This window comes from Loxodonta africana, chromosome 24 (assembly GCF_030014295.1).
Source record: "Loxodonta africana isolate mLoxAfr1 chromosome 24, mLoxAfr1.hap2, whole genome shotgun sequence".
Lineage (NCBI taxonomy): Eukaryota > Metazoa > Chordata > Mammalia > Proboscidea > Elephantidae > Loxodonta > Loxodonta africana.
Window position 1 is genome coordinate 31,009,029 of NC_087365.1, and position 66,142 is coordinate 31,075,170.

The following is a 66,142-nucleotide window of genomic DNA, read 5'->3' on the forward strand; positions in this document are numbered from 1 at the left end:
GATGCCCCAGACAATGACTGAGACAAAGGTTCTTCAGACACAGCGGGGTAAATCTCATCAGATGGGGGTAGAGGGGCTAATGGTTTTACTGGGGAGGGTGATTTAGCAGACCAAGACAAAGTAATCTCTTTAGATGGGAGTGAGAGGGCTCGTTCTGTTGGCAGAAGCAATTCAATGGAATTTAGTGGCTCAGTGTCCCCAGCTTCCTGATTATCTGCTCACATGTCCCCATTCCAAGTTTCAGGGTCCCATTTCTTCCCAATCAATGCCCTCACTTTAACTTCAGACACCACTTGAGGTTAGGAATTCTGTTGGCATTGCAATTCAGCCACTCTTAGGATGAGACTCTGGGTTTGGTGTTCAGCAATATCAGCTCTGTTACTACAAGAAATAAGACTCTTTCAAGGCATAAGTTGAAACTTTTACGTTGTTTATGTGGCACTTGAGCTTTGACTCTGAAGCCCTGAGATCATCTCTTTCTTTCACCACTTTGTCAACAGAAAATAGGACCAACCAACCAGCTTCCTTATACTTCTCATTATGACAAAATTGTAGAAAGTTATCACATATGAGATCACCCAGAGCCTTGCCTCTCACCAATACCTGATCTATTGGTGGTGATATTTTGTGTATTTGTATTGCCACTTCACGCCACAGATTTGCAGTGCCCTCTTTATTACTGGAAGCAGAGTCATCAACATCTTTAAGACTAACAACAATTGAGAACCAATGCAGAAAACTCATCTGTCATGGATTGAATTGTATCCCCCAAAAATATGTGTTAGCTTGGTTAGGCCATGATTCCTGGTATTGAGTGGTTGTGCTCCATTTTGTGATTTTCCTATGTGTTATAAATCATAATCTGTGCCTGTAATTAAAGAGGATTAGGGTGGGATATACCACCTTTGGTCAGGTCACGTCCCTGATCCAATGTAAAGGGAGTTTCCTTGGGGTGTGGTCTGTACCATCTTTTATCTTACAAGAGATAAAAGGAAAGGGTAGCAAACAGAGAGTGGGGGACCTCATACCACCAAGAAGGAGCACCGGGAGCAGAGCGCATCCTTTGGACTCAGGGTTCCTGTGCAGAGAAGCTCCTAGCCCTGGGGAAGATTGATGAGAAAGACCTTCCTCCAGAGCTGACAGAGAGAGAAAGCCTTCCCCTGAAGCTGACACCCTGAATTTGGACTTCTAGGCTACAAGACTGTGAGAAAATAATTTTCTCTTTGTTAAGGCCGTTCGCTTCTGGTATTCCTGTTAAAGTAGCACTAGATGACTAAGACATCATCCTGATAAGTTTGTTTCTCTACAACTACTCTCGACAAATGTCTTAGGCTGGGTTCTCTAGAGAAGCAAAACAAGTAAAGTTATGTATTTTTAGAAAGATTTATATCAAGGAAATGGCTCATACAGTTGTAGAGGCTGGAAAGTGCCAAGTCCATGGGTGAGGCTGGAGGTTTCTCCTGACTCATGTAGCTGCAGGGCTGGTGAAGCCAAGATCGGCAGATCAGACAGCAGGCCTCTGGTCAGCAGGCAAGGTGGCAGGTAAGCTGCTAGCTCAAGTCCCAAGAACCAGAGTGAGGCTAACAGGAGCCAGCTGCAGGATCCAGAGCCAGTAAAAGCCCGCCAAAAAGTCCATGCATATGGGATGCAGGCCACACTCCCAAGGAAATTTCCTTTCAACTGATTAGCTACTCACGGCAGATCCCATCAATGATGTGATCCCATTATATTACATCCTCATCACGGAGGTGATTTCATCATTATACAACTGCCAAACTACATCTTAACTGCCAAACCACTAAGAATCCTGGCCCAGCCAAGCTGACACACAACCTTAACGATCACACTAGGGGACTCACCACTGTGTCATTCCGTAGGTCCTGAGGTTCCTCACTAGGCTGCCTCTTTGCACCTTTCAGAATCTTATGCTTGTTTTATATATTATGTCCAGGGTTTTTAGTTGTCTCCTGGGAGAAATAAGGAAAAGTGTATCTATTCTATCTTCCTGGAGGCAGAAATCCACCGACTGATCTACCTCTTAAATCTCTTTTAATGTATAGTCTCCCTTGCTTTCTCTTTCTCCCTTTCCCTGTCTCCTTGCATTTCATAGGTTGAAGAAATGGGGCCATTTGTCCTGAGGAGTATCCCCCAGCCAGCATCTTGCTGATTGCATGTCGATGTGTCATTATGTCCCTTTGTTCCCTGTATTTTCTATAAATAGTGGTTAGATTTAGGGGCTTGATCAGACTTAGATTTGATTTTTTTGGCAAGAATATTTCATGGGTGGTACTGAGTTATTTTGCCAGGAGGCTCGCAATGCCTGGTTGTCTTCATGTGCATTAGCAGCCCTCGTTGGTCATTGTATAGACTCATTAACTTATTAAGAGTACAGGTGGCTTTCAAATATGCTACAAGATGCCAACTTCAATTAGAGTTTCCAAGATGAAATTTTAAAGGATGAGGTATTTTTTTTCATCTAGCAGATTGACGAAGACCAAAGAGTGTTAGCAGATGTCTTGCTAATACAGTTGTCAGCAAGAGTGCTAGAGACAGGCAGCTTCATGTGACACCGGTTTTGACTATCTAAAAAAAGTTTTTTTTTTTTGACTATCTAGCAAATAACAAATGCATATACCCTTTGCACCAGCAATTCAACTTCTGGAAATTTCTCCTGTGGAAACATGTGCATGTGTGCAAAATGATGGATACATGAGGTTACTTATTGCAGAGTTGTTTGAATTAGCAAGAGTTGAAAACTGCCAAATTGCCCCCCCCAAGCAGAGTTTTCCAACTGGTGTGCTACAAACAGGTCAGAAGTTGTGGCAGATATGGTGGTGCCCTTGCCATGTCCCCTTGGCCCACCCTTGGAGGTCACCAGCAGCTTTGGTGGGCAGTGTTCCTTCAAGGGGACTGGCACCTATGTCCCTTTGGGCACATGTTTATGCTCAGCCCAAGTCCAGGGCAGGCAGGAAGTGATAAATGCTGAGGGCTAACAACCCAGGAGCAGCCTTCACCCAATGAAGGCTGGGAGTTGGTGGATAAACACCTCAGCTTTCTTGCCCCTCAGTAATATAATTCTGAGGTGTTCTATGGGTCTTTCAAAGGATGCCCGGTGGGAGGAACCCCAGTGCCCACAGTGGTAACCTCCTCATCATTGCTCCCTGTGTTGGCTCCCTGTCCCCTGCCTCACTTCCCTACTCCCCTAGGATCACTGCTGAAACCATGCACCTGAATCCTTGTCTTAGCTTTGCTTTTGGGGGAAACCCATACTAAGACATACTCAGAATTCGGGATAGCTGGAGTTCCCCAGACCAGTCCTATCAGGTCCTGGCCCAGGGTTCCTCAGAGGAGTGGGAGTGGGGGCAGGTGGTCTGACAGCACAGCCTGATCATATTTATATAGTACTTCGGTGCCAGACACCATTATAAAACACTACAAGCTTCAGGTCTGCATAGCCACCCCATGATGTATGTATGATTATCACCCTCATTTTACAGGTGAAGAAACTCAGGCACACACAGGAAGGCTGAAACACTAGTCCAAGGCCCCTGAGCTAATAAGTGGTGGGCCCAGGATTCTACCTCAGGCAGTCTGGCTGCAGAGTCCTGCTCCTAACCACTACATTATCCTGTCTCTTCTCTGGCCCTTGCTGAACATGGCCAAGGTTGGCCTCTTCCCTACTGGAGATTTACTACAGTGGTCAGCTGCACAGCTCATCGGCCACCCATTCTGGGCAAGGTCGGTGGAGTCACTGACATTCGTTTACCAGGTGCCCAGGGGGCTTGGCATGCAGCACAGATGACATTACTATGCCTTTTAGGGACAGGCTGCAGGGGAGGTCCTAGCCACATAAATGGTTTACAAAGTAGAGTCTGATCATTATTTTTATTTATTATTATTATTTTTACAATGCAACGGGACACGGAATAGCTGTGAGGTTTTTGGTTTTCTTACAGTGCAGTTGGAGCCATGCCTTCCTGATGTGTGGCTTGGTCATTTCCCATCCAGCAAAGTGTTTACAAACTATGTTTTCCGCTGGGCCACTATGGTATGTTCACCTTCTTTCCCATTTTATTTTCAAAAGATTTTTTTTTTCTTACTCTATGTTCATATTCTCCATACCTTGGTGTTTTAATAACTTCTTTGAATTTTAAGATTGACTTGTTAAAACTTTGTAGTAGAGTCATTTGAATTTCATAAGAATTCACAAGGCTTCTGATAATGGAATTATTCAAGCTAATTATTCAAGTGCGAGCCTAATGAAAGGAGAAGGCTTAAATAATTTAGGAGAAATTAAATACGCCATATGCCCAGAATTCTAACATTAGTGCCTGGGTATTTATTAAAAATCAAGACATTTTATAAATTATATATGTTCATTTTCATTATTTTGTATATATTAAGAAAAAGTTCTTGTTATTATGGCAAAGATCATGATGATAGAAATATAAAAACGGAGTGCAGGCCATTTATGTAATGAATTTGATCATGATATACGTTGTTGACTTTTCTGCATAACTTGTTAATTTTTTTAATATCATACAAGCAACGCGCGCAATCAACTTCTTAAACTTTTATAGAATTCGGAGTATAAAAATGTACAAGTTGACTTGGCTTGCTAAACATTATTTCAAAATCATGAACAGGTGTTGAATATTACAAAATACTATTTTGATATTCATATGGCTGTTCTTTGTTAATTTTTCAATACAATAAATTACATCAAAAGGTTTCCTAATATTGAGTCAACCTTCTTTACCTGTAATAAGCCCTACTTTGTCATGATGCATTATTCTTTAATATGTTGTTAGATTCAACTTAATAATATTATATTTAGAACTTGGACATGTATGTTCATAAGTAATATTGGCTGTGAATTCCCCTTACTTTCTTTTCTTCATTTCTCCATCTCTCCCTCCCTCCCTTCCTTTGTGCTAAAGGGCCTTGCCTGGTGTTAATAAATGAATTATAATTGTCTCAAAAAAATCAGTTTCAAAGCCTTATGTCTTTTACTGTGTTTTGGGATTCATCATTATTTTTAAATACCCCAAAAGAAAAAGTAGATTTGGATTAAAATCCACTTGCATTATTACAAGAAATGTCAACATTATGTTTGCCAACTAAAGCAAGGGAAGAGTTATTGGAATGCTTAAATATAATTTCAGTTTTAAGATTTGGAGTAGTTTAAAATTTTATTTTATCACCTATTTGATGTTATACACTTGTTCCTGTTGACCGCCAGGAATTTGAAGAGATCATCATTAATAAGCTTCAATCTGGGATTGTGTGAACCATTTCAGACATCAAACCTCATATTAACAAGCAGGAGGAGCAAGATCAAGTTTCTCCAGCAAGAATGTGAAAATATCTGGGTGTTTTAATCCAAGTTAATACTTCATATCTTCCTTAGTAGGTTGCATTTCATTTTTTCTCATCAGAATATAAAGAAATGGAATGACCGTATAGACAGTCCCAAACTCCTTCCAGCGTTCCCTCGGTGTGCGATTCCAATATTATAAGCGTGTTCCATGACATGTGAAAGGTTCAGAATCGCCGAGTGAGAGGCTCCGTTAGAATGCATGTGGTGCGGTACACAGGTCGCAGCAAGGCTGAGGCTCCCACGCGTGAGTCGTTACGGACACTTCATGATGAGTACATGAGAACACGTTGCACTATTTAGTCTACTTTTGTATATTTGAAATTTCCTATAATAAAGTTTTCGAAAAATGAGGAAACTACTTAGGTATGAATATAGAAGTTTCTTGTAAGATACATCATTATTACAGTGAAAATACAAAACACGGTGTGTCTGCTACCATTTGTGTAAAAAGAAAAAACAAAAACCGAAGATCAAAATGTACTTATATCCGTGTTATCTGCCTGTGTGTGAAAAAACGTTTCTGGAAGGAGATCCAGAAGCTGGAGAGGGGACTTGAGTGGCCAGGGTTGGGAGTAGGAGCCAGGGGCGCATCGTGGGGGTGGGGGTGTGCATGGGAGGCGGTAGGCCACTCTGAGCTCCGGGAGAGCCATAGCAATCGCTGACTCCAGCACCCAAAATTTGGTAGCCTAGAGGTCCTTCTGGTGAGAAGGGCGAAAGATGGAGGATACCGCGGGGGTGTTGGCCAGGCGGGGGACTGAGGTCAAGGGCGCTTAACGCGAGGATAGCTTGGGGTGGGGGTGGCTTTCAGGTCGCATTCCCACACGGCCACCAGGGGGCAGTCAAGCCCGCTTCTGAAGCGGGCGAGACGGAGCGCCGGAGGCAGGGCCTGCTCCGCCCACCCTCCATCTCCCCATCTGCCCCCAACCCCGCTGGAGTCCCAGCCCCTGGAATTTTTGACCGCTTTCCCAACCGCTGCTGGACCTCCAGCCACAGCCACAGGGAACTCAGCGAGTAGCACCAACTCCCTCCTGGTGGGGGGCCTGCCCGACAGCGGGGTCATCCCTACTCCTCCTCCCCCCTCCCCTCCCGCATGCAGTCCTCCCCCAAACTCTACTGGGTTATCTAGTTCAATCGTGACCACAGTCGTGTGTGATGGGGGCTGTTATATACCCATTTTATAGAGGGAAAAGCTGGGGCAAAGAGAAGTTAGTAACTTGCCCAATGTCACGACCAGGAGTGGTGACCCAGGATAGACACCTGGCCTGTTCACTCTCAGAAGCTGCACTTCGATCAAGCCATGGCTTCCTCACTTGTCGCCCAGTTTCTACTCTGCTCCCCCTCCAGAACCTTCTCTACAGAACAGCTAGAGGAAGCTTCGGGAGTTTCCATGAGGCAAATCACTCCCTCACTTAAAACATTTCTCTAGCTCTCCTGCTCTCAGGATCAAGTTCAGTCCCCTCACCCCACCAGCATCTCTGGCATGACCTTGACCCAGGAGCCCCTTTGCTCTCAGCCAGGGCTTTCACTGGTTCCTTTCAGCTCTAACCCCTGCTGAGAATTGCATTTCTATAGCAAGTTCCCAGGTGATGCTGATGCTGCTGGTTAGGAACCAATTCTGAGAGCCACTAGTAGAGAAGAGGCTCTCAAAATTTATTATACAGGAGAATCACTTGGTCTCGTTAAAATGTAGATTCTGATTCAGTGTATTATCTGGGGTGGAAATGCAAATTCTCAGCAGGGGTTTGAACTAGAATGAACCAGTTGGAAGCCCTGCTCTCAGCTCCAGACGCACCAGCTTTCTCTTCAGTCTGAAATTGCCTAGCTACCTCCTGCCTCAGATGCTTTGCATTCACTGCTCCTTGGCCAGGCAGACACTTCCTGGTTCTCCTGTCACTTCCAGGGAACCCTCCCTGACTCAACTCCCGGACAAGCGCAGGTCCCCTATTAAATGCTGTCAGAGCACCATGAGCCTCCCGGGTAAAACTGGCTTCAAACTTGGGCTTCATTTTTGTAATTATAATGGCATCACTATTCCAAAACCCCGAGCCATCCTTTACTTCTTCTCTAGAGCCATCTGATCTACCAGCAAATCCTGCAAAGGGATCTGCTGATGGATATTATCTCCAATCTGACCCCGTAGGCTTACCTCCTTTCCCACTAAGACCTCCGTGTCTTGCCAGAGACTGGAACAGCTTCCTCATGGTCATCCCGTTTCCACCCTTGCTCCACAACTGCCAGAGTGGTCATTATATTTGTCTGTCTCCCCCGCTAGGGTGGAAGCTCCGAGGCTTGTTCGCTGCAGGATCCCCAGTGTATTGGGCTGTACTGTGCAGCGCAGGCCTCAGTAAGCATGCACTGAGCGGCTAATGGACCGTTTCTCCCACTAGAATGTCTGCTCCTGAGGGCAAGGACTGTGTGTGCCCTGTTCATACCCCAGCTGAAGTGCCCAGCACTGTGCCTGGCACACACAGATGCTCAATAAAAACCCTGTTAATTTACCAAACCAAACCCACTGCTGAGTCAATTCCAACTCATGGCGACCCTATGTGTTAGAGGGTAGAACTGAGCTCCACAGTGTTTTCTTGGCTGTAATTTTTATAGAAGCAGATCGACAGGCCTTTCTTCCACGGTGGTGCTGGGTGGGTTCAAACTGTCAACCTTTCAGTTAGCAGTCAAGCACAAACTGTTTGCACCACCCAGGGACCTTTGCCAATGTACAGAAGGAGAAATTCAGGCAGCGGGTAGGTAGGGGAAACAGTTGTTTAAGATCCTCCCGTGAGGGTGGCAGAGCCAATCCCAGGACCTGGCTCCCCTGTGGCTTCTCTGCCAGCCCAGCTGCTCCTCCTTCCCTGGAGTACACAAGAGCCCAGGCCCTCTGTTCAATGAGTCAACACAGTTTATTACTGCACTGCACTTTCACCTTCACACAGACTATTTCAAAGAGCTGGAACAAGTGGGGGTAGGGGATGGGGGGAGGGACAGGTGCCCCTCAGGAGCCAGGACCCCCAGTGGGCTTCCCTGGGCCAGAGTAGGGGAGGAAGCATCAGGCCGTCCAATCTCCAGGCACCAGCTCTCCACGTGCACACGCACAGCAAGCCAGCAGCTCCTCACACATAAATACAGACACGCTTAACAAAAATAGTATATCATCTTCACAAGGAATAAAAACTAGTCTCGAATCTGTACAGCAGAGAGCCTGGGGTGGCTGGGACCCCCAGGGATGAGACAGGCCATGGGTGGAGCAGAGGAGAGGGAGACCTGAAGGGCTCCTGGTTGGACGGCTCTGGCCTTGGCAGCCCGGCTGCCCAGGCTGAGTGTGGGTAGGGTGCAGATCTGCCTGGTCAGGTAGGACTGGGCCTTCCAGCCTTTCCACCCTGTGCAACAGGCTTTCCTCCTGTCCTTCCTGCCTGAGGTAGGGAAGACCCTGGGGTTCCCACAGCTGTTCCTGTAGCTCTTCTTCACCTCTGGGCAGATGCCCCTGAGCCCCTGGACCCCATGGGCACTGATTCAAGGCAAAGATGCCACAGGCTGATCTCCCTGTAGGAAGTGAGGCAGCTGAGGCCATAAACAGCTCTGGGGTACCTGTCTTGGGCCCAGTTGGTCCCTCAGTTATGGTCATGGGAGTCCGTGGAGAGGAAGGGACTGGGGGTGGTGCTAAACTGCAAAGCCACCCTTCCTTTGGCATGGGGTGCTTCCTGTAGTGACAGATCCCCATCCCAGGTGGGCCTGGCCTCTAGTCAGAGGCCTCTGTAGGACCCTGGATGTGAGTGGGGTCTTTGGCTAGGCCAGAGGTGGGGAGGAGGTCCTGGTCTTTGCCTCTCTGCAAGCAGCCTGAATCCCTAATTAGCCACAAGTGGCCCCTAGGTGGCTCTAGGAGATGGAGATGGAAGGAAGGGAAGCCCAGGTCCAGGAGGGAATGGGAAATGGTCAATTCTGAGGCCACAAACATCAAAACAAAGGCAATCTAGTCTCTCTTTCTGGGGAAGAGGTTCAGAAACTGTCCAGCTCCCTGGTAGACAGCCCTCTTGGGAGGCTAAGGGGTAAAGGTCCTACCAATCCCCAGCCACAACACCCCCACACACCTGTCAGCTTCCATAGAGAAGGTGTGGATTTTGAGGCCAGGAAACAGGTGTGGGGGAGGCTGGCTGTCACAGAAGCATGTAGATGCTAGAAAACTAATTGCAGGGGACCAGGTCTAAGCCCAGCCCTATGGTGGGTAGGTGAGCAGGCATGGGCTACATGTAGTGGTTCTCCTGGTGGCATGGTGATCACTGAACGGAGGGATGTGGCGGGGGCAGGGCTGGGGGTGGGATGGTGAGTGGGTGGTGTCTGATCATTTCCGACTGAAGAGGGAGCCCAGCAGAACCACACCAGCCACAGTCATGCCTGTCAGGAACCAGCGGTTGAAGCGCTCCTGGCCCTTCCGGCTCTCGGCCGCTGCATTGTTCCCATAGAGTTCCACGAACGTGTCCTGCAGGGAGAGAAGGGAGGTGACATTTGAGTCCTCAGACAATAATGTGGGGGTAGGGGGAGAAATGGCACCACCTGCATGGAACAGCTTTCGTGATTTGAAAAACCGTAGCCATCAGCCCCCACACCGATGTAGGCACTGACCCATTTTACTGCTGAGGAAATAGGTGTAGAGGGAAAGAGCTTATCCAAGTCCGGACAGCTAGGAACTCACTTCAGGACCCCAGGGGGAAAGAGATGGGCAGGTTCAGGAACTGACAGGAGGCCAGGGGGCTGACAGAGTGCAGGGAGGAGAAGATACTGGGAGATGGGGGTGCAGGCATGAGCACCTGCCTGGAAGCCACAGGAACAGCTTGGAGTTGAGTCTAAGGGTACTGGGGAGCCACTGGGCCCCAGCCCTTCCACTGCTGGGAAAGGGAAGGGAAAGGAACAGGGCTAAATCCCAGAGTAGGTCAGAATGGTGGGGACACTCAGCCTGAGGCTCCTTCCCTCTCTAGAGGGAGCCTGGGAAGGTTGGACTGATGGGTGGGAAGTGCACGGCAGAGCAGAGCAAACAGTGATGCAGGACTGGGAGGCCGCCACAATGGGGTCTGTGAGGCCCTGGCCCCCACCCAGAAGGAGGTAACAACAGCCCTCTGCCTGAAGCTAGGTCAGGAGGGGCTGTGGGCTGAATTAGCCAGCCTGTTGGCAGGGAGAGGGTAGCCTGGAGTGCACTTAAATGAGGGAGCTTTGCATTCATTTATCCTCCCAAACATTGCTGCAGTGTGGGCTCTCTCCCCATTCACAGACCAGGAAGCTGGGCCTCTGAGGGCTGAGGGACTTGAGCGAGGCCTCCTGACTTTATCAGTGCTGGAACTGGAATCCAAATCTTGTGTCTGGCACCTAGAAATAAGTGTTCGATATGTGTCTGTAGGATGGATGGATCACTGACTGGTCCCAGGCCGATGTTCTTGGCTCTATACCAACAGTCCCCACACAGGGCCTACACTGCCACCTGCCCCACTGGCCAAGCGGTGGCTGCTCCCTCAGATGAGGCCTGACATCTCCAGTTGGCCCGGGGCCTCACTGGCCAGTTTGTTCACTTGTGATACTTGCCTGGCCCCACTTCTAGTCTTGCCCCCTCAACACCTCCCCCCCCCGCCACCGCCCCAGTTCATGCTCCATGCAGAGAAGATTCTTATAAACATAGATCAGATCACGGCATTCCCATGCTTCAAGTCCTCCAGCAGCTTTCCCCTGCAATTAGAAGGCCAGTGTTATTTACTTCCACATCCCTGGTACCTGGCAGAGTGACACGTGTACTAAGCTGCCAACTTGAATGAAAGAACACTCAACACTGACTAAGCCATGAGGGAGGTAGCGAGTCCTTGCCACAAAGCTTACAGTCTAGTTGAGGGCAAGGACACTGGGGAAAGCAGGTAGACAGGGAAAGGCCCACCAACAGACCACCTTACCCCTGCTCTCTAACTTCCCAAGGCTTCCCACCACACTTGGAAAAAAACCCCCACTCCTGACCAGGACCAGCAAGGTCTGGCAGCAGACGGCCCCTTCACCTCTGACCTCATTCCCCTCCCTCCTCTTGGAGTGAAGCTCCTTCCTACCGGCCTCCTTGCTGAAACATCTTCTGCCTCAGGAACCTGCTGTTCCCGCTGAGCTGCCTGGAGCCCTGGACCCTAGTCAGCACCTGCCTCACTCCAGCACTTCATTCTCGACTCTGCTCACACGTCACCTCCTCAGAGACACTTCCGCTAAACACTTGGTCTAAAGTGGCACCCACCTCCACCTCTCTTTACTATCCTCTGACCTGGCTTTACTGTTCTTCTCATTAGACTCTATACTTGGGGTTTTGATTTGTCTTCTGCACTAGATGTGTCTTGAAGGCAGAGACCTGTCTTGCTCCTATATGCCCAGTGTCCAGAGCAGCATCTGGCACACAGCTGGTGCTCAATAACTACATGGGTAGAATAAATGTACTGCACGCCTGCTGAGTGGCTGGCATTACCATCCTGCTCCATCTTCATCGGAGTTATGAGACATTAGAGGTGTGAGCCTCATTTCACCCGACAAGGCGGCTGAGGTTCTGAGTAGGGAAGACCTTGCCTGGGGTCAACCAGCTAACAGGTGGCAGTGCCAGGATCAGAACCCAAGTCTGTCGGACTCCAAAGTGAGTGCTGCTACAGCAGGATACTTCCCTTATGGGGGTGGGGGGCTGTCCTGTCATTAAGGGCTGAGAGGATTCTGAGGAAAAGGGGTATGGGGGTGGGGTTGGGGTAGAGCCTTGGGTCTGGGGAGTGGAGGGCAGTGGCTGGTGGCAGCAGCCAAGCTCTTATTTGGCCTTGTTGCTGCCCAGGCACGGCTGGTGTGGATGTGCCTCCCTGTGTCTCCCCCACCATCCTGCCCAGTCTTAGTGGGTCTTGGCAGACAAGAAAATTCTTCTGGGAGGTTTACTTTTTCTGGCCCCAAGTGAAGCAAACCCAGGTAGAGTCACAAAAACGGGCTTATCTGTGATGGGGGAAGAGTTCCGGGCTATGGGGAGCATGGGAGAAAGGAGGCCTCAGCCAGAAGACCCTGGTTATCCCGAGGGGCCAAATGTCCCACAAGAAACCAGGGATACTGGGGCTGCAGCCAAAGTGGGTGAGGCCTGGCTTCCTCGATGGGAACTTTTCTGAAGCAGACTGGCAGCCACAGGAAAGTTTCAGTTCTGGGGCTGGGTTGGAATAAACAGGCCCTGTCCCCACAAGGGCACAAAGCACTCACTGTCCAGGAACACACATTCCAGGGTGGAGGGAACATTCTCACTGCGGTTCCACAGAGAACAAGCTCTGACTGCCCAGCCCCCACTCGCCGGTTCCTGGCCAGGACAACCTGCATCTCCACTTCAGGAACTCCTTCTCCTGGGGAAGGGGAGGGAGGAAGATTCCCAAGGGCCGAGGATTCTGGGGATTGCTTTTGCAGAGAGAGCACGAGCAAAACGGGGCACGCTGTTCCAGGGCGGGTGCCTGCGAGGCGCTGGTGTGGGTATATTTAGCCCATGGTTCACACGACACACTTGGAAACAAACACAGCCATTTTCTCAACGGGCGGCTGCTGTGGATAAACAAACAGGATTGTAGAGCAGCACCCGTCTGGAAAAGCAGAGATAAGCACCCATTGCTCCTGGGTGTCTCCCACTGGTTATAGCCAGGCCTGGCATGGTGGGCAGGGAGATGAGGGGTAGAGGTGGGTTGCACAGAGGTCTCTGATGTCAGAGGTTTCCAGGAAACCCAGGCTTGAGAGCCGGTCTGCTTCCTCAGTTTGGGTTAGGGCAAAGTGGGGGAAGTTTCTCTTTGTAGCTCTGACTGCTGCCATGGGGATCTGCCATGCGATGGATCACTTTTATATGGCCTTTCTAACCACGGTGTTGTAACTCTCACCAAATGATTAGGAAGGGCTATGTAAACAAGGCACCTGTGGCCCACTAAGGGGATTGGACAGCTTGCGGTTGATGCAAATAAGATGCATGGAACCCTTGTGGGGGTGGGCCATGCAAATAAGGTATATGGAACCTTAACCAGGGGATTGGTCAGTTTTTGCCATCCCACTAGGAATAAAATGAGCCATCCCAGAGATGGAAAGGGGGGAACTCACTACCACCAAGAAGAGATGGGAGCAGAGTACATCCTTTGGACCCAGGTTCCTGTGCTGAGAACCTCCTAGACCCAGGAGACAGAGACAGAGAGCTGTAACACCAGAGACGGCATAAGATGGTGAGAAGCAGTGGCAGAGAAGTGGCAGCAGAATCAGGAGACCAGCGCGAGATGATGCAGTGGACTTCCCAACCCATGGAGTAAGGGAGTTATAATGGCCGTGCCGACCCATGGTGCAAGTAAGCTGAGTGCCTTCGGGCTGAGGCTCGCTGGCAGAGTGGGGTACTCCTGGGCACTCATTGGTGGAGCTAAAGACCTTTGTAACACTTGCCTGAGCAGTACAGAGGCCAGGCTGAGGGGCCAAGACGCCGAGGGCCAGAGTGAGGCCTGCCTGTAGGCACGGCTGAGAAGAGGCTGTCCTGATCAAAGGACTGTATCCTGAGTCATTCCTGATCCTGAATTATATATATTATTATAACTTATTACTTCCTTAATAAACCCCGTAACTCTGAGTATGGTCTGAGTTCTGTGTGGCCATTGCAACGAATTATCAAATCCAGCAGAGAAGTAGAGAGTGCTGTGGGAGGGACAGCTGGTGTGAGAATTGGGAAAATAGTTGGAGAGAGGAGGTATGTCTGACCTCCACCTCACAGGAATCAGCCTTGGGCTGTTGATTGTGAGTCTCCTTCCCCCTTGTGAAGTTAGAGGAGGTCTGACGCCCCCACCACCATGCCGTTTTTTCACAGGATCCCTGTAGGGGTTTTCAGGGCTCCTGGGGGGAGGTGGTGGCTGATGACCTCCAATGCAGAGCTGTTGACCCCTAGCCAAGCAGAGACATCACAAGTCAGCAAGGCTAACCCACCTGCCTGTTCTACAGTTTCACACACCTTGTTGGTGGTAGAGACTAGACTAGACTCCTGACTTGGCATGGGAGTTCTTCAGAGCTGTGAGAGAAGAACCAGGCCCATAGGAGGTCCTTCTTCCAACTCTTCAGAGCCTCTAACAGTCTAAGCCAGATCTTCCTAGAGACAGCATGGCCTACCCCAAATATCTTGAGTGCTTCATGCTCCATGCCTTTGTGAACGATGTGTCCTCTAATTGGTCATCCTTCCCATGTCTCCCTTCCTCACCCCTACTCAAGGCCTACAAGACTACACTTTGAAGTACTATCTTCCAAGAAGCCTGCCCTGCCCATCCCTCCTCTAGCTCCAAGATGAATGTCTCCTTTGTGCTCCCAAGGTCCCCAGGCTTTCATTCATACCATAAATATTTATTGAGCACCTACTATGAGTCAAGCCTGACACTGAAGATACAGCAGTGAACAAGACAGACAAGGCCCCTGTTTTCACAGGCCTTAAGTTCTAATCCACGCATTCGCAATGGGGGTGATATCACCTCCAATGGGGCAAAAATTGTTTTTTGGAAGGAAGTGAAAAATTCTTGGATATTACAGTGGTTTGTGGCTCTTTGACGGATACACAGTTTAGCTGTGGTATTCGAATTTCATGCGGGAGAGTGGACAATTAAGACAAAAATGTCTAAAAAGGCTCCGTAGGGAGGCAATAAGGAAAAAAAGCTGAGAAGCACTGTTCTAGTCAGAAGCAGAGGATAATAAGAAAGAAATCAGACAATTTCAGAGGTGATGGGGTTTTGAAGAAAAGTCATGGGGAGGTGATAAGAGAATATCAGAAACACTGGTGTAGGTGAAGTGGTCAGGAAAGGCCTCTGAGGAAGCAAAGTTCGAACTTAGGCCTGAATGACAAGCAGGCAGGGGTCACGAGAGGATCCAAAATCTTAGGTAAGAGCATGTTCTAAGAGACAGAACAAGTGCAGAGGCCCTGAGGCAGGAAGGAGAGGCAGGGAGTCCCTAGGCTGAAGTCCTCTGTCTTCGTGCCACTCTCCCGCATCAGCCTAGGGGCTCAGTGCAGGCGGGGACTGAGGATGCCCCATGTCTGAAGCCTGGGGCCCACCCAGACAGGCATAGAACGACTTCAGCTAGATCGCTCCCCAGAGGCAGCCATCCGAATGATGCAGGTTGCCCTGCAGCAGCCCGTGACCTGGAGAAGTCAGGGGAAATGTTAAGGTTGGCATGACCATGCCCCGTCGGGTGGGGCCCAAGTGCCAGCTGACCACCCTGCCTGCCAGGCCTGAAGTGCAATCCCTGCTTGAATCTGACCAGTGCTCCAATTCCCACCCTTCTCTCTCACTGCTCACATGTGCCTCTTCCTAGTGGTGTGCTTTGAGGAGGTTACTTCATCTCTCTGGCCCTAGTGTCCTCATGTGTTAAATAATAACAATAAAATAATAACAGTCGTTATTCTGGTAGCTGACCTTTACCGAACATTTGAATGTTTTACCTGGGCCAGGCACTGAGCTGAAGCACTTTACCCTGACTGGGTCACACTCCCCTATTACAAGCACAATCACCCTCATTCGAGTGGTTATTTTTTTGTCTTGTCTCCCTCACTAGAATGGGTGGTTTTGTCATCTCTGTAGTCTAGAACCTGATGCTGTACCTGGAACACAGCAGGTGCCATTCTAACTAAATCTATTTTAAATGAACAGATGATGAACGTTTTCATTTAGTCCTCATAACATTTATTAACAGCCTCATTTTCCAGATGTGAAAACAAGAGGCCCCAGAGTTTACCTAAGATCCCTATCTAGGAAGTGGTAGGACTGGGTTTGTCTGGGTTCTGGCCTCTTACCCATTCTGACGTTCAATCCTGTCATCTCAGTTTGTGCTGTCTCCTCCCATGAAATACCTGATCTTTTTAGCAGCAGTGGCAGCAGCTGATACTTACTGGGCACTTACCCTGCAAGGCACTGTTCTAGGCCCTCTTCATGGGTTAGTTCATTTAACCACTTTCACGCTTTTACAGTGGGTAGCCAGCCCATCATACAGATGATGAACCTGAGGCGCAGAGAGGGTTCACAACTTGCCCACATCACACAGCTAGCTGGTAACCTGGCTGGGATGCTTGCACCAATGATCTGGCTCTAGTACCCTCACTCCTAACCTTCCTGCAGCACTCTGCTCAGTTTGTGAAGGACACTACTTCTCTAGCCTTCATCATGGGCCAGGTGCATGCACCTCTATTACAGAAGGTGGTCCTTAGGCTAACCCCAGGTAAACGGAGACAGATACTGAGAGACCTGCCCGAAGTTAGTCAGTACGGAAGCCAGTTTTAAGCCCCAGTGTGTGTGGTAGCAAACCTTGTATCCTGGAGTAGGGCTCCAGCCCTGAGTCCCAACCCATACAGAAGGGAAGGTAGCCTGAGGCCACCAGCTGAATGAACGAGCTCTGGCTTCTAGCCAGCTAAGGGGAGCTGGGTGCCACAGGAAAAGGATGTGACGAAGACCTGGAGGGAAAGTGAAACCCTTCCGTCTGGCTTCAGTGGGGAACAAGCGCCAGTGCCAGACGGGCCTTTCCTTCCTCTTGGGTGACTGTGGAGGGCCAGGCCCATTGCTTCCTTCCTGCTTGGTTATTTCAGGAAAGAGGTAGGTGGAGAAGAGGAAGGGGCCCCTAGCAGCCCAGGGAAAAGTGCCAGAGACATCAGGACTGTACCCCTTGACCTGGCCTCGTCACAGCCCTGCACAGGCAGGCCATGAGTCACTTGCAGAGTCACTTTCTGTTCCTGGCCTCAGTTTCCCTGATGGAGGGGCTGATAAATGCCTGCTGAGAAGACAAACAAGGCCATGTGAGGAGATCCCTGGGAGATGGCAGGAATGGGGGTAGGGCAAAGAGAGAGGTCTTATCACTCTCTTGGCAGGGAGTTTCACGCTGCAAGTCGGAAGAAGTGAGGTTTGTGGTTGGAATCCACTTCCCCTGGCTTTCCCTGGGGGGAGCTGTTGGCCTCAGTGAGTGAGTGGAACGCTGCCTCTCTCCTTCACCCAGGGGAGGAGAGCTACTCAAAGAGGCAGCTCAGCGAGCGAAGCAAAGACATGCGTGGCCAGACTGTGCTGGGATCAACACCTCAGTCCCACAGGCCCAGCTATGGGCGCCACAGCAACCTGTACTTCTGCACTTCAGTTCTTCTGCTCTGCCCTCACAAAGCAGGGGTGGTGACATCAAGGGTGAAAGCACTTGGGGAAGCAAGGTGACCTTGAGTTACAGGCTGAAGCAGGTGTCATGGGAGCCAAAGCCATCTGGGCTTTAAGGAGTATTAGGAGGCTCTTCACAGCAAACTTCGTGGTAATCTTCTTTCAACTCTGGCCTTGTCAACTGCCAGCCTCTCCTCCGTCGCCTCCCCCCCACCCCCATGAGTTCTAAGAAGCAAAGCCTGACAGATGCGCTCATTTCTCAGAAAAGGAAGTGGTTGTGCCCAGAGGAGATAACACCTCCACTGTGGAATCGAGAAAGCTATCAGGCCCAGCAGTGCTGGCGTGGGCTCGCCACCTCCCCGGCTCAGAACCAGGGCACTGGGCTTGGGGCAGAGAGAATTCAAAAGAGCATTTACTAGGGGCACAGATGCTCCTGTGGGGTTCACGACCTCCTTCCCTGGGAATGATGGTGGTAAGACAACTGATATTTACCAAGTAGTTACCCAAGTACCAGGCACTGTGCTGAGCGCTTTGTGTGTATTCACTCAATCTTCACCACTATCCCATGAAGGAGGAGTGTTGTTACTCTCCATGCTACAAGGGAGGAACAGGCACAGAGGGCTCAGGTCACTCTCCCAAGGTCAGACAGTTCCTAAGTGGTGGAGAAGGGATTTGAATCCAAGCAGTCTAGCTCCAGAGCCCAGCACTTAACCACTCCTGGGCAGCTGCTACCCGCTCATGCACACTCTCTGCGATTCTGAGGCCTCCCCTCATCTCAACCCTCTCTTCCCATCCCTGGTGACTCTCCCTTCTTTCATAAATAAATGGCCACAGCCCTTCATTCTTCGCCCAGAGTGAGAAGGACCAAAGCTCATCCTTGTAACAGAGTCAGAGACTCACAAGTGACCTTACAACATCCCATCCAACCTTCCCTGAGATACTCAAGCTCATCCCTACATCCCCATTTCAGATGGGGTTCAGAAAGGTGGTGGCATGCCAAGGTCATGCAGTGGTTCTGTTTCAGTCCAAATGGGCCATGCCTGTGGGAGTTCAAGGTCATCTCCCACCCATCTACGGCTCTCTGCTTAGACACTTGTGATGGGGAGCTCAGGCTCCCCCCAGGCAGAGCATTCCATCTTTGGACAGCCCTACTGGAAAACTTCTCCCTGTTGGGGGCCTGAAGCCTCTCTCCCTCTAACTCCCTCCACTAGCTGGCATTAGTTCAGGTCCTCTCTCCTCTGCTGCTCTCCTCCAACTCTGTCCCAAGAAGGCAACATGGCAGAGGAAGCTCTGCCAGCCTCACGCTGGCTCTGGACCAGTTCCTGCTCCTCTCCAAGTCCCAGGTTCCTCATTCATAAAATGGAAGTGCTGGTCGGGATAAGGTCAAGGCCAGTGACAAATTAACGTCCCTTTCCCCACCAAGCTGGGTTGCACAGAGTGAGCAGGTACTCTATACATTTCTGCAGCAAGACTAAGCTGCTGGTTTTGGGCCTCTTGTGTAAAATGCGGATAGTTATTTCAAAAAGAATACTGTGAGGATTGAACAGTAATACACGTAAAGCTCTTAGGACCATGCCTGGCACATAGCAGACACTGAATACATGTCAGTTATTATTACTGTTATGTCCCTTGGTGGCACAAATGGTTTGCTCTCAGCTACTAACCTAAAGGTCTGTGGTTCAAACCCACTCAGTGGTGCTATGGAAGGGAGGCCTAGCAATCTGCTTCCACAAAGATTACAGCCAAGAAAACCCTATGGAGCAGTCCTACTCTGTAACACATGGGGTCACCCTGAGTTGGAACTGACTTGATGGCAACAAGTTTTTTTGTTGTTTATTCTTACTATCAGACCAAGGTTCAGTTCGAGTCCTGGAGCCGTCTCCATGGGGTGTAAGCCCTGCAAGGTTTCTTCAGACTCATCTAGGGCCAAACAGCTTCATTCCTCCTCACATGCCATGTTCTGCTCAGCCTCAGGACCTTTGCCCATGCTGGTTTCTCTGCTGAGCTCTCTCCTACTCATCTCTTATGTCTTAACCCACAAGTCACTTCTTCCCAGGAGGCCTTCTTCTTTCCTAAGTCTCCTGCAGCTCTCTTGCTACAGTTTGCTGAGTTGCTCACTTTCTCCCCCATTTGACCATAGGCTCTGTCCCCTGGCTCCAGAGAGGTGGATAGGTATGGTTGACTGGTGGCCAATGAGGAGGGAAGAGAAGAAAGGCCAGTTCCCTCTTCATCTCTACCCTCACTGCCTGGTAAAACTAGAAAGAGGCTCCGAGACACCAGGTCATTGGGCAGGGTACCCAATACTCCCCAGATACCAAGTTCTCCAGCGCTTAGGAAGGGTGACAGGAAGCTTGCGGGAAGGTTCTGAAAAGGACATCTTCTGCACCGTGCTGATGCAGTTGGCAGAGGGACTAAAATGGCAACCCACAAGTAACAGGGGCTTAGTCTCTGGGGCCAATTTACTCCCTAAAATGCTGTTCCCTTCTGGGGTCTTTGCCCTCAAGTGCTCCATGGTCCACAGCAGTCTCTCCCTCCGCCTTTGCGCCCCAAACTCTCCCCACTCCTTTGTCTGGTGCTGACTGGTGTTGGATGCTGTGGAGAAAAGAGCACTGGGCTGAGACTCAGCGGTGTGGCTTCAGTTCTCAACTCTATCACTAGCTTGCTTGGGCTGAGTCCATCCCCCTGGAAAACGAAGGGGATCATCTCAAAGGGCTCCTACTAGTGTTGCACCATAAGGATGAAGTAACTCACACTGGAAGAGTGAGTGATTACCCGGGCTCTCTTTCTCTGGGGGTATCTGAGATGTGCAGAGCCCAAAGGATCCAGCAATTAATGTGTAAGGTTAGAAGCGACATTCTGGAGTAGAAGGACTTGTTGCCACAAAAGGGTCTGAGCCTCCCCCACCTCAAAGCCTGCTGAGCCTGCAAGATTCTAGGGGAAAGTGGGCACATCTGTACCCAGGGCAAGCTCCTTGGAGGGAGCAGACCTCCCAGGGCTCTGCCTTTGTGGCCTCAACCTTCTCACCTCAGCACCACCTCTAACTAGCCTCCAACTAGTCCAGACAAGTCCTGGGTATTTTCAGCCACCTTTATCTGATTGGAAATGTTTGGAATTCCACAGCAGAAGGCCAACAGCTTCCGAGGATTTGGGGATGGGAGCAAATCCCTACAACACCCTTCCCCCGCCCCCTGTACATGTGAATGCTCACACGCACACCCCATGTAACCAGAAACTCGGAGCTGAACCCGCGGGGTAGCATTTCTGACATTCCCCGGTTCCTTCTAGTCTTCTTCTCCCCTTTTCATCTCGCCCCACTCCCTGGACTCTCATCAAGGTGCAGAGCAGCAAGATGCCTGAGATGGTGCCAGGACAGCTGGGACAACCAGTCTGCAGCCGAGGCTGAGGGAGGGGTCCCAGGAGTTTGCTGTTCGCGCCCTGAGCACCAATACACTGCAGAAGACAACCAGGACCACTACCGCCAGGAGGCCAGAAGCAACTCACAGTCCCTCCTGATGTGGCATATAGCCTGCCTAGGAATCTTAAGAGTGCCACAATTTGAAGTCCACGGTGATGTCTAGTTCAAACCCTCCCTGAACAGATGAGGAAACAGACTCTGAGTAGGTGAAGGGACTCCAGGGCCATACGCAGGGAGAGGGCAAAGCCTGGTCCCAGGCCTCCTGACCCTTGGAGTCAGCCAGTGTGGGTTCCAACTCCAGCTCTGGAACTGCTTGGCTGCAGGACCTGGGACAAGACCCTTCACTTTTCAGAGCCCCGGTTTTCCGGCTGTGAAATGAGAACAGCTGTACCTCCTTCACAGACTTGCAACAAGAATTAAATGGTCCGTGGTAAGTGCTCAATATATGTTAGCTGTTATTACTTTTTTTATGGCCCAAAATGAGTGGCCCCATTTATGCTTCTCACGCTGCCTCTCATTATTTGCAGCTATCAACAAAAAATAACAGCTAATATTTACTGAACCCTTGCTTGAATGGTCACAAAATTCTGCAAGTAGGTGCTGTCTCCACTTAACAGTGAGGAAACTAAGACTCAGAGAGGTGATGAGACTTGGCCTGAAGTCACCAGGTATTGAGTAAGGCTGTCTGACTCCGTTAGCACATTAAATTTGCCAGTGCAAGAGGACATACGAAGAGGAACTTTACGTAATCCATTCTTCCTCCTTTCCTTCACCTACCCACGCAACCCACCCAGTATTTACTGAGAATCTGCTACTCTTAGGCTCAGGTGCTACCATGGTGAGCAAGAAAAAACAGTAGTTCCTGCCCTGTGGAGCTTGCAAAACTGGCAGGAAAGATTAATTAGGCATTGCTTAATTGATGACACAGAACCCAGAAGTGCTGCAGGGGTGGAGAACAGAGAGCTATGGTAGGGTAGGACAGGGGGGAGCTGACTTGGGGGAGGGGTAAAATTGGAGACTTGGAAGGATGGGTGGAAGTGGGTTGGCCCTGGCTCCTTTCTATTTAATTGTGAATGGCCACACAGACTTAATAGAGCTGCAGCCAGCTCTGGTTGTGAAAAGTAGCTGAAATAGGGCAGTAGTCACACTTCTGTGTGTTTCTGGAAACCTTGGTCTGGGCCCTGGAGTCCCAGGGTTCTCAACGAAGTCAGAGATGACTTCAAGGGCAGGGAAGGGGCATACCCCCTGGTTCCCTGGGTGCCTCAAGGGGTGGACAAGGGAAGGATGCACTGCTGGCTGTTCTGTGCTTGTCCCCAACCCCCACCTGGCCCCTGCAAGGCCCGTTTGTGCAAGGTGAGTCCCTTCCGCTGTCTGGTCATTATCTTAGAAACAAAACTGACTTTGGTGGAACTGTTAGCTGAGTTCTCTTGGACAGAACATGACCCCTTTGTGAGCCAGGCTGATCTGTGAAGTTGCAGAAGGACCAGCCAGACAAGCTGTCTTTCTTAGCTCCAGACACTCATTCAACAAATCTTTATGATATGCCCACTAAGAGTCAGGCACTATGCTAAGTGCTGGTGATAAAGCAGTGAATAAATCAGACGAAAATTCCTTCCTGCATGGTTTATAATTTAACGGGAACCAAAAAAGCCCACTGCTGTCGAGTCGGTTCCGACTCATAGCCACCCTAGAGGACAGAGAACTGCCCCATACGGTTTCCAAGGAGCTCCTGGTGGAGTTAAACTGCCAACCTTTTGGTTAGCAGCTGTAGAACCAACTCAACGGCAGTGGTTATGGCATTAGGGTTTCCAATTCAATGGGAAGAGACAGGCAATAACCAAATGAGATGGAGATAAATGCTAAAATGACATAAAGGCGAAAAGGGGGATAAAGGGAAACAGGGAAGAGGGTAGGACTAGAATCCAGGGTCAGGGAAAGCTGCTTGAGGAGGTGACATTTGATCAGAGACCTGAATGAAGTGAGAGAACAGGCATTGCCATGACCGGAGGAAAGGCAGCAGGAATAGCAAGTACAAAGGCCCTGAGGCAGGAACATGGCAGGGGTGCTCCAGGAGGAGCACCGCCAGTGAGGCTGAAGCGAAGTGAATGAGAAGAGACTGGTAGATGATGAGGCCCCAAAGTGGCCAAGGGCTGACTGTGCAGGGCCCTGCAGGTCACTGAAGGACCTGGGCTTTTCCTGAGTAATACCCGTGCTACAGGGTTCTGAGTTTGGTTCTATAAGGGTTCCTCTGGCTGCAGGGTAGAGACGTCCAGGGGGCCAGGGCAGAAACCAGAAGTCTAGTGAGGACTGGATGCACTCATCCAGGAGAAACATGGGGGTGGCTTAGCCAGGATGGTGGCAAGGAAGGTGGTAAGAAGCAGTCAGATTCAGTATTTATTTTTAAAAGTAGAGTCCTAAGGATCTGCTGGGAAACCCTGGTGGTGCAGTGGTTAAGTGCTACAGCTGCTAACCAACAGGTCGGCAGTTCAAATCCACCAGGCGCTCCTTGGAAACACTATGGGGCAGCTCTACTTTGTTCTGTAGGGTCGCTACGAGTCGGAATCAACTCAATGGCAGTGGGTTTAAGGATCTGGTGCTGTGGATGTGGAACTGGACTTCCAGGATGTGGACTGTGGGAGCTGCTTGCCTCTCTGGCCCTCTGTTTCCCATCTATAAAAGGCAGGGAAAGAGGCTCTTGTGGACTTTTTCCCAGCTTGATAACTACAGGGACCCAGAGGAAGAAGGAGACAAAACCATTTCTCCTACTCTGATGGAGGCAAAGCCATCTGCCCACCAGGCCCTGAAAGGGGGATGGCAATAAGAAGAGGAAGGCAGGGGCTGGACAGAGACGGTGAGGCGAAGGGAGGGCAGGGATCTGCTTAGGCTGTGCCACTCCTCTTTCAGCAGATACATCACGCGAACTCCAGCACATGCAGGGACGTGGAGCAGCCGGGCTGGGAAGTGGGGGTGAGGAAGCTTGCTCTTTATCAGGAGGGAAGGGGCATCAGAACTGTGTGTCCAGGGCCTACTAGATAGGAGATGCTCAGTGAATGAATGAATGAGGCAGTGGCAGAAGTCAGGATGTGTATAAGAACTTCCCAAGTCCTTCCAGATTAATAAGAGGTAAGCCTGGTCCAGGGATTCCTCCTCTCCTGTCACTCCTTATACATCCATTCCATTCTAGGCTGAGTCTCAAGTTGCCATTCTTTGTGAGAGGGAGACTACAAGGTCTGAAATCACCAAAGCCAAATTTCAGAGCTGCAAGGAAGCACAGATGGACCTGGTCCACAATTCCTGCCATCACTGTTTTGGCCTTATCCAGGTACTACCTAGTATTATTTACTCAGTATTTTTCTTTCAATTGACTCTTGATTCACTTTTTAAAAGTTTAAATAAATGTGCTGAAAATGTTTAATCTCTCCCCCCACCCCAGTTTCTTCTGCATCTTTTCTTGGTTTAAGAAATGGTAGCTTCATCCTTCCTGGTACTGAAACCAACCTTTGGAGTCATCCTTAAACCCTCTCTAGCTCTCATTTGGCAGTAACTTTCTTTTGGGTCTATATTCAAAATTTATTTGGGACCCCACCACTTCTCACCACCTCTATGGCTATCATTTGGTCCACGCCAACATCATTTCTTGCCTCTTCATGGGTCTCCCAGCTTCTTACCTTGCCCCTCTTCAGTCCCTTCACCACACAGCAGCCAGAAGGATCATTGTAAAAGCAAAGTTGGATCCCATCCATCCTCTGCTTGAAACCCTCCACTGCCTTCCCGGAACCCTCACGCAGAGGAGGCAAAGTGTTTTCACCACGGCTCACACATAGCTTCATCTTCTACCACTTTCTCCTCTGCTCACCCTGCTCTAGCCACACATATTTCTTCTGCTCTTCCTTAAACATGCCAAGCACACTCTCCTCACCTTGGCAGTGGCGTCACTTGGGTTGGTGTCACCCAGTGTGGTAACTCATAGCATCATCCTCCCTACCCATGGACCTCCTCCCATACCAAAGTGTAAAGAATTCTTAGTGACTTTTTTGTACTAATGTTACTTGTAAATCGTAATTCCTGTATATCATTCCTTCTTTTCCTTTAATTTACTACTTCATTCTCAAAAAAATTATTGATATAGGTTCACAAATACTATTGCTACAATATTGTAGCTAAAACACCAGAAAATTTGACAAAACCAGACTATAAAAACACTGGCAGCAAAGAAAACAACAGATCACGCTACGTGATTTGAAGTGTCATTGTAACTGGGTAATAATGACAACTCTGACCTGCGGGCATCAGAAGGTTCAAAAAGTAAATTAGCATAGACTTTTAGCCTTATAGGTATATTGATACATGTAAGCTGGGCTTATGAAAAATGTTTTCGTTGTAACTACAGGAATTTTTTAAATAAAAAAAATAATACATTTGTGCTGAAACATTGCCCCAAAATTTTATAGACAGTCGATTTTGGTGTCGCCCCTGACAGTGTCACCCGGTGTGGTCTGCAACCCCTGTAGCTCCCCTAGTGATGCCACTGCTCGTCGGGGCCTCTGCCTGGAACGTGCTCACCACAGACCACTACATGGTTCACTCCTTCAGGTTATGCAGCTCTCTGCTCACATGCCTCCTCTTCACAGAAGCCCTTCCCAATCACCCTTTATTAAAAACCACCACCAAAGCTGCCTAGGACCATACCCTGATCACGGTCTTCTTAGAAAGTAAACTCCCTGAAGGCAAGTTATCTCCAGTAGCTAGAATGGTGCTTGGCACATAGTAAGCCAAACCAAACCAGCTGCTCTGGAGTGGCTTTCAACTCACGGCCATCCTATGTGTGCAGAGTAGAACTGCTGCTCCACAGGGTTTTCAAGGCTATGGCCTTTTGGAAGTGGATCACCAGGCCTTTCTTTCAAAGCATCTCTGGGTGGGTTCAAATGCCAACCTTTTGGTTAGTAGTTGAGCACTTAAATATTTGTGCCACCCAGGGACTCCTTGGCACATAGTGGACAGCAAGTATTTGATAAATGAATAAATGAAATGAAAAAGCAACTTATTACTACTATAAACAAAAAACCTGTATTACTTGCCATAGATGGAAAGCAACATAAAAATGTTCATTTGCATATCACCTAAAAGTTATCTTGAAGATCAATGGTACAGGAACTGATCTTTGTCCAACATTCTTTACAGCCGAGATACCTGAGACCCAGGACAGGAGAAAGCTCAGGCCAGAGTCAGCTAGCCAGAAAGAGGCTCACACAGGTGCCCAATTCACTGCTTTGGAACCAAAGGCCCTCCCTGCAGAGGGCGGACCAAGAGACTGAATCTTGGGAAAGGTGCAGCTGGGTTGGACCAACAGAGCCTGTCTCAGGCACCAGGAGAGTCCTCCCCTGGGCCAAGCACAGAGCTGGCAGTTCTGCTGAAGAGAACAAAGGCCGAAGGAGGAGTATGCTAGACTGGAGGAACCTCGTGGGGCTGCATCGTGGGGGAAGGGCATGTACGAACCTGTAGGTAAGGTCCATGGAGACCAGACAGCTGAGAGCAGAAATAAAAACAGGCAAGGTCCCAAAGGGTGGCAGCTTCAATCCCGTAAACATCAGACAGGCATGGGGGTTCAGGTGCAGGCCTGGGGGCCCAGCTGAGCCCAGGGGGAGGATGGGACCTTCCCAGTCTCCTCTGTCAGTGATGATGACTCTGAGTAGAGTGGAGGCACCACCAGCCCTGCTACTATTCACACCAGGCACCAGGTGTAAAGGGGCGAAGAGGAAGAACCACCCTCCCCCACATTCCAAATGGTTTCTTCCAGCACCCTCCCGTCTCAGCTAGCTCCACCCACGTGGGTCCTTGGGGATTCAATCCCCATTTGGAAGGGACCATCTTTTCCTACCCCCATGTGGCTTAGCAAACAAAACTGCAGGTGCAGGGAGTGAAGCTAGAGTCTTAACTGCCAGGCCAGCAATGCTGACCTACATCTCCATGGTTGGTTGCATGCAAAGAAAAATACCAGGGATTTCCGTTGGTGTTCACCAGACACAGCTGCCAAGAGAAGGCTGAGCCTTCTGAAGGCATGTTGTGAATAGGGCAAGATGGGTGGCATGTACGAACCTGTAGGTGAGGTTCATGGAAACCAGACTGCTGAGAACAGAAATAAAAACAGGCTAGGTCCCAAAGGGTGGCAGCTTCAGTCCCATAAATATCAGACTGGCATGGCGGTTCAGGTGCAGGCCTGGGGCCCAGCTGAGCCCAGGGGGAGGATGGGACCTTCCCTGTCTCCTCTGTCAGTGATGATGACTCTAAGCTGAGTAGAGCGGAGGCACCAACAACCCTGCTACTATTCATACCAGGCATTAGGTGTTAAGGGGAGGAAGAAGAAGAACTACCCTCTCAGCATCCACATTCCAAATGGTTTCCTCCAGCACCCTCCCCTGTCTCAAACAGCTCCGCCCACATGGGTCCTTGGGGATTCAATCCCCATTTGGAAGGGACCATCTTTTCCTACCCCCATGTGGCTTAGCAAACAAGGCTGCAGGTGCAGGGGTGAAGCTAAGAGTTGTAACTGCCAGGCCAGCAATGCTGACCTACATCTCTATGGGTGGTTGCATGCAAAGAAAAATACCAGGGATTTCCGTTGGTGTTCACCAGACACAGCTGCCAAGGGAAGGCTGGGCTTCTGAAGGCATGTTGTGAGTAGGGGAAGACGGGTGTTGAACTGGCTGGGACAGGTGAAGCTGGTCTACAAATCACTTCCCAGCTTTGGAGACCTCCTTAGATTTCAGAGACTATCAGATTTTTATTGTTTTCTGCCAAGGTCCTCCACTGAAACGTCTTCTTTTCCCCCTTTCTTTATTATCCTTACTAAGAATTTTAAAAAAGAGGGAGAAAAAAGGAAAAAGTAAACAAGATTCTATTTGGAAAAAAGCTCCCTAGTTTAAAAAAAAAAAAAAATTTTTTTTTTTGGGGGGGGTTGTTCTAATTGTAAACCAACTGGCATTGGAGTGAGGCTTCAGTTCTTCATAGAAAAAAGGCAATTTGAAAGTTTTGCATGGTCCTGTGAAAAGGACAAGGGGCCTTAGAGTTGGGAAACGTGTGTTTAATTCCGCTCTCTGGTAGCTCAATCTGGCTATAGGTATGTCAGTTCAGCACCATGGGCCTCTGTTTTCTTCAGCTCCAAAGAGCTATGATTCTATCCCTGGGCCTTTTTTTCCCCCTGTCAAGGGAGCAGTGGAGTGTAAGGAAAAAGTAAGCAGTCTTAGGAGACAAGAGACCTGCGTTGTAATCCTAGCATTGCCATTAACCTCACCGTGTGGCCTTGGACAAGTCACTTCACCTTTTGGGGAAACCTCACTTTCTTAATATGTAAACCAAGGACTCTAAAGTACGCTTAAAACAAACAAACAAAAAAAACACGACAGGTAGCCTTTGGTGTTATAATGTCTCCCGGGGATGTGGTTCACCCCTTAGTATATCCTTGCCAAAGGGTCTGATCTTTACTGGGCATGGCCCCACTTGCAAATCCCTGTCCTTGAGAATTACCAGCTTCCAAGAGCTGTGCCATAGGAACCAGAAGAGTATCTGTGAGGTCATGTATTGCTGCTATTTACTGAATGTCTTGTACGGGCCATGCATGCATGTGTTTAAAATCCATCTTTTACAGGTGAGGAAATATAAGTGCACAAAGCTGAATTCATTTGCTGGAGATACTATAGACACAAAATGGAGGAACTGGGCTTGGAACCCAGGCCTGTCTGATTGCAGAGCATGTGTTCTTCCTACTAGAGAAATGTGGAGGCAGCATGGATGGTGGAAAGAGCTTGGGATTTAAAGTCAGAAGGCCCCTGTTCCTTCTATGGTAAGAAGACCCCATCTACCTCCTAGCATGGTAAGAGGCTCAATGAGATAATGCGTGTGGACACTAAGCACTAGACGAACTTTAGTTAACAATCCCTGTGTTATCACTTTGTGACCCAGGCCTGGGTTTCCCCACATTCCAAAGGAAAGCAGAAGGCACAAGCTGTAATATCTAAGGGGTATTCTCGTTCCACTTCTCTGTCTTTCATCCTACAAAATCTCAATCTTTCTTCCTGGTTCATCGTTTCAGACTCCCTTCTATCTGGAGCCTCTAGGCCACCCAGCATGGAGCCTACAGCGCTCTCCCTGAGAGGCTGTGGCGTGGAGGGAATCAGGGTTCCAACTCTGCCACTCACTTGCTATGCAACCTTGGGCTGGTCACTTGAATTCTGAGCCTCAGGTTCCACGTTCAGAAAATGGGCATGAGACTTGCCAGCTCTACGATTATGTTCTGCTTCCTCTCTCCTCTGAACTCCTCTTACACTTGGGGTCTTTTCCATTTATTTTGCCACTTTCAGCCTCACGATCTAAGTTGTTGAGAGCCAGGCCTGTACTTTCACGTCTCTTCCCTTCCCATCAGAGCAGTGAGCACAGGACAGGTATTCAAAAAGCACCAGTTACATTGGAAGATGGACCCTATCTGAGATGCTATCAGTGGGGACTGTCACCTATGGTCCCCGCCAATACTTGGGCATCATGTGGCAGCCCACTCTTTGGGCTACACTGTGTTAGGCACTGGAAGTAAGGAGTAAATGGAAGCTATGGGCTCACTCCTCTAAAGCAGTCATTGTGAGGTGGAGAAGCCAGGCTCGCCCTTTGGAAAAACACCAGACAGGGCTCATTCCTTCACCAGGGCAAACCTGCACCCATTAAATCACTGAATGCCTGCAACAGATATTCAAATGGCTGCCTCTCCTGTCCCTTGATGGTTGTTATGGATTGAATTACTTCCCCCCAAAATGTGTGCTGTAAATCCTAACTTTATGCCTGCGGTTTTAATCCCGCTTGGGAATGGGTTATCTTTGCTTTGTTAATGAGGCAGGATCAGCGTAGGGTGTGTCTTTTGAGATATAAAAGAGATTAAACAAGCAAGAGAAGCAGGGACTAGGGAAGAGATATGCCAAGCCACATGAAGATTGCCTAGGAGCAGAAGCTAAAAGAGACAAGGACTTTCCTTCAGAGCCAACAGAGAGAGAAAGCCCTCCCCTAGAGCCAGCACCCTAAATTTGGATTTCTAGCCTCCTAACTGTGAGAAAATAAATTTCTGTTTGTTCAAGCCACACACTTGTGGTATCTCTTACAGCAGCACTAGATAACTAAGACTCTACCTACTTACCCATCGACCTACCTACCTACCTATCTAATGAAACTGGAGTGCTGAGTGGACTAACTTCTCTCAAAACCAAACCCAGTGCTGTTGAGTCGATTCCGACTAATAGCGACCCTACAGGACACAGAACTGCCCCATAGAGTTTCCAAGGAGCACCTGGCAGATTCAAACTGCCCACCCTTTGGTTAGCAGCCATAGCACTAAACCACTATGCCACCAGGGTTTGCAGTGCAACCCTAATTAGATTTGGCAACTAGTTTACAGATCACAAGCCTCAGATTGGACATGTGTGGGTTCCCGCTGGAGGGCCAAAGCTTCCTAGCTGAGTGTTTTCATGGTCAGTCACACTTTCTAAGCCTGATTCCTCGTCTGCATTAGACTCTAAGACCATCTGTGATTTCCTCCTGAGAGGCAAACAAGGGTGCTCTTTAGGAGCACAGGCGCTGAAGGATTTGAATCTGGGTTTAAATCCCAGCTCTGCCCCTTACTAGCTGGCCCGTGACCACGACACACTATTTAACCTTCTTGAGCTTTAGTTTTCTCATCTAAAAACCTTCCTTGATGGGTGACTGTAAGGAATGTCTGCTAATGTGCCTGTGTTTGGCACACAGTAACAATTTCACTTGATACATAAAAGTGTTATCTTTGTATCCAGCGCCTGGATTAGAAGGCACTCAATACATGTGCTGAACACTAGTGCAAAGGGTGCACAGAGAGATATTCCTGTAAACTAGTAGCACCACTATAGGTCTCGGCTGGCAATACCTACTAAAACCAGAAGGGTACATACCCTTTGGCCCAGAAATTCCACTTCTAAGGATTTATCTCCCCAGAAAGACGGTATTCACACATGTGCCAAATAACAAACACACAAGGCTATTCACTGAGTAACCTGTTGCTGTTGAGTTGACTCTGACTCATAGTGACCCTACAGGACAGAGCAGAACTGCCCCATAGGGCTACCCAAGAGTGGCTGGTGGATTGGAACTGCTGACCTTTTTGGTTAACAGCTGAGCTCTTAACCACTGTACCACCAGGGCTCATGCATTAAAAAAAACAAAAAAAACAAAAAACCTGTTGCCATCGAGTCATTCTGACTCATAGTGACCCTATGCAACAGAGTAGAACTGCTCCATAGAGTTTCCAAGGAGCGACTGGTGAACGTGAGTACCATTCATTCATTGAGTAACACTAATACAATCGCAAATGACGGGAAAAAAAACGGAGTGTCTACCAACAGAAGCTGGTTAAACTATAAGACAGTCCACTGTATGAAATATTATGCAGTGGTTAAGAGCTCGGCTGCTAACCAAAAGGGCAGCAGTTCAAATCTATCAGCTGCTCCTCGGAAACTGTTAGGGGGCAGTTCTACTCTGTCCTGTATAGTCACTGTGAGTGAGAATTGACTTGATAGCAACGGGTTTGGTTTCTTTATTATTATTATCAAAAAGAAAGAGAAAGCTCTTTATGGACTGATATGGAATGATCTCCAAGAGACACTATTAAGAGAGAAAAGCAAGGTGCCAAACTGTGTATAGCACAAGACCGTTTGTGTTAAAAACATGGGGAAACAGACATGTGTTTGCTTGTAACCACAGTCTATTCTCCCAGGAAGGCAACTGGGTGGCTGGGAGGCACCGGTGGGAAGGGGACATTTGTTCTTTTTGAATTTTGAACCACATGAATATATTATCTATTCCAAGAAAATAAATAAAAAATGTAAAAGGACACAGTAAGGGGGAACACATGAGAAAGAAGAGAGAGAGAGCCTCCCATGAGAAGTGGGTGGGACTCCTCAGAGACAGACTCTTTGGCCAATTATTACAATATCAGAGAAAAAAGACAACTCTGGTATTTGTGTATTTGCATCCTGTGAAACCAAAATACCACCACCACTGTGTGACTGACTGCACTGTGGTCGCCACCATCTGACTCTGTCCTTGGATGCTGTTAAGCTGGGAGAGGGCCAGGATCCATGATGAGGTCCCTCTATCCTCTAGGTTAGGCCTGTCAAGGTAGAATAATAGGGAAAGAAGGTTCAGGTTAAAATAAAAATTATTCCCAGATGGCTCCGGAAGAAAAAAGGGAGGGGAGGGGACCTGGTCCTGGAGGGAGTGGGAAGTCAGGCTTCAGGTGAAGGAGGAGCTGCAGTTAGGCCTGCGAATAAGCCCCCCCCATCCCCCCACCCTTCATCCCGTAAACCCTGGTGGCACAGTGGTTAAGAGTTTGGCTGCTAACCAAAAGGTTGGCAGTTGGAATCCACCAGCCACTCCTTGGAAACCCTTTGGGGGCAGTTCTACTCTGTCTTACAGGGTCGCTATGAGTTGGAATCAGCAGTGGGTTTGGTTTTTTGATTTCCATCCCCTAAGCCCCCCGCCACTTTTTCCTGGTTTCCTTAACAATTAACCTCCCTGCATGCTAAGCCCACTCTATCAGGGACTCCTGGAAGTAGATGGAGACTGAATTGGCTCTGGAAGAAATGCAAATGGCTAATAAAACATAAGATGTTCTACCTCACACGTAACCTTGGAAACAATCCTTGGATATCTTTAACTTTTTATTATGAGAATATTTAAACATATACAAAAAGTAGGCAGAATGGCAAAGTGAACCACCATGTACCCATTACTCAGCTTCGACAATTATCAATTAGGTGCCAATCTTATTTCATCTGTTTCCCAACCATTCTCCCTCAGCCCTGTATAATTTTGGAGGAAATTCCAGACATAGTTCAGTATGTATTTGTAAAAAATAGGGACACTTAAAGGAAGGGGGAAAAAAAAACCATAACCACAATACCATTATTGTGCCTGCCCCTAAAAAAAAAAAAAGAATCCAACAAAAACCTTTGTTCCAAGTTTTAAATACAGAATTTTATCAAAGCTCTTTCCCAAAGAGTGCACCTTTGTTCAATATGAAATATTAATGCAGCATATATAACAAGCTCTAGGTACAAGTCATAAATAATTCAGATTTGCAGACTTTTAAAACCTACTGAAATAAAAGTATCCCACAAACAGAAATACTAAGGTGACATGAGAGTCAATTCTGGATCTTTCAAGGACTTAAATGTGAAAGGCAGAACTTTAAAACTTTTAGCAGAAAATACAGACAGACAAATGTCTTCAGGGCCACAGGATAAGGATTTTTTTCAACTATACAAAAAGGGTATAATCATAAGAGAAAAGACCAATAAGCTCGACTACATTAAGTTCTAGCCATCAAAAGACATCATATAAAGTGAAAAGGCAAACTATAAACTGAGAGATTATATTTGTAACACATGAGACAAGAGATCAGTATTTAGAATATACATAAATTCTACAAATCATAAGAAAAAGGAGCAAAAGACCCTAACATGTATTTCACAAAAGAGGAAACATGAATGGCCAATAGATATAAGAAAAGCTTTTCAACCCCAATTGTAATCTGAGAAATGGCAAATTAAAACCACAAGATACCATCTCACACTTACCATACTGGTACCCATTGGCAGTATCAAGTCAATTCCGACTCATAGTGACCCTACAGGACAGAGTAGAACTGCCCCATAGGGTCTCCAACGAGAGGCTGGTGGATTCCAAATGCCAACCTTTTGGTGAGCAGCTGTAGGTCTTAACCAGTATGTCACCAGGGTTTCCCTCACACTCACCAGCTCCATAAAAATTTAAAACTCTGACCATATTAACTATTAACAAAGATGTAAAGCAATGGAAACTCATGTATTGCTAGTGGCAGTGTCAATTCATGCAAACACATAGGAAAACAATCTGGTCCTGCCTTAAAAAAAAAAAAAACAGTTGCTTTGAAGTTGACTCCAACTCATGATGACCCCTTGTATGTCAGAGTAGAACTGTGTTCCATAGGGTTTTCAATAGCTGATTTTTCACCACGCCCTCCTTGCGAGGAGCCTCCGGGTGGACTCACACCTCCAACCTTTTGGTTAGCAGCCAAGAGTTGTTAATGTTTTGCACCACCTAGTGACTCCAGCTCCATCAAGCAATTCCACTCTAGGGTATATACCCTACAGCAGTGATATCCAAGGGTGGTCTCAGGACCAGCAGTGGCAGCAGCAGGCCAGGGTCTTTGTTAGAAATGCAAATTATCAGGGCCCCACCCCAGACCCAATGGTGGGGTGGAGTCCAGTGATGGGTGTTTTACCAAGCTCTGCAAGTGATTCTAATGGGCCAATAAAGTTTGGAAACCACTGCCCTAGAGAAACTCAGGAACAGGTGGATGCACAGGAGACATACAGAATATTCATATAACAGCATTGTTTGAAAAGCAAAAACAAGGCAACGACCCAAACAACCACGGACAGTAGAAGGCATACATAACTTGAGGCACGATCGTGAAAACGAATTACACACAACGTGGACGAATCTCACAACGCTAACTGAAAACAGCAGGCTGCAGATGGATATGCACAGTATGCTATCTAAACGAAGCTTAAAAGCCCGTTTAAAAGAATAACATTCTATATGGTTTAGAGAGAGACACACAGTATATATAGTAAAACTATTAAAAAAAAAAAAAAAGAAGGCAAAGGAATGATAAACACAAAATCCAGGAGAATGGGTAAAGGGTAGCTGTTGCTGGGGAGGGCACACAGGGGGCTTCTAAGATACTCATAAACGTTTGATTTCCTAAACTGGGTAATGAGTTCACAAGTGGTCATTTTCCTATTCTTAAAACTACATATATGCATTAGACATTCTTTGTTGTATTTATGATAAGAGTTTTTGAACTGCAACCACTAACTCCGGCTACATATGCAGTGCCCAAAGGGTTAAGCCTGTTTCTCTGCCTGTGAGTGGGTGGGAGGGCAGGCAGCAGCTGGGGCACAGTGGGAGTTGCTAGCTCCAGCTGGCTCCAGCCTGAATCCGGCTTGGATCAAGCGCCACGCCCAGGAACTGGCACCTGTGTGTGTATTGAGTGGGGGGGACCTCTGGACAGGTGGCACCTGCAACCCTTGGTGACCCGATACATGCAAGGGTCTGGGCCCAGTCAGATGGATGACGGACCTCCTCCTGTTGTGGTCCCTCCATCTGGTAAGGAAGTGAGCTTGTGTCAGTTTGGAGCTGGTGAGCAGTGGAAGAGTCTGGGCCTAAGGGTGGGGGTGGGGAAGGAAGTGGGTGGGCTGAACTCCAATACTAAAAGAGGCTGGTGGGATTAACACCTGCTGAGAAGGAGATTAGGTTTCTTGGGAAGGGTTCATCTATCTAATGCCCCTGAAAGCTGTCTCCTTGTGGCTTTTCTCTGCTGGACAGATGGTGTCTGAGCTGCCTCTTGAAGGGTGGGCTCCATGAGGGGTGGTGGAAGTGGGGTGGGACCTGCTGCCTGCTTTCTGGAGGCCTGCTAGGCCGTGGATTCCCTGCTTTCCAACAACAACAATAATGATGATGACACTGAGGGCTTATGATGTGCCAGGTACTGTCCTATGCTCTTCACGCAAACTAGTTTTCACAACACCCAACTGCCTTGGGCCTGGGCAACAGGTTTACATTTGAGGAACTTGAGACTTTGTAAGGTTAAACATGTGCCCGAGATCAAAGAGCAAACAACATGGGACTCCAAAGCCTTCAGGAAACCTTTTCTGGTCATGGCAGTCTCCCCGTCTCATTAAATGGCAGCAAAGTCCTTCCAGTTGTTCAGGTCAAAAGCCTAGACTCCTCCCTCTCTATCTCACCCCTTATCTAATCATCGGCAAATCTAGTTGGCGCATCCTTCAAAATTTATCGAAGCTCTGACCACTGCTCCCCACATCTGCCTCACCTTCACGCTCATATAAACCAAAATCATCACCCGCCCAGCCTTCTCACTGGTCTCTAGGTCCTGCCCTTGGCCCAACAGTCTGTGATCATACAGCGATCATATAGATCTCTCTTAGATCCAAAATCGAAATTGGAGCGTACCACTTCTTGGCTCAGAATTCCTCCAGTGCTTTTCCACTGCCCTCAGGGTAAAAGCCAGGTCCTTTATAATGGCCTATAAGGCTCACATGACCTGGCTCCTGGCTACCTCTGTGACCTAATTTCCCACCACTTTCCCCCTGCTTACTCTACACTTCAGCCACACTGACCTCCCTGTTGTACTTTAAACATGCCAGGGATTCCTTTTGTTTTGCACTTGCTTTTGCACTTGCTGTTCCCTTTGTCTGCAACACTCTTCCTCCAAACATCTGCATGGACCATGCCCTGGCTCCAACCAGATCCAACATCACCTTATCAGAGAGCCCTTCCTGATGACCCCAGCTAAAAGAGCAACCTTTTCCCATCTCTATTCCCTTTATCCTACTTTATTTTTCTTATAGTGCTAAAGATTGCTCCACCCTGATGGTTCATGGTTAAAGTGCTCAGCTGCTAACTGAAAGGTTGGTGGTTCGAATGCACTAGCCACTCTACAGGACAAAGATGTGGCAGTCTGTTTCTACAAAGATTTACAGCCTTGGAAACCCTACGGGCAGTTCTACTCTCTACCCTGTCCTTACAGGGTTGCTATGCATTGGAATCAACTTGATGGCAATGGGTTTTTGGGTTTACTACAGACCACCTGATGTCCAAATTTATTTAGCATCTGTCTCCCCCACTGGCATGTCCACTTAATGAGAACTACAACTTTGCTTTGTTCACAATATATGCCCAGCCTCTAGCTCACTGTCTGGCATAGGGCAAGCACTCAATAAATACTTGTTAACGAATAAATGAATGTATGAACACCTCCCCTCAGGAAATGACTCAGATTCAGAGGCGAAGAAGGCCTGCCTGAGTGCCCTGGGCTTTCTCAGCCCTGTTGACCTTTGGTAGCCCCAAGGCAGCGGTCAATGTCCTTCCCTATTACGAAATGTCCTGGGCTCATAACATCACCACTGTGTCATCCACCTGCACGTGCACACATGCACACACACAGGGAGACAGAAGCTGGAGCAGGGCTGCTTCTGAGAAGAATGAGCCTGGGCAGTTGGAGGCCAAGTCCAGTGGACTCTAGAGAACTTATTCCTAGGTGACTGCCCTCGCCACTGCTGCCCCAACAAGGTCTCCCAGTCATCTGTTCCCACACTGTATATACTTTGGCTTTTATTCTCATGAATGACAAGTCATTGGAGGGTTTTGAACAGAGGAATAACAGGATCTGACCTACACTTTCGAAGGATCACTGGTTGCTATGTGGTAATAGATTAGAGGGGGGCAAGGGCAGAAGCAGGAAGACCAGGGAGGAGGCTGGCATAGTTGTTCAGGTGAGAGATGATGGCAGATGTGAGACGGGGAATGAGCGATGGCTTCCTGGCCTTTGCCCAGGCTAGTCTCCTGCCAGTGTAAGAAAAAGCAATATAGTACATGCTGAACATGCTACTCAGTAGATTCCATTTATCAAAATGGTACCTTATTAATCCTCTCGACATTCCTGTGAGGTGGTTCTAGCAGTATTTCCATTTTACAGGTAAGGAAACTGAGGCTCTGAGAGGTAAAGTCACCTGTCAAAAGATTACACAGCATCCAAAGGCTGTCTTCTTGCCACTCAAGTAGGCTGCTTCCAGCCAGCATCCATCCACAGCCTATCCAGGCTCTAAGGTCCAGCTCCAAGCCTGCCTTTTCCAGGAAGCCTTCCCCAACCATCCTTACCCAACGGCCTGCCTCCCTTTGGAGAACCTATGGATATAGCTACCATCTACTGAGCACTCACTAGGTGTACTGCTGAAGGCTTTACATGTGTTATCTCATGTAATACTCCAATGACTCAAAGAGCCACATGCCCTCGTGACACTCATTTTACACAGTGAATTTTTTACATGCCCCTTAGACAGCGAAGCTGAGAGGCAAAGTCACAGAGCAAATAAGTTGTCTGTTGTTGTACTTGCTTGGCACTGAGCCATCTTTTTATTATTTTCATTTTATATGCATCTCACTTATTTTTTCCCTTTTGGCCAATGAGTCAAGGGCAGATCTCCAACAGATCAAAGTGCCATGGCTGCTCTGCTCAGAAATGTAAGCTTTTTGTCCCCTTGACCAGACTCTCAATGCCCTAAGGTTAAAGTCCACAAATAGTATTTTGTTTGCCTGTCCTACAGTGATGGGCCTGAGCCTTGGACTTACACAAAGGAGATCAGGAAGGTCAGGAGTTCCTGCTAAAAGAAGGTGGAGTGGAGGGATGGGGACCCTCCTATGAATCCCCCTATCCCTCAAGGGCACTCTGTTCCCTTAGCTTGAAAATCCTTGAGAACAGCTTTCTCCAAGAATATGCACCTTACAGCTCTTTAAAAGCAGGGGCACTGCTCCAGACATGACCATCGCAGACAGGTAGAACACCTTACTCTAACCTTGGTCTGAAGAGATTTGCAGAGTGGGAAGGAAGGGGCAATGACTTTCAGTTCCCGTTAATGTGTCTAGAAGCGGCAGCTGATTCAGCTAGATGATGTCACCTTCCCAAACCTCCTGACCAGCAGCTGAGATGGCAAAAGCAGGAAACTGGGGGATACTCAACTGGCTAAGTCTGAACATGCCTCTGGCAAAGGCCTACAGTAACCCCAGGCTCTGGAGGCATCCTCCTGCAGACAAACAGAAACAGACCTCTCAGCTGGGAGGACAGCAAGTGTCCTTCAAGCTCCTCATTCCACGATGCTTTCCCCAACTTTCCTTTTGCTAAACAGCTTTCTGCATGTCCCGAAACAACAATGCTTCATTTATTCCGAGAGCGGAGCAGTGTAAAGAGTTCTGGCTTTAGAAATAGACTGATGGGGGCCTGAACCTAGGTTCCCCGGTGTACAAGCTGCAGGAACCCAGGCGTGTAACTTCATCTCAGTTTCCTCATCGGAATAGAAAGTGGGGCCAACAGACCACTTAACCACACCGGCTGCATAGGAGAATTAAATTAGAAAATGCTTGTAGAGCCTGGCTTGAGGTAGGTGCTTAGTAAATGGAAGTCACCATTATTCCCTCTGGATCTCTGTGGAGGAGATGGGAAAGATCATCTTCATCCATAACACAAGGGGAAACAAAGGCACAGACGGGTCCTACCAGTGTCAGAGCTGAGCACCTCAGTTAGCCTAAGGCTTTGATGAGCCAAGTTCAATCCTGCCTTGTTGTTCTCTGCCTGCAAAATCTTTGCTTCACATCTTCCCAGGCTGGTTCTTTCACGTCAATCTACTCTCAGCTCAAATGTCACCTCTTCAGAGAGGCGTTCTCTGACCACCCTATATATAAAGTTTCTTCCTAGATACTCCATCACTCAGATTTATTTTCTTTATAGCATTTAACCCACTATCTGAAATCATCTTATGTACGTGTTTCTTGGGCTACTTGCTTGCCCTAATAAAATAGGTCTCTATGAGAGTGGGGTCCTTGACTATCTCGTTTACCATAGCACCCCTGGCACTTAGCACAAGGCATGGCATGTAGTTGGTGCTTGCTCAGTATACACCTGTTAAATCACCAAATGAATGTATGTACCTGGGATGGTCAAAGGATAACTGACAATGGCCCCACACTTACCCCTATGCCTACTGTCAGTTCAAGGCATTGGATCCCATCTTAGATGCCGGCACTGTCACCTGGGAATCAGTGGATCTGTAGGCCACCAGGATGGGCATCTATACCTGGTAATGTCATCTATTGGGATACCAGGGCTACTGAGGAGGGCCTCGGAATCCTTCCCTGGCGCCTGGCGCTCGGGGCTTCCATAAATCTGGCTCCAGCTGACCTTCCTGGCTTCGTCACCTACTAATAGAGACTCCTCCGCAAACACTTCATACTGGACTGCCACTGCTCGTGGGTCTCTTCCCGAGAGCCCATCCCAGCCTTCGCATCTTAACTCACGTGGACCCCTCTGCTGGGAGCACCAGCCCCTTTTTTCTCTGCTCTGTGGTAAGTCCCAGTTCAAATCTCACCCCTTCTGCAAAATCCTTCACTTACTTGGCATTTAGCATTTATTGTTGGTATTTACAAGACACCTTTCCACATGCATTATGTGTTTTCTCTCTAACTCAAATGAAAGTGCCTTCAGAGCAGAATTGGGTCTTTAATGGTGATATTTCAATTAAGAAATCTTCTGGAAAAGATTTCTTGAAACCAAGTTGGGGAGAGGTCCAGGCTCCTCCTTTTGGACCGGCCCCTCTGGTGAGTGGGGAGGAAGAGGACAGCACGCTGCCTTAATCTAGGAGCCCCGGTGATGAGGCACGGAAGGAGTCAGCAAATCCTCAACTATCACATGCAGTCTGGGGCAATTCCAAGGTTGTGTGTGTGTGTGTGTGTGTGTGTGTGTGTCTGTCTGTGTGTGTGTGTGATTAGATAAAAAAAAAAAAAAGAAAAATCATTTTCAAGAGTCTGGGCATAATTTAGTTATCGATCATAAAGAATGGTAGGAAAACTGCTCAGTGGCATATGTTTGTGTGGACTACTCTTAGTCCTGGCTCTTGTTTTCTTAACCGAATTTTTCTTTCACTTGATACCCTCCTTTACCCTTTTGGTTGTATGACATTTCCTAAGTTGCCTCCAACTCTTTGTAAAGTAGAGCAAGGCTCCAATAAAAAACAGGAGTTAGTCTAATTTTCTTTTAAATACTACAATGGTGTACAAAAAACGATGTCCCAAACAACTCATTGTAACAATTAAGGGTAAATGGCAAAAATAATGCATGTAAATCACTGAGTATAGTGCCTGGCACTTAGCAAACACTCAAAAGGTAGGTTGAAAGAAAACTCTCAATTCTCATTAGCTTGTCTTCTCTGGGCCTCAGTCTTCTCATGTGGAAAATTAAAAGACTGCCTTAGGCTTGTTCATTTGTAGAATCATTCACTCCAAAATTATTCCCTGAATGTTTACATCCTGCAAGGAGCAGTTCTAGGCACTGGAGGTACAATGAGAAATAAACCATGGGGCTTAATTTCTATAATCATGGGGCTTAAATTCTACCAGAAGGGACAAGGGGGAAAAAAAAAAAAAGAGTAAGCAGACAAACAAAAAGAAAATTTCAACTAGAGGTCAGTGAGGGGTCAGAAGAAAACACACAAAGGCAAAAGACTAGAGAGTAATTGGGGAGAGGGCTACTTTAGACTGAAGGTCAAGGAAAACGTCTCAGAGGAGGTGGCATTTGAGTGGAGCCAAATGAAGGGGCCAGTAAGGGAAACATCAGGGACAGAGCATTCTAGGCAGAGGGAACAGCAACTACAACGGCCCTCAGGAAGGGACAAGTGTGCCATGATCCAGGAACAGCAAGGATCCTGTGTGGCTTGAGTGGAGGGATAGGGGGTGAACAGGCAACCAGTGACCAGATCACACAGGCCTTGGTGAGGACTCTGGGTTTTAAAGTGCAGTCAAGGTCCACTGGAGGCTGTAAGCAAGAATGTGCCAAGAGTGGAACTTGGTTTTAAAGGACCACTCTGGCATGAGTGATTTTCTAGGGTCCCTTCCCAGCTCTAAGCTTCTGACTTTTTTTCTATCATTCTAGGCTCCCATAAACTGGCTACTTGTGCAAGAAAGATGCACCTTCCTCACTAGAGAGGGACTGAAGAGATGGGAGTGGTTCACGCCCTGGGCAGGAGTAGGAAATCTGTGTCACCTTGTTCTTCACGAGATGGAGGGAGTGGTCCATTTGGGGAGGGGTGGGAATCCCAGCTTGGAAAGCATCCCCAAGCCACCTGTATTGTTTCTGCCCCCTCTGTGGAAGTTTCTGCCAATGATACAATGCTCTGGAATGCAACCCCTCACATACACACACACCCAATCTTCCGTTTACAGAAGCAGGGCTGTACTTTGCATTCCTCTCAGGATTCAACTCGAGCCTAGCCTACAGGAAATGGTCGATAAAGAGCTACTGATTGATTAATGGAGAGAGGGAATATTCTCAGCCATTAAGCAAATATTAATGAGTACTATGAGTACTATGTTGGTCTCTGGGGATGCAAGGTGATTAAGATGGGTTTCTGGCCTTCGCTGAGCTCAGAATTCAGTAGATAGACCAAAAACCACAGGCAGCTATAATGCTGGATTCATCAGTAACAGCAACGTTAACTCGCCCTGTCCTTATAAGAGGTAGGACATGTGGGCTTTGGAGCCACACTGCCTGGGTCCAAATTGAGGCTTCACTACTTACTAGCTGTGAACTTCTGGCCAATGTTCTTAACTTACCTATGCCTCACTTTTCTCCTCCGTAACACTTGAGTGTAAATGCTCAATAAACATTAGCTGTTGTTAACTCTTATTAATATTACTGATACCAGTGGTAAGCTTCACATGTATGACCTCATTCCATCCTTACAAAAACCCTATGAGGCAGGTGCTACCCCCATTTTTCAGTCAGGGAACTGAGGCTCAGAAAGGGGTAATAATGTGGAAAAGATCAAATAGCTGGTATGTGATGGAGCCCAGAGTCAAACCCAGCTCTGCCCAACTCAAGAGCCTACACTTCTGACAGCAAAATGATCTCACATTTTGTTAAAGAGCTCCCAGCACATAGCAGGGGCCCCATAAAGGGAATTAAGGTCATTACTCCAGTGTCCCTGGAGTTCCTCCAGCAGTAGGTGCTGTGAAGGTCAGAAGAGGGGCCCCTCTTTTACCCTGAAGGAGTATGAGGAGATTTCAAAGGTGTTGGCCTCGGTTTGGGGCCTGGGTGCCAACTGCATGCTTTGCTCTGGAGTTCCATGAATTGCCCTCATTGTGGCTTGGGGTACTAATTTGGAACCTCAACCTCCACCACTAAATCAGACCCAGAAACTCCCCCAGGTGCCCAGACACCTGCATGGGCAGGCAGGCAGTATCCTCTGGGTTGACTCTTTGTCTGGCCCTACTCATCTCTCAGTTTCAGCACTCAGCTGCCAGACCGGGGCCTCATGCCTGCACCTGCTGCTTGTGCCGGTCTCAAGAGACCCTGAGTCTTAGATTTGGGCCCCCTCCCTGGACCCTGCCCCAAAGGGCCATTTCCGAGTGAGTCCTTGGGGACTTTTCTGACTTGGTAACCCCTAGGGTTCCATCTGAATGTGGGTGCTATGAGCACAGGGGAATTCTTCTCACTAGGTTGCAGACAGTAGAACATGGGGCAGTTTTCTTGTTCTGAATCAGAGATGAGCGTGGGGTGAGGCCTGCTGTAGGCTGGGCTTTATGTTTAAGCAGCACTGACCTGGCTGGAAACCCTGGTGGTATAATGGTTAAGTGCTACAGCTGCTAACCAAAAGGCTGCCAGTTCGAATCCACCAGCTGCTCCCTGAAAACTCTATGGGGAAGTTCTACCTTGTCCTATAGGGTTGCTATGAGTTGGAATCGACTCAACGGCAACAGGTTTTAGTTTCTGGTTTCATCTCGTTGGATCAGAGCTCCCACTCAGCAGCCCAGCGAGGCAGGCACAGACATTCTAGGGTTAGGAGTTAATACTCATTGCTACTTCCCATCTGAGTCACATTCAGAGGTCTGCCCTTGCCTGGTAATTTGACTACAGATGGCACCCAATGACTGAATCAATGAATGACCTAACCTCACAGTGAGAGGAAAGGGAAAAACCCACCCTTTGGTGAGCTCTTACTCTGCGCTAGGCACTGTGCAGGGGCACTTTCCATACACTATTCATCCATTCCCTAACTCGGTCCCTAAACACTCCACCACCAAGTGCTAGGACCAATAATAGCTGATAATAGTGAATAATACACAGCTTCTACCTTCAATCAGCTCAAGCACCCTGCTTATTAATCTTTCTCCCAACAACCCTGTGAAATGAGTTTTATTTCCATTTTATAAATATACAGGCTTAGAGAAATAGTGTACTTGTCCAATGAAGCTGGATGAATGATTGAGCTAGGATACGGTTTCCACTCAAAAATGCTTGTTGGTTGAATGAATGAATGACACAGCTATGGCTGTGACCTCAGTCAAGAAACAGCAACAAGAACAAATATTTATAGTTCTCAAAGTGCTTTTTCATCTATCACCTCCTTGGACCTCCCTGCAAGCCCACGAGACAGGCAAGGCGTGTGTTATCTCTCTTCAACAGATGAGGCAACAGGCAGAGCTTGGTAGAGAGGCTTATGGTCACGCAGCAAACAAGGAGTGGGGTCATCCTGCAAAAACTGTACAGCTCCCACAATACTTCATTTCATAGCTCAAACATGTACCAAGTACCTACTATGTGCTAGGCATGCCCCTAAGCACTTTAAATACTTGACTCATTAAGCCTTCCATTCAGTCAACAAATAATTATGAGTACCTTCTACGTGACAGGTTCTGTCGCAGGAGCTAGGGATACAGGGATGAATAAGGCAGACAAGGAGGTACCTGCCTTCTTGGAGGCACGTGGCAAAGATGGAAGAAAATCTGTCCATTGCCTAATACCTAGTAAGCAACACTGGCCAAACTCCTACCGTGTGCAAGGCGTGACTTGGAGCCCTTGTAGAGGAAGTAAGGGACAAGTTGTGAGCCAAGGTCCCCATCTTCAGGAATCTTAAAATCTCTAAGCCCTTGGTCCAAAGGACATTCACATATTCTGTCAGCCTAAAAGTCTGCTCTTGGAGAGTAGTTCCAGTGGAGACCATGGCAACTTGATAACCTGTGAAGGCAATCTGATAATAACTGTAATAATGGTAGCTACCATGCTGAGTAATTACTGTATGCCAGGCTCCATGTTAAGTATCTATCTTATTATTTTCATGCTCACAACAGCCCTTCAAGAAAGGCACTATATATATTATTAGCCCCTTTTTATGGATGAGGAAACTAAGGCTCAGAGAGATTAAGTAATTTGCCCAAGGATAACTATTGAGCAAGAGGAATTCAGCACTGGTTTGTTCAGCTTTGTACCTGACTCTTAAAAGTGATGGAATTTCTTCCAGGAAGGCACTGGAGAGGCAGACATGAGGAATACCAGGAACAGCTGCTGCCCTGGAGAGCTGGGGCCTCCAGAGCCCCCAACAGATTCCTCTGTACTCCTGTCCCTCAGGCCTTAACAATGAACTGAGATGGGGAGGTAAGGAGATGTAGGTATGCTCAAGCCATCCCTTGGGAGTTGCCCAAGACTCCTCCCTCTCTATGCTGAACCTCGAGGGAAGAAGTTTGTGACCTCTCTTTGCTACTCCTCACCCCTCAGAGAGAGACAGAAGGCAGGGGAGGGGCACACCAGGGAGGAAGGGAAGAGTCCTGATTGGTTCTTTCCTCCCTTGGGCAAGAAGCCTCTACATGTGATATGGTGCTTGTCCTTCACATAGAACCCCCTCAGGGGAATGCCAAGGTCCCTTTTGGACATGAGAAGCCTCAGAGAAGAGAGGCTGGCACAGCCCCGACCTGCAAAGCTAAGCTAACAATTTCTAAGCATTACAACTAGGTCATCAGGTTCCTGGAGAAGCCAGCTGTGGCTGGGGAGTTGGGGGTGGGGAGGGAAATTTTGCAGCCTCCCAGGATCCCTACTTCCCTTCAGGCTCCACCCTCCTCGAAATCTGCACCTGCTCCCAGACTGACCCCTCCCCCAATCTGGGCCCAGCTGTCAACGGCTCCCACTGCCCCACCCCTGCCTTCCATGGGCCAGAACCAGGGGGCCTCTTGGGCAAGAGGCACTTTATTGCCACCTGAGCCCTTCAAAGAGGGAGCTGGGGGCAGGGAATGAGTGGTCTTTCTTGAGCAGGTATTTCTTACTCCACCAGGGCAGCAAGAAATCTTGGCCCCTTCGGGCCTTCCCAGGGTACCTTCCTGGCATTGTTGCCACAGGTGGCAGGAGACAGGTGATGTTTACCCTGCTGAGGCCAGAGTCGCCAAAAGGCTTCAATCAAGGCTTTGAATCTGCACCTGGCCCCAAGGCCCGAAATAACAACCAGGACGGCCTACCTGACCTGCAGGTGCCACTGGCTTTTATCTCCCTATGGCTCTGCCTGCTGAGTCCCAGATGGCAAGAGATTCTCTTTCCCAGGGGTTCCTGGAGACCTGGCTGCATCCCACAGGTGCTCTGGGCCTCTACCCAATGGGCCAACTCCCATAGCCAACCACCCCCATCCCTCTGTCCAGAGATCTCCACCACTGGCCACCCACTCCCTTTCCCCGGCCAACTAGACCCTCTTTGCTCTAGCCAGCCTACTTTCTCATTATCTCCCAAATGCTTCAACAGTCCACTCTTCGGATCTGTCTGTGTGGTTCTTACCCACCTAGCCTGCCCCTTCTTTTCACCTATTTTAAGACTTCATGGTTTACATCTTCCTCAAAGTCAATAATGCCTGACACTGACTGAGCATTCTGTATGTCAGGCACTGTGCTAGGTAGTACACACAATCACTCATTCATTCATTCAAGAGATATTTGCTGAGTGTCTGCTATGTGCCAAGCACTCTGCTAGATATTAGGGAGGAAGGAAAAAATGAGATAATGCCCCGACACTCTGGAAGCTTATGATCTATGTAAACATGAGTGGACTCTGGGGAGGTGACATTTGAATTGAGTCCTGAATGATAAGTAGACAGCCCTAATCAAATTTAGGGGAAAAGAGATTCAGGCAGAGAAAACAGCAAGCCTGTGAAGAAGAGGTGGAAACTGAGGCCTCAGTGTGAACTGCACAAAGCCATACTGGTGAGAAAACTATGATTATTCCAGCCCTAATAACCTTTCCCCTCCCAGGCCCCTTCCACTGCTGCTGCAGAAGAGGACCTGAATTGGTGATGAAGTTGGTCAGTAGTTAACTGGGTAGTTGATGGTGGAGGTGGGCCGATTTGGCAGAAATCCAGGGCACCTGGGGGATGCAGCCAGTGGGTCTGACCTGTTTCATATCTGGAGTCTACACCACAGATTTGGCAGTTTGCCGTCAGCCATTCATCAAGTGTTTTTGGTCTAGTCCTACTGCTTCCAATGAGTTTGCCTCTTTAAGGGCAGAGGCATGTTTTTGGAAGCCTGGCCTGCTGACCTGCACCTAATAACAATAAACCCTCATGATCACTGAGCAGACCCTGGCCAAGCCCTTGCCCAACCCTGGGCCTTGTGCCAGGCACTCAGGGTAAAAAAGCTGATGATGCAGTGACTCAGGGGTAGGCTCTGGCATCAGACACATCTGAGTCCAAGACTCAGTTCGCCTCTTACAAGTTTTGTTACTCTGGACACGTTACAGAGCCTCTCTGAACTCTGGATTTCCCATCTTCACACCAGAAGAATTGTGAGGCCTAAATGAGATGATTATGTCATCAAGGGCCTAAACACAATGCCTGGCACAAAGCAAGCACTCAACACGTTATGTGTTACTATTACTAATAAAACACTTGCATTTCACTTTCTCATTTAAGTCTTGCTTACTCTGGTAAAAGGTTGATATTATTCTCTCAGATTTATGGATGAGAACATTGATGCTGGTTTGCCTAGTGTTATGCTGCTGGCAGGGAGCCAAGCTAAGTTTCAAATCGGAGTCCAGAATTTTGTCTACAGATATGCTGAAGGTGATCAATACATGCCAACTATAATGAACTTCGCCTGGTATAGCTGGGAGCTGAGCAGATAGATGGGTTATGCACATGGCCTGATTCAGATGTCAGAGGATGGACACCAGCAGGGCCCAAGGTGCAGGGCATGGATACAGACTTCAAGCTTTGCGGGACGGGCCCCAGTCTTGTTCACTTCAGTATCCACAGTATCTCTGGCAGCTAGCACATACATTCATCAATATTTGCTGATTTAGCCAATAAAACAGAACTGAGGACAGCTCCAAATCAAGCCTTAGGAGAGCAGCACTCCATAACACCAGGTTAGAAGCCAGAACAGGTTCTAAGTCTGACTGCGCCATTTCCTGTGGGACAAGCCACCTTGCCTTAGTTTCCTTCCCGGGAAACGGACTAAGCAGACTCATTTCACCTGCCTCACTGTGAAATGATGTGTATAGAAGAGTCTGGTAAACTACAGAAGAAATTATCATTATACTACAGACTACTAAGTATAGTATTTTGAAGTCAAACATCTTTGACTTTGAATCTTGATTCTTCCTAGTACTAGCCTGTGAGGCCCCATGCATGTCACTTTTCTCTGAGCCTCAGTTTTCCACCCCTAAAAGGATAACATCACCTTCCTTGTAGGGGTTTTCAGGATGACACTGAGGTGAAAAGCACAGACTTTAGGCGTAAGACGGACCTGGGCTCAGATCCTGACCCTGCCTCCTGCTAACCATCAGCCCTCCCAAATCTCAGTGTCCTACCGTTAAGGTCGTTGGGATAGTAACACAGAATGATGTCGGGAAAGGCGTGTTACATAGTAAGGATGGGATACATGCCGACAAGCATCTAGACACTGGTGCATTGGAGGAAGTGGGCATGCTACCCCCTCCCTTAGGAAAGGAGTTTAACCTCTCTGTATCTCAGTTTCCTCATTTGTAAAATGGGGATAATAATAGTACCTACTTCAGAGCGTTGCTATGAGAATGGAACAAATTAATATACGTAAAGCACTTTGAACAATGCCTGGCATAGAGTAAGAACTCAATAAATGTTAGCTGCTATTAATAGTAATGTTAACAATAATATTAATCACCAAGTGGAATAAAAGGGAGGAACTGTTTAATCCTGGGACACGGGCATCCCATGGAATTATTCCAGGGAAGTCCCTGGACAGCTGTTTGTAGGCAAGTTCTCAGCCTCTTAGAGAAAGAAATCTTCTATGGAAAAGACATGAGGCTGGGGGCTCCTGAGCAAAATCCCAGTCCTGCTGACCGGAGGGGAGGGGGGCGCCAGCCTCTGGGGAGGGAGTCAGGCTCCTTGGAAGGGACACTGTGTTCCTGGCTCCGCCTGACTCAGGGGAACAAAGGCACGTGTGTGTGGCCAGGGAGGAGGGAGGGGAATGTTTCCCTTTCAAGAGCGGAACAAAGGATCTGAGGCATAGTTGAGTGCGTTCCAATCCCCTCCCAGGCCAGCTCCCATTCCTCAGATGATTGTCCAACAAGGTTTTCAAGACCTTTTAGCTTCTTCCTGAAAGGTAACTGGGGGTGGGGTGGGGGGGGCAGGGGTGGTGGCAGGCTCTGCTTCACTCCACCCTCTGTCATCAACCTTCAAGAGGCAGGATTTATAGGAGCCAAACCTCTAAGATCCCTCTTAGGAGTCTGTCCTCGGCAGGAGTGGAGTGGAGGACCCTGGGGGAACTCAGGGTTAATGGATGACACAGGGCACTGCAAGTGACAGCTTTAATGTCCCTCTGGGGAAGTCCATGACTGAAACTGTTGCTAAGTGCTGGAGCCAAGGAGAGAACCCAGGAGTTCTGCCTGACCCCACACGTAGTCTAGCATGGGGTGGTGGGAATGGTCTGACAGAACTAAGCAAAAAGGCATTTTCTAAATCTTAATGGGGTGATCATAAGCTGGAGGGAGGAGCTATGTGAAGGGGGAAAGGAGAGGCAGGAAAGAAAGTAATCGACAAGAGGAAAGGGAGAGACCTGTAAAAAAAAAAGTAGCTTGTGTGGGGGCGCCTCTAGGGACATGACTTTCCAGTTTCCACACTCTCGCAGGCAGGAATCCGGCTGCAGGGCTGGGACAGGAAGCAGTCCATGGAAGTCACTGCAATGGCATTTCCTGAAGAACCAGAGAAAAACCTCTAGTTCCGAGGGGAGGTCTGGGACCTGCCCAAAGAGCCCTGCAGCTTGGCGCTCACAGTAAGGCTCCAACTTGGCCTGAGAGGATCATAGAGGATGAAACCAAGTAGCAGGCGGTCCCAAAGGCAGTTTCTTTCTGCAAAAACACTACTTGCAAAAATCAATATGTAATGAATGAGAAGCCAGATGATCTGACTGAAGGAGACCGAGGATGATGATGGTGATGCTGCTGCTGATAGTGACAGTCACTATTCTGAGAGCCTTACACCTGAATTAACTCAATGCATCTTCAGAAGAACTTTACAAGGTGGGCACTATTACTATAGCCACTTACAGATGAGAAGAACTCAGGCAGAGAGGTTACAAGACTTGCACTAGGTCATACAGCAAGTAAGTGGTCACGTTCGGATTTGCAAGTCCAAACTCTACCTCTTCCTCCTGATGTGACCTTCATCAAGTTGCTTCACCTTTCTCAGCCTTATTTCCCTCCTGTGAAATGGAGATGACACCTTTCCTGCTCACTTCCCTGAGTGACTATGAGAACCAAAAGGCATGGTGGTATGAAAGTGCTCCGAACGCTGTAAAGTGCTACATAAATGTGGAGTATTATTATCGTGGGGTCAATAATAAACTACCCTAAGTTGAAGCCAGGAATAGTTAATTTTCGTAGTTAAGGCGCTACATCTGTCAACAGAAAAGAGCCATCCTAGGATATAATTAACGTGAAATGTGCCCTAACGGTGGAATTGGCCACAAGGCCTCAGGCCAGTGACGACTAGGATTCTTAGACTGTCTACTCCAAATCCGCCATCTTATGGATGGAGAAAGTGGGTGCTGGGGGTGAAGTGACTTGGCCAAGGTGAGACTCCAAGTCAGGAGCAGATTGAGAGAACTGAGACTCCTATGGCTCCAAGTCCAGTGCTTGCACCGCGGCACGCAAACACTAGGGTACTCCTACCAGGACAGAAACACTGCTAGAACCTGCTCTGAGAATGTGCCAGAGGATCACTATGAAGTCTAGAAAAAGGAGAAGGATGCTGAAGAGTCTGTAAATGAGTATCCAGCACAAGTTCTGTGGTAAAGATGATAAAGGTTATGATAGAATACGGTGCCAGGCTCTATGCATCTTGGGCATACCTCATTGGGTCTTCACTACAACTCTGTGAGGCAGGTATTATTAATTACCCCCCAAGGTTCAGAGAGGTCAAGGAACTTACCCAAGGTCACACAGCTAGACATGGGAGAGCTAGTACCTGAACCCCAACCAGTTGCATTCAGATAGAAATATTCCTAGAGTGGAGGAAGACCATTCATCAGGGGACTACATTTGGAGAGAACTATTCCTGACCTCGCTGAGCCCCAGTTTTGTGATCTCCAAGTGGTTAAAAACTGTCACTTCCGAGGTGGTTAGACCCATCAACATGCAATGTGCAAAGTCTGCTATTACCCTCCAGTCCCCTCTCATCAGATCTACCTCTACTTCTGGTCCAAGACACTATCCTTTCTCATCTGGCAGTTGCACCAGCCTCTTCAATGGGTTCCCTACTGAATTCAGACCATATCGCTCCTGCTCAAAACCTTCTTTTGGTTTCTTCTCACTCAACCAAACCAAGTCCTCATCATGGTCTATAAGGCCCTATGTGATCTGGCCCCTGGCTACCTCTCTCCTCTCATATTCTAACACTCCCCTCCTTGCTCTTTCTGTTACAGTCATATTGGCCTTCTTGCTCGCCCTTGAACATGCCAAGTACATTCCTTTCTCAGCCCATTCCCTTGCTTGAAATATTCTTTCTCCAGGTACCCACATCACTCACCACCTCATCTCCTCAGGTCTTAGCTCAAACACCACCTTTTGGTGATGTCTTCTCTGACCACCCTTTTAAAACTGCAATCCCACCTTCCTTGTCAGGCACACTCTATGCCCCAACCTGTTTTATTTCCTTCATAGTGCTTACCGTCACCTGATCTACGTTATACATATATACGCATTTATTCGTTCATTGTCTGTCTCTGCCCACTAGAATGTGAGCTCCATGAAAACAGAAACAGTTTTGTTTACTGCTATACTGCCAGTTCCAAGAACAGTGCCTGGTACATAATAGGTGCTCAATAAATACTTTTCAGACCCAATGAATACATTATTAGGCAAAGGGTAACTGCATTGTCATTATTCTGGCTTGATAAGTATCAGTTTCTTCAGAAATTCAGTGGGCATCTCCTTCATTAGGTACCTGCTATGCTGAAGCCCTCTGATCAATACTAAGGAAATAAGTATAGAGAAGATGTGGACTCTACCCTCAGGAAGCTCCTAAACCTGGTAGATAGACAATTCTGTTAGAAACGACTTCTTTACATTACTTTAAAGCCTACCACTGCTAACTTCCTTTCATTTATCCAAGTTTTTCTGGGTACTATACCACAAAAAAAAAAAAAAGGCTCAGCCCCTCTTCCTTCAGATATTTGAAGCCAGTGATCATATTCTCATGGGTCTTCTCTTCCCTGGGCTAAACAAAAAGACCCAGTGGGACTGTCAACTCAGATCTGCCAGCTGGGAATGGGGAAGACAGACTGTTGGCTGGAGGGACAGAAGAGAAGAGGAGCCAGGAACAGAGTGGCTCCTTCAAAGAAAAGAGGAGTCCTTAGGGAGGGCTCTGTAGAATTAGGTTGGAGGTTGTGGGTGGGAGCAGGGGCACTGCTAATTAAGGTAGCCGGAGATTATATTTCTTTAGAAGAGCAGCTCACTGGGAAATACCCCTAAATCTACTGACACTAAACCCAGGCAAAACAAGAGTTGATGAAAGAAAGCCCCAGGATGGAAGGCTGAGGACACTTGGAAAAACTAGGGAGACTGGGCAGAGAAGGACATTTAAGTCCACTGGCCTCAGGAGAGATACCTGCTGAGGGAACGGGCAGCTAACAACTACTACTCCATGCAGCCCAAACAAATCTGGTGATTACCCATACTAAAGTCAAGAAAACCCTCCAGCTTCCTTTGGGGCCCCCTGAAAAAAATACCTGGGTAATTTTCAAGCAGAAGTTGAAAGGTTCCATGGTGTTACTGGGGAAATTAATCCTAGACAGTCTGAAAAACCCTATGATGCTGAGTTTTAACAGCAACCTAAAATGTATACCCACAAGAGCTGGGTGTTCCAAGGGGGAGCCCCTGAGACACTTCTATCACATTTTGGGACCTAAAAATTTCCACGTTTGAGGTTTCTAATGGGGTTTCCCCAAGAAAACCGCAGAATTACCAACAGCTGCTTGAGCATCTGCAAAGGGAGCTGAGGTGCTTTAGCTAAGCATTCATGCACGCTGAAGAAGCCAGACCAGGCAAGAAGAGACCTACAGAAACTTGGAGACAACAGAGCCACGCAACCCGGAAAGGGCCAAGTTAGGTTTCTCCCTAAGCATACTCATTGCTTCAACAATGGCATTTCCATCAGGCTAAGGGATTTCCCCAGGGGTGGCTATTTTAGAAGGGCCTAGCCCACCTGGGTCCTCATCCCTTAACTGTCCACATTCCCACTGAAAGCACCAGAAACATTCTGTCCTTTCAGAGACGGTCCCATCATCACCCTACAACCGTTCTAGGTGCTGTCTCAGGGGCTGGCTTTGTTTCTCCAGGAGTAACTCCAAGAGACAAAGTTCAGTTTCCTGAGGGAGGAAGCCCATTCATTAAAAGAGATGCTCCCACCCTACAATTAAGACATGGGAAGGGCCTTTGTTCTAGATCCTTTACTAGAGTCCAGTTCTGGCAGTTGGCTGCCATTATTCCATTTTACAGGTGGGAGAGGTGATGGACAAGACAGACAAACAGGTTCAGCATCTCACCAGGTGGCTCCAGGCAGACGGTGATGTGGCTGCGAGTCTGGAATTCCAGTCCTTGAAGCATTATCCCACAATTTTAAATAAAGATACCTGGGGCATGTCACCTTCGCCTCACATGCACGTCACTGACATGGCCTAAGAGGCCTTTAGCAATGAAACAATCAACAATAAGCCCATTCTGACTGGGCAAAACCCTGATATCCATTTGACACTTGCAATGTCTAAGTTTTACCAGTGCCAGAATACGAGTCTACACATAATGCCTTTGGGAATCTGCTACTGTTCATCCCGCAGCTTCCTGAACAATGCCAGGAACACAGGCCAGAGTGAGCACCTTCAGAGACATGTTTTGCTTGGCCCAAAAAAGCATCTCTGGCTTTCTGTGGCAGCCGGTCTGTGTTGCTTTATTTCTCTTGGGACAACCTAATGTGGAAGGATAGTTTAGTTTTTGGAATCAGGCTGGCCTAAATGTAAATCCTTACTCAGACACCTAACTGGTTGAGGACATCTGGGGCCAGTCTCTTAGTCACTAGGAGCTTCAAATGTAAAATGGAAATAAAACCACTGACCATGGAAAGCTACTGGGTAAAAAAGTATGAAATAACATGCTCTGTCCATGAGGGAATGTATCACGTCTAGCTTATGGCCAGCACACCCCGGAATTGTACCTGCAACACATTAAATACTCAATAAATGCTTGTTGCATAAGTAAAAGGAACCAACACAATGCCTAATACATATGAAAACCAAACCAAACCTGTTGCCATCAAGTAGAATCCGACTCATAGCGACCCTATAAGACAGAGTAGAACTGCCCATGGGGTTTGCAAGGAACGTCTGGTGGATTCAAACTGCCACCTTTCTGTTAGCAGCCAAACACTTAACCACTGTGCCACCAGGGTTCCATAACAGGTACTCAGTAAAAGGTAATTTCCTTCCCCTTTCCTATAGGGATGCTAAACATCACCTATAGGGATGCTAAATGCACACCTCAGGGTGGAATGGCCCATAACTCCCCCACTCAAGAATTCTCCTCTCTCAGCCTCCAAAAAGGTTATGAGACACCACCTTGGTGTTCAGTCTGTGCTGGCTCAGACAGGATGGTACCTGAAAAGGAAGTGGGCAGGTATCTTTCTACCCAGGCTCAAAGGATCCCAAGGATCCTTTGATCTCAAAGGATCAAATGTTCTTTACCTCTTGGCCTCAGGGAGAGAATGTGTACCCAGAAACCACTCTAACATAACTGGCTCTTCTGCACATACCTCTCTGTTCACCAGGAGGAAGTGACATATGGTATGTTGTCCAATGGGCTCTGGGAATTTTTGAACAAAGAGACAGAAAACAGGATTTCAGTCTAGAGGAGATCTGATGCTGGGTCTAAGACCTCGTTCCACGTGCAAAACTGGGCAGCTGGCAATTCTCTGGTCTGGGTAGCCCTCTGTAGGGGCTCGCTGGCAGACCAGGAACCTCTTCTCAACTGCCTTCTGTTTATAGCTGCCAACAACCCACCTGCTATTAGGACCACTGGCCGTAGTCAAATCAGGCAAATGGCCCAAGTTCCTTCTTGGAGATGCCTCAGAGGGTGTGTCTGAAGCTCTGGAATCTTGTCCCTCCTGTAATCAGCTAAACAAATATTTGCCCCGAAAGAGAATCAAAGCAGGGGAGAACAGGAGAGGTCATTACACAAACCAACAGGAACTATTTAATCATTCATCCCCCCAGGGAGTTCATTTACAGAATGGCTTTCAAGTCTGATCAACCTCAACTCAAGACAGCTTTCTATCTCTATTCCCTCCACTGCCACCCCCAAGTCATCTGACCTCTATTGACTTGATCCCCTTGCCTTTTACAAAAGCTAAGTGAAGAGGAAGAGTTGATGAAGTTGCAAATAGGAAACGAGAGAGAGGAGGTGGAGTTCCAGGGCAAACTCTTGAGGTCTCTAGCTCGGTGGTAGGATGAAGTGCCGGCCACGCCCTAGGCCCAGCCTATGGACAACTGCATTCTTGACATTCCTGTGTCCACAGTGCATGGTCCCTTCCACATCAACTTCTTCAATAAATGACTTATTTTCCACAGCCTGCTCAATGTCCTAGGGGTTCTGAGGGGACAGCAGGGCTACAGGAGGCCTGCACCTCCTCCACCCTCCTCCAGGCAGGGGAAAACAAGCAAGAAGAGCAAAAATTGCCTAGAGGGACCACTGTAAAGAAGCTCTCACCATTACCTCATCCTGACTTGGGAAGGGGCAAGAGAATGCTCCCTTCCTGGGAAAGGAGTAAGGCATGATTCCTGGGCCTAGAGTGTGTCTGGGACCAATAATAATGACTAGAGTCAACTTGCTGATGTTAAGGCACTGTGCTTACATTCTCTCCAAGATTTTATAATATGCTGCAAGGCAAAGAGAGCTTACCATATTTTTTTAGTGGGACAAACTGAGGCTCAAGAAGGTAAACTGCCCTGTCCAAGGTCTCACAGCTAGTTAAGTGACAGGGCTGGGACTCACACCTGTGTTAGTTTGTTTCCAAAGTCTGTCACCAAATTGCAATGCTCTAGAGAATCCCACAGACTGGGTTCTTGCTTTGCCATGAGCGCTTGGTGAAGAGGCCCCAGAACCCTGGCCGGAAAGCAACAGGCAGAGCAGCTGGAGCTCTCCAACCGACCCCAGGCAGTGAGGTGCAAAGTCCCCAGGCTTAATGCATGACACAGCAAGAGCTCCACAAACATACCACTCACGCAGAAAGTTGCACACTTAGGGGTGTGGTGCAAACAAAGGCTGGCACAGCCTACACTGCCCTAAAATAAGACAATCTTCAGCCATCCAACACGGTGGTGGAAAGTTTTGCCTGGCCATGCCCTATCCTGAGAGGAAAGTACCACACAAGGAAACTCCAAAATACAGGGAACTTGTTTTGGGGATGGTTGACACCCTTGGGGGAGAAAAGATGGAGGGGTTTGTGGACCACTGATGCTCAGTCTCTTTTGCACGCATTATACTCATTACCTGTTTGGGTGGTGAACCATTGTGTCAGGGTGAGGAAACACTGGACTAACTTCCCACTTGCATAGGTTTTGACCTGAATGAACACATAGGCTATGTCTTCCTTCACTGAGGTACTGAAGCACAAGTATGAAAAAGTAGGGTCATGAAGATGACCAGAATGAAAGATGCCAGGTCCTTCAAGAACTGGGTCATCTGTATTTCCTAACAGTTAACTCCTTGTAGTGAAATGAGGCCAGTCACATCCCTGAACCAGCAACATCTCCAACCATCACCCAGCACAAGAGAAAGAGATACAAGGGAAAGGCTATTGAGGATCTCTCTGACCAGAGGCCAAAGAAATGGGACACACAAGGGGCGTGGTCCTTACCCAGCCGCCGTTCTCCTGGATCCAAGGCTCTAGGTGGTCATTCAGGTAAGTAGCCATCCAAGTTGCGATCCGACTCACCAATACCTGCATCTCCTTGTCTACGCTTTCCACGCACAGTGCCCCACCGAAGGAGAAAAAGGCCACAATGCGACCCCAGTTCACCCCATCCCGGAAGAGTTCGTTCACTACCTGCTCAAAGCTCTGATATGCTGTCCCTGGGGTGATGTGGAGCTGGGATGTCAGGTCACTGAATGCCCGCCGGTACCGCAGTTCGAACTCATCGCCTGCCTCCCTCAGAGCTTGCTTCACTGCTGCCATGGGGATCACCTCCCGGGCATCCAAGCTGCTGCTGTGGCCAGTAGCTCCATTCACCGCAGGGCTGTCTGCCAGGTGCCGGGATGGGTTGCCATTGATGGCACTGGGGATCTCCATCTCGGATTCAGTGCCTTCCGAGGCCCCAGTCCTATTCTCCTCCACATCACTAAACTGACTCCAACTGTATCCTTTCTGGGAAAGCTTGTAGGAGAGAAAGTCAACCACCAGCTCCCGGTTGCTCTGAGACATTTTTATAATAGGGATGGGCTCCACCAGTCCATTGTCCAAAACACCTGCTCACTCACTGAGTCTGTCTCTGTTAGTGGTTCTCCTCTGAGATCCAAAGCCAAGATAAGGTTCTGAAGGGAAAAAGCTTCAGGGGAAAAAAAAAATTAATATGTATGCCATCTCCCCACATCACATTCCCCCTCCGGGTACCAGAGCTGATTGTGTGGCTCTTATGACGGTCTGGGTCTAGCTTCCAGGAGACTTCGAAAAGTCAAATGGAAAGCCCCAGTGGGCTCTGAATCATCCACCAACCTCTTTCACTCTAGCCACCCCCTATTCTCTGAAAAGCCTTCCTCAGAAAGTCACCCTCACGGGCAGTCCCCTACACCACCTACATTCAAATCCGTTTCAGGCAGCGGCAGGCAGGTGCAGCCCCCGGAAGATCTTTTGTATCATAGGTCGCGAGGGGAGGTGGCGGCCGAGATGCCGGTAACTCAGCCGGCCTCGCGGCGGCTGGCAGAAAAAAAAAAAAAAAAAAAAAAACCAGCTCCGGCCGGAGGGCTCATGCGACCCGGCAGGCTGGAAGCCCTGAAGGCGACACTGGAACCGCGGCGCTCAGGAACCGGCTCCCTCGCTCGCTTCCTCCTCCATCGCCCAGACCGAGGGCGGCCGCTCCGCCGCGGCGGCCTCCTTCCACCGGGAGCCCAGCCCCCTTGCTCTCGCACGCCCCTTGGCTCTCCGCCTCCTACCGGGAGCCAGGAGAACTCCCCCGGAGGCGGCTGCTGTGCCGTTTATTTATTTATTTATTTAAAGGACCAGCTCAGGGTGAAGCTTCTGAAACCCTGCAGGGACTTCTCAATGGGCTCAAGGTTTCGATGAGGGGAGGAGGGAGGAGGAAACAGCCTCGGATGCGCGATGTGGCTTCGGAAAGGCCATCCCCGGCCCTTTCCGGGAGGCTGAAGGCCGGGGGCCCCCCACAAACGCTGCTGGTTTTCTTTGAATTCCCCAATGGCCCTGGACGTGGCGGTGGCAGTAGGGGATTGCCCGGTCCTCCATTCCCCGCCCGGACACAATGGCCGCCGGCGCCCTGCACAAAGACCGGGTGACGGTGAGGCGCCCGGCTTCTCGGGTCAGAAAGTGGGGTCGAGGGCCGTTCGAGGCCCCCCACAGCCGAGACCACGTTTTCCTGGGGACAGGCCCACGGCGGTTTCCTGCCGCCCCCGGGAGGGCTGAGGGGCCGGGGGGGGCTGCACCTCCGAAGCCCGGAGTGGGTGGGCTGCGGCCTCGCGGCTTCTCCAACAAGCTAGGCCGGGTACCCGCCAGGCCACCGCCCTGTTGCTAGGCAACCTTCTTTCCTCAGGGGCTCCCCCTAGACCTTTCTGGGAGGAGGGGTCTCGCCCCTGGCGGCCGCCCTACCGTAGCCAATCAGCGAGCTCAATAGGCACGGGCGCGGGACGGCGAGGGCTCCCATTGGGCGCAGCGCCTGTCACGCGCAGGGGAGGCGGTGCTCTCACCTGCGAGACCCGCGAGGCGTGGGGGGCCACATCCCCCTTCATGGGCCTGGTAGTTTCCAGACACGGGAGCTCTTCGCGACTGATTTCCGTGCCGCGGACCAGGGCCCGCCTACCTGGCTGACTGCTCTTGCCGTCTCTTCCCAACAAGCCGGCCTCAGTTTCCCCTGAAGAGACCGGGGGAACTTGCAAGCTCAGTCACTTCCGGTGCTGCGGCAGCGCGCGCGAGTCCGAGACGCAAAGGGAGTGCGCGCTTTAAATGACTGGCGTCAAGGCGTGGGAGAGAGCGCCCTCTTACGGAACATCTGGGGAATTCGAAGCCTTAAATCAACATTTACATTCACACATTCATTTATTCATTCCGTCTCTTTCATCAACCTGTTAATTTGTATGTCGAGAAAGCGTCACATTGTGGCTGAAAACAGAAGCCCTGATGGCGCAGTGGTTAAGCAATCTGCTGTTAACCGAAGTATTGGCAGTTGGAACCCACCAGCCGCTCTGCGGCTCCGCAGGACAAAGACGTGACAGTCAGCTTCCTAAAGATTTACAGTCTTGGAAACCGTATGGGCCTGGGGCTGTTCTACTGTGTCCTATAGGGTCGCTATGAATTGGAAACGACTAGCCGGCAATGGATGTGGCTGAGAACCTTATCTCTGGGGTTCCGACTTTGCCACTTGGACAAGTTACTCAGATGCTCTGTTCCTCAGTTCCCTCACCTGTGAATTGGGTAATAGTACCGACTTTCTATGTAGGGTTATTGTGAGGATTAAGAGAATTATTATTTGTAAAGTCCGGAGAACAGTGTGTATACCATAGTATGTGCTGTGTAAGTTTATTCAACAAATACTGTTTGGGTTGCTGAAGATAGAGTTAGGAACAAGACAGATACAGCCCGTTTTCCTGGAGGCTTAAACCATTTTTTTTTAAAACCATAGAGATGGAGAAAGACAGTAAGCAACTAAGAAAATACACAAACAAGATAATTTCAAATACTGATTGGTACTAGGAAGAAAATAAATTCGGGGTATTGTCATAAAGAGGGCCAAGGAAGAGAAGAGATGCTGTTTTAGACAGGGTGGTCAGGGGAGAGGCATTTATTCACAATTATTTATGTAGGGTAGCTAGGGATTGCCTCTTTGAAGAGAAGACGTTGAACCCAAGACTAGGAGGATAAGAAAGTGCCAGCCTATCCGAAGAGGCTGGAGAACATCAACCTAGGCAGAAGGATAGCATGTGCAAATGTCCCGAGGCAGGAAGATCTCCACACATGCCAGAAGCTGAAAGTGAAGCAGTATGGCTGGAGAGTAGTGAGAGAGGGGTATAGTGTGAGAGGAGATTAAAGTTAATCACGGAAATGAGTTGGAATTGATTCTAAGCATGGAAAGGTATGTTAATTGATTAAAAATAGGTATATAGGAACACTGAGTATTAAAAATGTACAAAAGCACGTGAATGAAAAGCAAGTCCTCTTTTCACCCCTGCTTTCAAGTCCCTGGTTCCCCTCACAGAGGCTATCACCTTTTCCCATGTAGCCTTTCAAAGATGGTTGCTATATTCAGGAGCTTATTTATATGTATAAATGTTTTACACAAACAGTAGCATGCTACAAACACTTATACACCTTGTTTTTTTTCACTGAGCTCTACATTTTGAAACTGCCTCAAGTTTTTAAATTAATGCACAACTTTATAAAGACATGCCATAATTTATTTGCTCAAGCTCCTATTTAGGAACATTTAGATAGACTCCGCAGGCTGCCAGAAGAATGAACAAATCTGTCTTGGAAGAAGTATAACTAGAACGCTCCTTAAAAACGAGGATGGTGAGACTTGGTCTCACGTACTTTGGACATGTTACCAGGAGGGCCTAGTCCCTGGAGGAGGACATCATGCTTGGCAGGAGGACATGAAGCACTTACTGATGAAGATCAAAGACTAGTCTTCACTATGGATTATAACTGAAAAAAAAAAAAAGAAGCCCATTACTGTCAAGTTGATTCTGACTCATAGCAACCCTATAGGACAGTAGAACTGACCTATGGAGTTTCCAAGGAGCACCTAGTGGATTCGAACTAATGACCTTTTGGTTAGCAGCCGTAGCACCTAACCACTAGGCCACCAGGGTTTGGATTATTCCTCAACATAAACACAAAACACAAAAATAAGTAACATCATGATAAACAGAAAAGATTGAAGTTGTCAAGGATTTCATTTTACTTGGATCCACAATCAACACCCATGGAAGCAGCAGTCAAGAAATCAAATGACATATTGCATTGGGCAAATCTGCTGCAAAAGACCTCTTTAAAGTGTCAAAAAAGCAAAGATATCACTTTGAGGACTAAAGTGCACCTGACCCAAGCCATGCATGGTATTTTCAATCGCCTCATATGCTTGCAAAAGCTGGACAATGAACAAGGAAGCCCGAAAAACAGTTGATGCCTTTGAATTTTGGTGTTGGCAAAGAATACTGACTATACCATGGACTGCCAGAAGAATGAACAAATCTGTCTTGGAAGAAGTACAGTCAGAATGTTTCTTGGAAGTGAGGATGGAGAGACTTACTTTGGACATGTTATCAGGAGGAACCAGACCCTGGAGAAGGATATCATGCTTAGTAGAGGATCAGCAAAAGAGAGGAAGACCCTCAACAAGATGGACTGACACAGTGGCTGCAACAATGAGCTCAAACATAGCAATGATTGTGAGGATAGTGCAGGGTTTCGTTCTGTCGCACGTAGGGTCGCTGTGAGTCGGAAAAGACTCGACAGCAGCTAAGAACAACAGGTAGATTCCAATCTTTTGCTATTACGAATAATGCTGTCACTGGTCCATTCATTATTCTGCATATGTGGGAGTTTGTCTGCAAGGTAAATTCTTGGAAGTGAATTACCAGGTAAATGAGTAAATGTATTTTTTTCTTGCTTTTAATGGCTATTGGCAAACTGTTCTATACAGCAGTTGTACCAGGTTACTCTTCCATCAGTCAAGTATCATACTGCCTATTTCCTCACACCCTGGCCTACACAGTGTGATACCAAACCTTTTGATCCTTGCAAATTGGATAGGTAAAAATTGAGAGGTACTTTTATTTTTCAGTCCCTTTATTATAAGTGAAGTTGAGCAATTTTTCATATTTTCGAGCGATTTTTTTGGACTTGTGTTGGTAAATTCTCTGTTCATATCATTTGCCCCCTTTTCAGTTGGTCTTGCTGTTGAACTTTTCCCTCATTGATTTATAGGGGTTTTTATCCCTTTTCCCCCATATGTATGAGTTGCAAATATTTTTCTGGTTTTATTACTTATTACCATGAGAAAACTTTTAACTTCTATATGTTTTATCAATCTTTTTCTTTGGGGCTTCTGGGTTCTGTGTTATACTTAGAAAGGCCTTCTCCAGTTCAATTTTATAGAAAGAATTCTACATGTTGTAGTTTTACATGGCTTCATATTTTACATTAAAATTTTTTTTCCACTGTAAATTCACTTTGGCATAAAGTGTGAGTAAGGATCCAGAATTTTTCCCCCAAATAACTACCCAGTTAGTTGTCAACACCATGTATGGTCCCATCTTTTCCCATTCATTTGAAATGTTTCCATTATCATAAATTACATTCCAATGTGTATTTGGGTCAATTTCTGAGCTTTCTATTCTGTTCCATGGGAGGCTTTTAAGCTGGGGCAGGACATGATCTCATTTACATTTTTAAAATCCGTGGCGTCACAACAATTTCTATGTTACGAGTACCATTCTGGGTGGTGCCAAGAGTTAATGAGCTTGGCTGCTAAGCGACCAGTTGGTGGTTTGAGTCTTCCCAGAGGCGCCTTGCAAGAAAGGCCTGGTGATCTACTTCTGAAAAAAATCAGCCATTGAAAACCTTATGGAGCAGAGTTCTACTCTGAGACACATAGGGTCGCCAGGAGTTGGAATCAACTAGACAGCAGCTGGTTTTAAGTGTGCTACGGGAGTCGCTATGAGTCGGAATTGACTCGATGGCACTGGGTTTGGTTTTGGTTTTATGGGAGCCCAGCAGAGGGCGGGATCAACTGTGCCCCGAGGTGCAGGCTCTGTTGAGCGATCCCTGAAAGGAGAGTAGAATTTTGTCTGAGAGAGAAAGGACATTAAGAGCATTTCAGGCAGAAGTCACAACAGTTGGACACAAAAGCCCGCGATGTGTCCTAGGAATAAACTGGGATGCTTGAGAGGGGAACAGTGGTAGAGGAGATTGAAGGTAAATGTGTGGCCACATGTACAGGTCACTAAGTAGCAGCCAGGTTTTTTTAAACAAGGAAAGGACATGAAGAGATTTATATTTTGGAAAGATAGAATACATCGTGCTAAGGTCTCTGTAATCCTTCCAAACGGTTAAGCACTTGACTACAAATTGAAATCCCATCTGGATTTTGCTGACTGCATCCTTGTGATGTCAATTAACCATACTTTAAAAATAGTGTAATTTTATAGAGTTAGTACTTATTAGATTTGTTATGACACTTTCCTATGACACTTTCCCCTCTTTATTATTAATAAACTTAAAAAAAATATTCTTAAAAATTCAGATGCCACTTCTTGTGCCTTTCCTCTTCCATATGAATTTTAGAATCAACTCGCCAAGTTCCATGACAAAATCTCTTGGGATTTTCACTGGGATTTCCCTGAACTTTTAACATCTTTACAATAATATTTTCCCATCCATTAACAAGGATTTATGCCAAAAACCAAACCCATTGCCATCAAGTTGATTCTGAATCACAGTGACCCTATAGTATACAGAGAATGACCCCATAGGTTTTCCAAAAGTGTAAATCTTAACAGAGACAGAGTGCCAAACCTTTCTCCTGCAGAGCAGCTGGTGGGTTCAAACCACTGACCTTTAGGTTAGCAGCCAAGCACTTAACTGCTTTACCAACAGGGCTTCTAAACAAGGTTTATAACCCAATTTAATGATTTTTTAAAAGTTATTCAATAAAGTTTTACAGTTTTTAATCCTGGTGGCAAAATGCTTAGGTGGTAGGCTGCTAACGGAAAGATTGGCAGTTCAAACCCACCCAGCAGCTCCTCCTGTGATATTCTGCTCCTGTAAAGATTGTTGATGTTGCTGTTAGGTGCTGTCAAGTTGGTTTCGACTCACAGTGACCCTAGGTACAACAGAAAGAAACCCTGCACCATCCTCACAATCGTTGCTACGTTTGAGCCTGTTGTTGCAGCCACTGTATCACTCCATCTCATTGAGGGTCGTCCTCTCTTTCTCTGACCCTCTACTTTACCAAGCATGATATCCTTCTCCAGGGTCTGGTCCCTCCTGATAACACGTCCAAAGTAAGTCTCTCCATCCTTGCTTCTAAGGAGCATTCTGACTGTACTTCTTCCAAGACTGATTTGTTCGTTCTTCTGGCAGTCCACGGTATACTCAATATTCTTTGCCAACACCATAATTCAAAGGCATCAATTCTTTTTTGGTCTCCCTTATTCATGGTCCAGCTTTTGCATGCATATGAGGCAACTGAAAATACCATGGCTTGGGTCAGGAGCACTTTGGTCCTCAAAGTGACATCTTTGCTTTTTAACACTTTAAAGAGGTCTTTTTTGCAGCAGCAGATCTGCCGAATGCAATACATTGTTTGATTTCTTCACTGCTGCTTCCATGGGTGTTGATTGTGAATCCAAGTAAAATGAAATCCTTGACAACTTCAATCTTTTCTCTGTTTATCATGATGCTGCGTATTGGTCCAGTTGTGAGGATTTCTGTTTTGTTTATGTCGAGATTGAGGTACAACCCACACTGAAGGCTGTAGTCTTTGATCATCATCAGTAAGTGCTTCAAGTCCTCTTCACTTTCAGCAAGCAAGGTTGTGTCATCTACATATTGCAGGTTGTTAGTCTTCCTGCAGTCTTGATGCCGTGTTCGTCTTCACATAGTCCAGCGTCCAGGATTGTTTGCTCAGCGTAGAGATTGAATAAGTGTAGTGAAAGGATACAACCCTAATGCACAGTTTCCCTGATTTTAAACCACTGAGTATCCCCTTGTTCTGTTCAAATGACTGCCTCTTAATCTACGTACAGGTTCCTGTGAGCACAATTAAGTGTCCTGGAATTCCTATTCTTTGAAATGTTATTCATAATTAGTTATGATCCACACAGTTGAATGCCTTTGCATAATCAATAAAACACAGGCAAACATCTTTCTGGTATTCTTTGCTTTCAGCCAAGAACACCAGAGAGATGTTTGTATTCTTTCAGCCAAGAATACCGGAAATAGTAATGGAAACCACCACACATTTGTCAGTTTGTTGTACTGTGGTGGCTGTGTGTTGCTGTGTTGCTGGAAGCTATGCCACTGGTATTCAAATACCAGTAGGGTCACCCCATGGTGAACAGGTTTCCGTGGAGCTTATAGACTATAACAGACTAGGCAGAAGGACTTGGCAGTCTACTTCTGAAAAAACTGGCCAGCAAAAACATTATGACTAGCACTGGAACACTGTCTGACATGGTGCTGGAAGATGAGCTCCTCAGGTTGGAAGGCACTCAAAATATGACGGGGGGGAGCTGCCTCCTCAAAATGGTGTTGACCTTAATGAGGCATATGGAGTTAAGCTTTCTGGACCTTCATTTGTTGATGTGGCACGACTCAAAATGAGAAGAAACAGCTGAAAACATCTATAAAGATTATAGCCTAGAAAACTCTATGGAAGAGTTGTACTCTGTCACATGGGGTGGCCGAGTTGAAATCTATCGGAAAGCACCTAACACAACAGCAACATAAAAGTTTTAGGCTTATTTTTGGGAACTTTGTAGTTTGTGTTGCTATTACAAAGGGATTTTTTGTTATTATTCTCATTGCTATTGTTTTGTAATTAATTAATGATGATGTCAGTTAATAACCCAGTAAAGCAGTTGCAATTCAGTCGATTCTGAGTCATGGCAAATCCCATCTCCTCCACTTATTACATGATTTTACCCTTCTCTGAGTACTTGTTTTTTCTTCCACAATATGGGAATAATAAGGCCAGGGAGGTAATTGGGATTAAATGGGAAAGATGTAAAGTGACAACTACACCTGAAAGCTCTCAATAAACCAAGCGGGGACTGGATCAGTTTAAGGGATTCCTTCACGACTGGGAAGGAAGCTGGGGGCTTGTCTATGTTGCATGCACAAAAAACCCAAACTTACTGCCAATCAGTGGACTGCACTCATAGCGACCCTCAAGGACAGAGTAAAATTGCCCCACAGGGCTTTCAAGCCTGTAAATCTTCACGGAAGCAGACCACCACATCTT

The 66,142-nt window shown here is 47.8% G+C and overlaps 1 protein-coding gene across 4 annotated transcripts; it reads right to left on the bottom strand.

The window, feature by feature from the left end:
* Positions 1 to 8,258: 8,258 nt before the first annotated feature.
* BCL2L1 (BCL2 like 1) lies at positions 8,259 to 58,997 on the bottom strand. 4 transcript variants are annotated; one of them, XM_010591594.3, is made up of 3 exons: positions 58,979 to 58,997; positions 56,809 to 57,496; positions 8,259 to 9,851 (listed from the first exon to the last, which is right to left on the bottom strand). In XM_010591594.3, the coding sequence occupies exons 2-3, from the start codon at positions 57,370 to 57,372 to the stop codon at positions 9,714 to 9,716; spliced, it is 702 nt and encodes a 233-aa protein (XP_010589896.1). In that variant the 5' UTR covers positions 57,373 to 57,496; positions 58,979 to 58,997; the 3' UTR covers positions 8,259 to 9,713. The 4 variants fall into 4 exon arrangements, with proteins under 4 accessions (XP_010589896.1, XP_010589895.1, XP_003411683.1 ...); XM_010591593.3 differs by having other exon boundaries at positions 58,866 to 58,979; XM_003411635.4 differs by lacking the exon at positions 58,979 to 58,997 and adding an exon at positions 57,747 to 57,880.
* Positions 58,998 to 66,142: the final 7,145 nt, after the last annotated feature.

What these genes read in the sequence shown, in the direction of transcription:
- BCL2L1 (XM_010591594.3), bottom strand. Translation starts at nt 57,372, where the DNA reads ATGTCTCAGAGCAACCGGGAGCTGGTGGTTGACTTTCTCTCCTACAAG. An exon ending in TCCAGGAGAACGGCGGCTGG is followed by an intron (nt 9,852 to 56,808) that starts GTAAGGACCACG and finishes CTCTCCCTGCAG; the next exon opens with GACACGTTCGTGGAACTCTA.